Source organism: Macadamia integrifolia, unplaced genomic scaffold (assembly GCF_013358625.1).
Source record: "Macadamia integrifolia cultivar HAES 741 unplaced genomic scaffold, SCU_Mint_v3 scaffold2327, whole genome shotgun sequence".
In the NCBI taxonomy this organism is placed as follows: Eukaryota; Viridiplantae; Streptophyta; class Magnoliopsida; order Proteales; family Proteaceae; genus Macadamia; species Macadamia integrifolia.
The window spans coordinates 56,366-127,721 of NW_024868639.1; the positions used below are offsets into that span (position 1 = coordinate 56,366).

Here is a 71,356-nt window from a genome sequence, read left to right on the forward strand (position 1 = left end):
TTACTAAGCCTTTCTTGTCTGTTCAAAAACCAATGATAATAATGTTTATTTTGAGTTTCACCCGTCTCACTTTCTTGTCAAAGACCAGGTTTCCAAAGTAATTCTTCTATCCGGACAGAGTAATGGCAGGCTATATACTATGTCTTCCTCCTCTCCTTCCTTTCTTGGAGTTTGTGTTGTTGAACGCACTTCCATCAATGGTTGGCATCACTGCCTCGATCACCCTCGTGAGAATCTTTTACATTTTATGTTACGTATCAATAATATGCCGTGTCAATCCACATGATTACAGTCCGTTTGTCCAGCTTGTCAGTTAGGGAAGGCTAATCGTTGATCTTTAAAAGAAATACATAGTTGTAGTTTATATCTTCTTGATCTTATTCATAGTGATGTATGGGGATCATCTAATACCGTATCTGTCAATGGTTTTCATTACTTTGTAATTTTTGTTGATGACAATACGAATTTTATTTGGTTCTTCCCTATTGCGCAAAAATCAGATGTTTTTCAAACATTTCTTTGGTTTCAGGCCTTAGTTGAATGACAATTTTCACAAAAAATTAAAACCGTGCAAACTGATTGGGGTGGTGAGTATCGCTCTCTCCCCTCATTTTTTACCCCTCTTGGCATCTCCCATCGTATTTCTTGTCCCCACACCCATGAACAACAAGGATTTGTGGAATGTATATTCTCCATTAAGAGCATTGCAATATGAGGAAATACTAAGTCTGACAAGAGGAGACAAATGCTCAAGATATTTCAGATGGAAATGATTCAGCTATTTATAGATTGAAGGAGAATTGTGGAACCCTCCAAGACTATTCCCTCTTCCTCTAATTGGAGATTGAGAAATGGGACCCACCCAAAGGGCAAATCTATCTTTTGAGAGAGAGAGAGAGAGAGAGAGAGAGAGGCAATGTTTCTTCCAAGCTCCAACAATGGAGGAAGGGTTGCGAAGAAGTGAGAAGCAACTTAATCTTTGCTTGGGCTAGTGTTTTAATAATTTTGGTTAGCTTCCTAGAAATGTTTTGTTTTGTTTTGTTTTTTGTTTTTTGTTTTTTATTTTTTTGTTTTTGTTTTTGTTTTTTTGTTTTTTTTGTTTTTGCTTTTGCTTAAGATCAACGAAGAATATATTAAGAAAAAAATAGAAAAAATACAAAGGAGCCCAATTGGACAAGACAAAACCAACTTATATCCCAACTCCACCTTCGGCGTTGCATCAACAGAGTGGGGAACAAGACAACTAGAAAAAGAAAAGTAAAACTTCAAAAGAAAAGCACACCAATTCACGAGAGCAGGAATCTTGGCTTTTCCACACTCTATATCATTAATTGAGAATCTTGGGGCAGCAGAGCATTCTGCAGAAGTTCTAGTAGCAGCAGCATGTTTTGCAAGGCCATCAGCAACTGTATTGACTTCACAGAAATAGTGACTCATACTCCATTGAATGCTATTCAGGAAATCTAAATAGAAAGACCACAATTGCCTATGATTCCATGGAATAGTACCTTTCAAAATGCACCACACCACAGCCAACGAATCGCTTTCAACTTCAATCCAATTCAAATTCGTATCCTTGGCAATAGGAATTGCTTCAAAGAAGGCAGAATTGCTTAAAGAAGGGAGCAAATTCTGCATCAAAGTTAGAAGATATACCAACAAATGAGGCAAAGCATCTCAATATAACGCCTCCATGGTTTCTAATGACTCCCCCAGATCCTGCATAACCCAGGTTGCCTAAAGAACACCCATCTATGTTGATTTTTAGACACTCCTCTTGCGGACGAGCCCAATACAACTATTGGATCCTCTTCGGTATGGGATTCGCTTTAACAAGACAAAGAGAGGATGCTAGCAGCAGCTCCTTCCTATTCTTGACTAGAATTGGAGAAATAGAAGAGAACCCCTGCAAGTCAGAAAATATAGCTATTGTCACTAAGCCAAGGGGTCTACCACTAGAGTCATACCTCCTATGGTTCCTTTCCAGCCAAATCTGATGGAGACTAAATAGAAGAGATGTTGACCAGATTTGCTTCAAGGGGGAAGAGGAACTTCTTTTCCACCAAGAGTAAAGTTCTTGGATGGAAGGGAAGCTCATCCAATTCGACTCAAAAACTCAAAGGAGTTCCAACCAGACTATAGAAGAGAATCGACAAGCCAAAACATATAATCCAAAGATTCTGATTCCTCATGGCAGAGCGAGCACCTAGAGGCAATTGAAACCGAACAAGCCATTACCTTATAATCAGTAGAAATCCTTCCATGCACCACTCGCCAACCAAAAAAAGAGGCCTAATGGGAGATACCCTTAGCCCACATTGTATTATGCCAAGGAATACACCCAAATCTCAACCGAATTCCCTCCTATGCAGAGGAAACCGAGAATTTCCAGATTGTGTGAGAAACCAAATTCTTCTATTTGGTTGAGGAATAGAAGGGATGGGAAACTTACGAATTTCTAAATAAATCTCTTGCCAGGTTGGAGAATAAACCTGAGGCAAATCCCATTACCCATCGTCAAAGAAATCAGCCACTTTAGCTTCCAGGGGTTGAGGCTGGTCATGACCAATCCATAATTGTTTTCTCAAAAAACCACCGATCTAACCAGGAGGAGATCTCAGAGCCAAAACCCTACAATCCATCTTTCGTACAATTCAACAAAACCCAATCTTCCTAATCCCAGGTAAGATGGAAGAGCAAACATTAGATTTTCTCAGAGACCTTGTCGAGGAAAGAAATATACCTCTTAAGAAAGAAGCCGTCATCGACTTATCATTCTTGATATACCAGACTAGTTTTGTTAGCATTGCCATAGTGGCATCTTTTAACCTGCGAATGCCTAAAGCCACCCTTAGCTTTAGGTTTGCAAACTTCCATCCACTTCACGATAATTTGGGTATGACGGCCTCGCCCCTTCATGGCTGAGCAAAGGCCACACTGTCTTTCAAAATTCTTTTTTACCTCAAAAAAATTTTGGGCCTGGACTTTCATCAGTTGCTTATGTGGACCATTCTTCAAAATTTAACAATCAGATTTACCACATAATTCTCCACGTGGCACAATTAAATGGGTACATAAATATATCATGGAATTCAGTGGTGTACTCATTCCTCTTTTTTTCTACATGGGCCTAGCCCTTGTGTTGGTTTTGGACTTGGACAGATTCTCTGCGCTGATCTTCAACTCCATCTCTCTCTCTCTCTCTCTAGAAATTTTCCTTCTTGCGTAAAAGTTCGGCCCTTGAAACGCGGTTTATGGAGCCCGGGCTCTCTGTTACAGTCACAATTATCTGAGCGCCTATCAAGTAAGGCGCAATCTCTTTTTGTGGTTCCGAGATAGAATATAGTCTATGAGTTTAGAATTACTTGAAGAAAACTGTGTTTCTTGTACGTATTGTTATGAGTCCTTTCCTCCTTAAAACTGAATCAATCAAGCAGTTAGAGACGGGTTTCAATTAGTTTTTGTTATTCTCCTTTTTTGCCTTGACTTTTGCTCGTAAAGATTTTCAGGGTTTCTACTGATTCTATTCGTTGGTAGATTGGTTTGTTATTGACCTAAGATCGGTTTTTTATAATGTGGGTTTTCAGAGTTTGGAACATATATGGCAGAAATTTCATGGATTTCCTTTACTTTCCTTATATTTAATAAAGTTTGAATTGTTTTCTCAGGCTTTTGGGGACTGGGTTTGGATTTGTCTATGTTTCTATTTTCGTCTCGTTTGTGTAGTTGGTTTGGTCTTTTTGGTTCATGTTGAAGTTTCAATGATCGTTTAGGGGTAGAAATTGTATTTATATTTGAGTTTTAGTTATAATAATGACTTGGGTTGGTTTTCATGGTCTTGTAGATGGGTTAATAAAATGGGTTTTGAGATTTGTTTGAGGTTTTCTATGTGGTTATCAAAAGTAATTGAAGCACTTTTCTATGAACAATGTAGTGTAATAGGTTTAGATCAACTCTCAGCCTGAGTAATGTAAGATTGGAAGAGTTTCTTTGAAATTATTACAGGTTTCTTAGTGGAAATTTAGTTAGTTATAATTCTCAGATGGCATGAGGACTGCTTCATTTAATTGACTATCTTGTTGCTTGCAGCAACGCTGTAGAATTCCAGCTATCAACCATAACAGTGCAACCTTCATATAAGCACATAATGTCAGTCTTCAACTATAATATTATGGGCTACCCTTTTCAATCATTCAAACAAGTTATATATATATGACCTATCCACACCATTTTATTTTACTGTCATCAAGCACTCAGTATCTTCCCTTCCCGGATAGAGTGCTCTCCCATTCTTGGGACTGAAATCATTCCACATGTCATAATACCAATGACTTGCTGGTAACCAATAAACTTCTCCAAACCCTATACCTGAAAATTAAATGTTGACTTCTATCTCAACTTCGATATATGACATTCCTAAGGCCTATGACAGAACATTCTTTTCAACATCATTAAGGGAAATGAGTTCTCTGATAGTTTGATTAACTGGCTTTTCTCTCATCTTTTAATGCATATCAACCTCACCTATCCTTTTCTATCTTCACTGTAGCACCAAAACGGATTTCCTAACATATCCAAAATGCAGAAAAAGGATTCACATGACCTACTGTCTAATGGCCTAAACTTTCTAGAGAATCATATTTTGGTGTCATATCTCATGCACTCTTTTTTTTTTTACCTTGCAATCATCTAGAAGTTTGGACCTATAAAGATGCTGTCTGAGAGTTCAGAATTGCCTTAGATCAAGAGGTGAGCAGACTGTAAATATGGAATGATTTGCAGTTGGTATGTTGTCTTCATATATGCTAACAAAATTCCTAGGTCTCAGTGATAGAGATGTTCTTGGGCCCTCTTGATGCTACACAAGCATCAAGGTATCAATGTGAGTAGGAAGCTTGTTTCGTCAGGAAAATTAGTGTAATGTCCAAGTTTTGGGTTATAGTGAAAAAGAGAGGGAAGACCTAGGAGCTTTAGTCATCCTATTGAGAAGCATTTTCAGAGTAATTCTGGTGATGGTAAAGTGGGAGGTAATGATATTTTGTGTTACTCTACAGCCTTTACTAGGTAATCCTCTTAGTTCTCAACAAATATCTGCCATAAAACAAAAACTACTTTTATATCCTTTTTGGCCTTTACCCAAATCCTAATCCAGCAAATAATAATGAAAGTAGGCACAGACATAGCAAGGGATTTTAGAATCCTATCTTTCAGTCATGACTGCTAGTACAACTGTGCTGATCAGTTGTAAATTCTGTGTTCTTTCTTCTCCCTTCATGTTCTTGTAAATTCAATTTAAAATTTAAAATTTATTATCTGTTTTTTATGTTAACATTGTGTCCAATCATCTAGGTGTAACAAGAAGTTTGTGGAGACATACCAAGATAGCCTCCAAGTGAAGATTTTCCAATAATTAGGTGTCATATTTGGTTTGCTAACTTATTCCTAAAATCATGTCAGCCCCGAATGATGATAATGCATCTGCTCATTCTCAGGTAACTTTTCCATTTACGCTCAGGATCATCATGTAATTCTATATTTTTGCCTCTTTTCTTTTAATGATTTTTTGGGATGAAACTTCCCAAGTTTAGCTTGGTTAGGCATGCAGCTTTGTTGGCCCATAGAAATTCAAGGTTACATTTGAACTTTATCAAGTCCTGTATCCATTCATAATTCAATAAATGCCCAAAGCCAAAGGTGCATCCCTGGTTTTGGATTTGCTGGATTCTTAAATCAGGCAAGAGGGTAGGGAAGAAGATTTGCGGCCTGGTCCCAAAATTTCTAAATTGATTTTTTTTCCCTTGTTCATGCATTGATATTCATCCTTCTCCCCTGATTTTGTTGGGGTTTTTCTTGCAGTTGTCATCTCATTTTTTCACGGGCCTTCTAGACTCAATAATTGTTGATGTTGCATCCGAGTGCCACAGGATAGCTAGGTTGGGTCTTGATCGTAATTTGGAAGAAGAAGAAGAAGAGTTGAGGCTGTCAACACAAGCTCGAGTGATGGTAGCTGATCCTAGTAATAGTGGTGAAGCAAACAGCAAGTATGTTGTTGACATATTTGGCCAAACTCATCCTGCTATTGCCAATGAAATATTTGAGTGCATGAATTGTGGCCGGGCAATCATGGCTGGAAGGTTTGCTCCTCATTTGGAGAAGTGCATGGGCAAGGTGGTTTTTCTTGAGCCTCGTATTTCTAATCCATTTCATTCTTAAAATTAAGCTTAGTAAGTTATAATGTACCATTCAGTAATAGGTTGCCTTAATCAGTCTTCTAGATTTGGGGCCTATTGATGAATAGATCTTCTTTTCTAGGACTTCTCTGATGGTTTAATGAAATGTCCATTCAGCAAATGGCTGAGGTTGGCCCTTTGTCTTTAGTTTTTCTTGAGTGTGGTGGCTGTCCCCTCACCCCTATTTTTCTGTCTCCCGCTCTTTTGTAGTCCTGGTTGGTGTGGTATTCTGCCTGAGTTTTTGCGATTGATATATAAAGTTGCTTTTCTCGTTGGGCTGACCGTGAAAGAAAAGAAAGCAGATGGCTGGGATCAGTAACTGCTCTGATCTTATTCTAAGGTGGAGACCAATGGGGTGTTCCAGATAATCTCCACAAACATACTACGTGAAAACAGGATGATAGTTGAGTCTTTTCCCAGCATTGTATTGCATATTCTCATAAGAATGAAAAATCTGGTATGTATACTGCGCATGTGTGTGCAGTACATGACTCACTTGATCCTTTTCCTACAGCCATTGATTTCTCATCCGTATTTTTCTTATGTGTGATATGGAGATGAATACACCATAGTTGTCAAGGCGTCGCTAGGTGTCACCAAGGCACTGCCCAGGCATCCAGGCTCTTTTTTGGTCCAAGGCGACAGCATGCCTTGTTGACATTTTATGAGTTTACATTGATTTATGTGTTTTATTTTTTGATGAATTTGCTAATATTATAACCTATGCTTCATTTATTATATTTGGTTTTCTCATATTGGGTCATTACTAGCATATTATATTTGCATTGGTATGGTTTCTACCTTGCGTTTCGCACACCCAGGCACATGGGGAAGTGGAGACGGGCTGTTAAAAGATGCCCCTGCCCCTGCCCCTGCCCCTGCCTCCATTTCCCCATGTGTCTGGTTGTGGGGAACGCAAGCGGGTAGCGTTCTCTTTCCCTTATATAAAATTTCATTGCTATATTAGTCATATATTGCACAATCTCCTAGGCGCTCGCCTTGTCGATGCCTAGGCGGGTGCCTTGTCGCCTAGGCATACCTCCAATGCCTTGGGTCACCTAGTCATCTTAATAACTATGGAATGCACCATACAAATAATTTTTTTTGGAGCTATGTTTCATTTTTGGTTGTTTCCTGAGGACAATTTGTTTTCTTATGTGTCAAAATTTTGTGTTTCAGGGTCGGAAGGCTCGGCTCAAGGCAACAAGAAGTAGCACAGCTGCACAGAACCGGTACTCACGCAGCAGCCCAGCTTCAGCATACTCTCCCTACTCCAATTCCCATACCGTAAACCGGGTTGTAAATGGAACACATGTTGTTACAGGTGAGGACCATGCGGAGAGCACTTTTGAAGAGACTTGAAGTTCCTAGAAACAGTGGTCTTTTGAACATCAATAGTGAGTGAGCCTCCTAAGTACATGCCATGTTGGTTTGGGGTTTTTGATTGTATTGTGTTTGCAAATGGGAAAATATAAACTTCATGTCTTTGCCTTTGGGACTTGCTTTGGCAGCATGGCCTCTTCTTGCTCAACATGGCCTGTGAATGATCAGAGAGTAAGTTAATTAAAGTCTTCTTTATTTGTTTAGTAGCATGGCCTCATTTTTGTCAAGCTTGACCTTTAGAATTTTACAAATGAACAGTGCCAATCAGGGGAGTACCTAAAACTGAGTTAACATAGCTTTATGTTTTTCTATTTGTAAAATGTCTGGTATGTGTTGGTCATGATCAACATAGCTTGGCATGGTTGTGCTTATAACCAAGCCCTTGATGAGTTTGAAGCTGTTGCTGTTTCGTTCTGGGATGGACCTAAAGTTTTGGCATGCTCAGTTGGGTTAGGCAAAAGTTTCAAAAGCGTCTAGGCTACCAGAGAGCTGCTGTATGAACTAATTGCTGTAGAAAGAATCTCTTGCTTGTGTGCTCAAGAAAACATTCAGTCTCAAGGCACCAAAATTTGTGTGTTTGACATGCATGGTAGATAGTAACAATTGATTTAGGCATGCAGTTTTTTTTTCGAACCATAAAAGTTCATGATGATCCTTACAAAAATGAAATAGAAGGTCATGATAAACTGGTTCTGTCCAATCATTTTTTGTTTGGGGGGGGGGCACGTGGGGAGAGAATCTGCGGTGGTGTTGGATTGAGGTATTCATTCAACTCCACTCCTGTGAACTAGAACTTGAAACAATTTGTGAAGATATTGGGCATAATTCACAACCAATTCAACTATGTCATGATCATGATTTCAACTCCAAACAGGGTACTAAGGTAGAGCACAAATGGGTAGTTTTTGTTGTTTTAAAAAATGTATTACACAATTTACAAAGTAGAGATAGAGTAAGAGGATCAGAGAGGAGACCAGATACAATAAGAAAAGGGGGGGGGGGGGGATTGGTATACAATACCAAAATGTACTCGTAGTAAAACTCAAACCATATGTTAAAATGCAAAGCCCTGGTGAGGCAGGAGGTCAAACCATTTCTGATCTGACTTGAGATCCTGCAGACCATTCCTTATAATAGTTCAAGTAATAGGAAGCAGACAGGGGATCGGCCTCCGTCAATGTCGATCCAGAATCTCCTCGAAATCTGCCAGGATCCTACAAGTTGGGTTCGGGAAGAAGCAAAGATTTCTTAAAATCTATGATTTTTTGGAGTTTCTTATTCAATAAATTTAGGGTTATTGCATGAATTACTGACTTCACTGGTTAAAGTAGTGGCTAGCAGTACACAGTGTAGGATCCTGAGCTGCTTAAAAGCATAATAGACTGTCATCAGCCAAGACTTCTGGGACATTTAGATTGATCATGCATGAATTACAGAGTTTAACTGATTAAATGTTGAGTCTGTCACCAGATTGAAACCAGTCTGTGAATTCCTCCCTAACAGAACACGGGGACTACAGACCAAAACGAAAACGAACAAACAGGTGTAGAAGGAACAACTGAAAGATTACACCACAAAATTACAGCAGAAACCAGTTATTCTCTAATCCTATTTTACAGATTCAAAACCGGATGCTAGTTAATTATGCCACCTAGGTCCTTGCAGATTTCCCTTCACAACTTATGAAAACAGGGCAGATCTCTTGAAGAGTAACAGAGTTATCTTGCAACAGTCAAATGAAGACATGGACCATTCTCATGAGCAGCGATGGTGATAGACTCATCCCACAAAATTTGTCGGTAAGTCAGAACCTACCACTGAGCCATAAACAGCAGAGTTGCCCATAAAAGAACATTTTCAGGGCATAGAAATTTCACCAAGGGTTGAAATGTCCAAGAGCTAACTTCAATTCTTTACACCAATACAGACCCTAAATGACCCAAACAAGTTAGAGAGTCATGAGAGCCTCCTCTGTAGTAGCATCACCATCTACACCATCAATTTTCTTGTAAATGAAAAACTTGGCCACAAGAACATAGGCACAAGACCAGAGTGTGCTCAATCCAGCTAGAACCCAGTAATAGTAGTCAAGGTGTGCTCTGTTAAGATTGTTCCCCAACCAAGACTCTCCATATCTTGAGCTGATTGACTGTATAATGGAGATAACAAAACTGCTCAGTAGACTTCCAACTCCTATGATGCTAAGCCAAGCTGCAGCCCCCAGGCTGCGCAATGTATCTGGCATTTGATCGTAAAAGAGTTCTTGCAATCCGACGATTGCAAAGACATCAGCAAGTCCCCAGATCATGTACTGTGGAAGTAACCACCAGATGCTCATTGGTACAGTTAACTTAGGTAGATCAAGCAGGCCATGCTCTCTAGCTATTCTAATCCTTCTAGCCTCTACTAAAGCTGCTATCACCATTCCAATTATCGAAAGGAACATCCCGATTCCAATCCTTTGAAGCATTGTTACTCCAGATGGTAACCCAGTGAGCTTTCTTGCGACCGGAACAAGAATTCTGTCATATATCGGTAGGAAAAACATTATCACGAGTCCCGTAGACAATTGAAGGGATGCAGGAGGTACATGGAAGTTCGATCCGATTTTCCTGTTCATTGTGCTACCTTGCTTGGTAAAGAAAGTTGCAACTTGAGCAAACAGCACGGCGTACATCAAGCAACTGAACCAAATAGGGATTAAACGGATAAGAAGCTTTACTTCTTCAACTTGAGTTACTGAGCAAAGTCTCCAAGTGTTTTTGCACCCACTCAACCGATCAGTATTGTCGACAATCGCTGCCTTGTCCAAAAACCTGTTGTTGCAGAATTTAAAGAACCACAGTTAGCAAATTCAGGATGGAAAAATTTCAGAGCATGGTATGTTTTTCAATATAATTAAAAGATTTAGAATATGTGTAGGATGTATATCTATGGAAAATACATGTTTTAGGAGTATTCTATGTGATTTAAGTAAAGAATACAAGTGTTCTTGTCAATCAAAAGAGAAGGAAAGAAAAACAGAAACAGAGTATACTCTGTTGTAAGTGATAAACTAAGGTGTTTGCAATCTCTTTTCTCTTTTCAATCACAGCTATTCCTTAATCTTTAGTTCCTTACCTGAACTGATTAGTAGGAGCAAGGTTGCGGCTGATGCCCTGAACCTCCATGGCCTCACCATAACCACACTCCATGACAGGCAAGTTCCGCTTATGAACCGCCGCGACAAACACCTGTGCCACTTGAGTCAAGGGACTTCCACTGGGAACCTGTCGTCTATACAGTTTCTGTCCTAATAAGAACACTACAAGAGCCATCCCCATAGCACCCGCTGAAACTGCGAACCCAACTGCCCATCCCACATTGTCTTGGAGATAAATCACCACCAGGGTTGCTGCAAATGCACCAATGCATATCCCAAAATACCACCAATTGAAGAAGGAGCTCTTGGCTTTCTGTTCTTCTGGATTGTCCTCATCAAATTGATCTGCTCCAAATGCTTGCACGCATGGCTTGTGGCCACCTTCCGCAATTGCTACAATGTAAAGAGATAAGAAGAAGATTTGACGCCGGAATCTTGCCGGAATTATTGACACTGAAAGAGCTAACAAGACTAGTCCCTAACAAAAAAAAAAAAAAAGTTCGATGATCAATNGCCATGCTCTCTAGCTATTCTAATCCTTCTAGCCTCTACTAAAGCTGCTATCACCATTCCAATTATCGAAAGGAACATCCCGATTCCAATCCTTTGAAGCATTGTTACTCCAGATGGTAACCCAGTGAGCTTTCTTGCGACCGGAACAAGAATTCTGTCATATATCGGTAGGAAAAACATTATCACGAGTCCCGTAGACAATTGAAGGGATGCAGGAGGTACATGGAAGTTCGATCCGATTTTCCTGTTCATTGTGCTACCTTGCTTGGTAAAGAAAGTTGCAACTTGAGCAAACAGCACGGCGTACATCAAGCAACTGAACCAAATAGGGATTAAACGGATAAGAAGCTTTACTTCTTCAACTTGAGTTACTGAGCAAAGTCTCCAAGTGTTTTTGCACCCACTCAACCGATCAGTATTGTCGACAATCGCTGCCTTGTCCAAAAACCTGTTGTTGCAGAATTTAAAGAACCACAGTTAGCAAATTCAGGATGGAAAAATTTCAGAGCATGGTATGTTTTTCAATATAATTAAAAGATTTAGAATATGTGTAGGATGTATATCTATGGAAAATACATGTTTTAGGAGTATTCTATGTGATTTAAGTAAAGAATACAAGTGTTCTTGTCAATCAAAAGAGAAGGAAAGAAAAACAGAAACAGAGTATACTCTGTTGTAAGTGATAAACTAAGGTGTTTGCAATCTCTTTTCTCTTTTCAATCACAGCTATTCCTTAATCTTTAGTTCCTTACCTGAACTGATTAGTAGGAGCAAGGTTGCGGCTGATGCCCTGAACCTCCATGGCCTCACCATAACCACACTCCATGACAGGCAAGTTCCGCTTATGAACCGCCGCGACAAACACCTGTGCCACTTGAGTCAAGGGACTTCCACTGGGAACCTGTCGTCTATACAGTTTCTGTCCTAATAAGAACACTACAAGAGCCATCCCCATAGCACCCGCTGAAACTGCGAACCCAACTGCCCATCCCACATTGTCTTGGAGATAAATCACCACCAGGGTTGCTGCAAATGCACCAATGCATATCCCAAAATACCACCAATTGAAGAAGGAGCTCTTGGCTTTCTGTTCTTCTGGATTGTCCTCATCAAATTGATCTGCTCCAAATGCTTGCACGCATGGCTTGTGGCCACCTTCCGCAATTGCTACAATGTAAAGAGATAAGAAGAAGATTTGACGCCGGAATCTTGCCGGAATTATTGACACTGAAAGAGCTAACAAGACAAAAAAAAAAAAAAAAAAGTTCGATGATCAATGTATAGTAAGATTATGCTAGTGTACCATATGCCTATGGTTAAATGGGATTTGAATATAGAAATAAAATGGGTATGATTTGTGAGGTAGGGTAAGAAAGAATCTGCACGCTACACAGGAGAGAGTGGTAGTGTGGGACTTTGTGAGAAGGGTTAAAAAAAAAAAATCTGTACATGCTATGCAACCTCTCAAAGTACACCCATAGACACACTTTCTTTCCATATTAAATGCCCCTTGTTGGACGATTCATCACCCACAACGCCTATTGGTGGGAAATTGCAGCAGCGTCGGGGGAATTTCTCCGGTAATTGTTATTAGAGCTTATCATCTTGTCTTGGGTTTGAGCCATGAAAGTGCTCTATATCTATTGATATAGTGGGAGCCTCAGAACTATAAAAGCAGGACCTAAATCTTCTCTAGCGCATCGGACAGTTGGCAGCATCAGGCATGCATCTTAGCTATCGGATTCGCACCGAAGAGGATGGTTCCATAAAAGCATGGTGGAATTAAGGATGTGAATTTGTAACCAAAACCGTTTATCGAAATCGAACCAATCCGTTTACATTGAAACCGTAAAACCGTTTAGTAAATGGTGCGGTTATGGTTTCAAGTTTCAAGCCGATTAGCTAAATGGGTTGGGTTGGTTTTAACCGCGGAACCCGTTGGTTTCAAATCGAATTGAAACCGTTTAAAACCGATTAAACTGATCCGATTAATCTGTATAGCAATTAACAATTAAATTAAGTGTCCATCCTACTTTGGTATGATTTATTGCAATTTAGTTCAAGTTTAGGCTTTAGATCATGAACTTGTAATCCATTTATGTTACTATGTTATTATGTTATCATAGATGGGGTGTTTTGGCTGAACCACCTGTCATTTTAATATTTTATATTGTAGAAGGCTAGATTTGGATGTTGTATGATATTAGTTCTAAATGTTTGAAAATGGCTATGCAAAGAAATAGCATTAGATTATCAAATTAAGACATACTATCGTTAATATAGAATTTCTTATTTGTGGTTGCCAATTATTTTTTGATAATCTTATGATCTTCAGTCTAGAGATGATTGCAAGTTATAACAAACCGATTATGAACCGTTTTACAAACCGTATAGAATAAACCGAAACCGTTTAAAACCTTGAAACCGACACCGTTTAGAAACCGTGGAAACCAAAACCGTTTACTAAACGGTCACGGTTTCAGAAAGTGGAACCGTTTAGTAAATGGGGCGGTTATGGTTTTAGTCAAATAAATGTGAACCGAACCAATTTGCACCGTTTAAACTGAAACCGAACCGATTAACAACCTTAGGTGGAATGTTAGGATCTCAAATTAGTTAGGATTTTCCTGATTAATATAGGAACAACTTTGGTAGCTAGGATCTCATTGTTGGTTGGTGTGGACCACTGTTAGTTAAAACGCGTTTGCGTTTTTTTGCCGTTTAAAATGCGTTTTCCCGTATGCTATTATACAATATGGAAAAAATGAAAACGACAAAAGAATCCGTTTTAAACGCGTTTTAAACGGCTATTTTAAACGTGTATCCGTTTTTTAAGGGTAAAATAGGAATTTTATTAAAAATATTAATTTAAAAAAAAAAAAAAAAAAAAAAAAAAAAACTATTAGTAAAAGTGAAGAGTGAAGACAATATGGTACTTGGTTTTTGGTTTTTAACTTCCATACCATCTATAGGAAAAAAATCTCATCTTCTTATAGCTCATTGAGTCTCATCTTCTTATAGCTCATTGAGTAAGGAGAAGCTAAAGCTAGCAACATTTCATTTTCTTGTAGCCCATTGGGCTATTTTATCTTGGGACTCCCAGAGCTTTTGGAACATTAGATGCATGCATACAGGTAATAATCTCTCAAATTGTATGAGTATATTACCGTTTTTTTGGTTTTGTTTTTTTGAAAACTACACGTTTAATACTTGTACCATTCGTTTTCGTTCGTTTTCCGTTCCCTGTTTTTTTTGACCTTTTTTTTTACCGTACCGTTCATCATTTTTATCTGTTTAAAACCCGCATCGTACGTTTCTATTTTTTTGCCGTTTTCGTTTTAACTAACAGTGGTGTGGACTAGAGCCAGTGTACTATTCCAAGTTTGTACTATTTCCTTCCATCAAACGGTTGTAAATTGTGTTGTAGAGTGAATAAAGGGTAGGTGTTATCGAGTTAATAAGCTTCTCAACCAAAGGGGGCTGCTGAATAGTTTCCATTTCTTAAGTTGACTGTCGCAAACCATATCTCTGGTGAATTTAAATTTTATTATTATTTTTTTTAATGGCAAACTGTTTTCCAAGTGAAATTTTATATTTTTACTGGTTGGAAAATCATCAAATGATTGTCTTGTAAGATGTAAAGTATAATTGAAAAGATTGAGTTTTCCCAAGGCCAAGGTGAAAGGGAATCCATTCACCGAGTAGGCATTAGATGCTTGTGGGGGTACCAGAGGAGTATTTTGGGAGGAATTTAAAATCTTATTGGAGTTTGTGAGCCCTAGGATGGAGTGATGAACTTCAGTGCACGGTGTAAAGTAAAATTGCTCCCTAATTGAACCTTGTATAATTAAAGTATTTGCTAGAGCTTTAAAAGGCAATTTCAAATGAAGTGGAAGTTTTTCTCATTTGGAAAATCATACACCCAATGTATGTAGAAAATCTTTTAAAAATCATGAAAATCAATGGATCCCGCAATAAAAGTTGGATGCCTATGTGCCTTACCTGGTTGCAGTCGCTAGACACAGGAAGTGGTAAAAAGACCACCATATTCCCTGGTTGGATGCTTATGCACCTCCCTTAGTTGTTCCTTGTGTTGGCGTAGTGGCCACATGACTAAGTAGTGATCCAAATCCATTAATTAATTGTACATGGAAGATTGGCCTGTGGTTTTGTTCATTTTATTTTGGGAAAAGGTACTCCGACCCCAAGGCGTACACCGCATCTCTTCACATAGATTATTATATTATTTTTATTTTAAAAAATGAGAAATAACAATCAAATAATCAATGTGAGAGTGTGGGGTACGCCTGTTTGTTGAGCAAACTCTCTCCCTATTATTTTTTTTGGGCTGTGATCCCTACTTGGTCATTTAATCATTGCACCAGGGCGTGATCAACCAAGAGGTAGAGTGGTATTTTCACCATTTTAGTGTATGGACACCTCACCGGGTAGCAATCTTTTTCCTAATTTATTTTAAATTTCTATTAAAAGAAAAAAGAAAGACTCTTAGACTATTTCTCAAAACAGTAAAACCACCTTAAGATAAATCACAGAAGAGACGAGTATGGTGTTGAAACGACCGAAGTAGGAATCCGCCATGAAAGCTCCAACTAAAGGAAGGAGAGCAGAAATACCAAACCAGATGTTCACGTTCTTGGCCGCTGTTGCAGTTGGCTCTTTCAGGACATTAGTTAGGTAGGTGATGAGGTTCCCTGACATACCATAATAAGCAAACCTCTCTGCAACTTCAACCCCTGTAGCAAGAACAACATATTAGATCATAAAAAATAATAAAAAAAAGACGTATCCAGAGCACGAGACTCCATTACTTCGCAGAGAAACTGTTTTTCAATTCAAACCCGCGATCACTAGGTCACAACACAAGATTTACGAGTTAAGGTTGAAGAAAGAGACTTACAGATGATGAAGAAGGCTGATTTCCATCCCCCCTTTGAGGGTTTTCTTTGCTGTTGCTTAGAGATCTCTACTTCCATTGATCTTTCTTTGATGTTCAAAGGTTGAAGAATGGAGGCTTAGGAGAGGTTTATGTAGCCAGCTTATGAGTTATAATTAGAAAGATATTCCAACATTTTTTTCACCTATTCAGGTTTTGTAAAAAAGGAAGGAATCTGTAAAATTGTGAACGGATCAGGTTATGTTCTTGTACATCCTTAGTCTATGGATTTAAAATCTACTAAATGAAGAGAGAGAAAATTGATTCTAAATCCAAAATTTATCTTTAGGATTTCTAGATAAATGAGGGAGTAATAAATGCAGTGCACGAGCTAGGCGCCTTGTGGGTATATTTATAAGAGCCTTGACAACATCTGGAGGGTCTCTTTGTAAAGGTGATTTTACAAGTGGAATTGCAGATGGGACTGTTGAAGCTCATATTGACTTATCACCTTTAAAGACGCTAGCCTGTTGCAACAAACAGAACGTACTTATGTCCTGAGATAACCAATTCGGTTAAGCGAAGTAAAGTTCAATATTGAATCCGGTCAGAAAAGATTCTGGTATGTTCGCACACCCATCAATATGATCAGCTGATCGTAGCATAAGGAAAGATTTTTGTGCCAACAAAAGATATATACAAGAGGATCTTTTCTAGTCTGATGAAGACTTATATTGTAAGACCTTAGCTTATTTGATATTAAGTACCCAATTCACCCTCTCTAGGGTTGCCACGATCCTACAAGTAATTAATGTGAGAACTTTCTCTCGTGTCTTTCCTTTCGAATTTTATCTATAAAAGGGAAAGAAAGGGGTGGGTTAGTACACACAAACCTTTTTCCAACGAGCTTTCTTCTTGTAGTTCCCTAAGTGAGTAGAGGATAGCAAAGGGCAATAGAAAAATTGTTGATTTCTCTCGTGTTCCTTGTTCTGGGTTTGTTGTGGCAACTCTCTCTCTCTCTCTCTCTCTCTCAAGAGAAGAAGGGAAAATATTGTGATTTCTTCATGTGTTTGTCATGTTTGATACTGAGGTGAGATTATAGTATATTCTTGTGTATCCACACATACACACACACACACATATATATATATATATATATATTTAAAGATACTAGTTGCTCTGTTATTCAAAAGAGATTTTTCTCTTGTTTATAACCCATCTAACACTATAGAGAATTGTATTTTCATTATTGATTACAGTGGATATTTTTCTGAGTTAGAGGTTCATGGTTTTTTCCTTTCACTTTCAATTTATAAGCGTTTTCTATGTTTAAAATTAATGTCTTCTTTTGTGGTTGATTTTTTTGATTTCATTGCAACATTAGTCTTGCGCATACTTTGTTTTTATATCTTTCAATTAATTTTCAGACAAGCGTAAAAGGGTTTAGGAACGAAGGAGGGAAGAACTATAAGTGTAGTTGCATAATAGGAGTACAAGCTTGGATAAGTGTTAAGTTGGATCTATGCCACAACAGAGAATTTTTATGTATAGAACAAAGAATGAGGCAAGTAAGCTATTTATAGTCATAAAGGCACAACGTCGTAGGATTGGCAACATAGGTGGAGGGGAAGTTTTTAGATCTCCTCCTAAAATGGAGGCACCTATGTCTTTCCTTATCATGCGAACTTTCTAGAAAACGGATCAGCTACTCATACGATCACCTGATCATACAAATCAGCATCCAACACCTGTCCTTTTTGTTTTCAAATATACCCCTTTTTATCTTTGTTATGGCAAAAAATGAGATATGTGTTGGATGCTGACTCGTATGACCAAGTGATCATACTACTAGCGGATCCTATCTCAACTTTCTATCATGTCTCTCTAATTTTATTTATTTATTTATTTTTATAAAAAGGAAGAGAGATGTCATTGGTTAGCACACACAAACCTCTTTTCTTCTCTCTTGTTGCCCACACGTTTTTTTTTTTTTCATAAGTGAGTGGAGAGAAGAAAAGAAGATGCTATCCCTTATTGTTCTTTATATTGAATTCATCATAATGGCATATTCTAAAGATTATTATTATTATTATTATTATTATTATTATTATTATTATTATTATTATTTTAATGTAGATCTAAAACAAGATTTGAAGAAAATTTCAAATTGTAAATGGATTTTTTTTTCCAAAAAAATAAAAATAAAATGGAGTTCTTTTTTTCCCAAAAACATAAAAATAAAATAGAGTTTTCTTTTCCCCAAAACATAAAAATAAAATGGAGTTATTCTTAAGCAAGGGTTGATGCCTTGATGCAATCTAAGACTAGATAGATTGTAGGGTTGCACAAATCACTTCCCTTACTATATTTGCATGTGCTTTGACAACATTTAGGCTTCATTCTTCTTACTTATGTGTCATGCTTGAGCTCAGTGTAACTTTATTAAGTATGACATTAAAACAAAGAAAACAGTTAAAAGAATATAAAAATTTCAGTTATTTGGGTTACCTGAGCCCCATAATTGAATTAGGCTCACAAATCTGATACATTACTCGTCCCTGCTCAGGATTTGAAAACATGTATCGGTGATGAAATTGGGTATAAAAAGCCCTAGAATTGATATATTTGAGAAATATTCTAACATTTTTGATGATTTTATCCAAAAATCCCGCACCAACTAGACAAAAATTGGGATCTCCAATCTGAATGGAGCTGTTATTGATCCAATTTGCTGGACCTGCATCCATTTAATATTTCAAGGAGAGTTGGATAGATTTTAAGGAGAGTTGAATTCATGACCATTTCATCATGAGATTGAAACTTTTTCGGTGTTGTCAAAGAAAAATATAAATTATGGCAAAATGGTCATGGTACGTGCAGAAAAATAGGAATGCGGAATGTTCGGAGCTCGGTGAATATTCACATAAGTGATATGATAGACACGTGTTAAATATGTTAATCCTGCTAGCAGAGTTGTAAACAATTACAACTTTGTTTAATATTATTAATATTTAAATAAATAAATAATAAAAATCCCAATACAAGCCGACTCCTCTTTTCATTTCGCTTAGAAATCTCGATCCTCTCTTTCTCTTTCTCCTTGCATCTTCTTCAAGGTTGTTCCTTATTTCTTCTTCCTTTTTCACCGCTCTCCAGTCTAATTGAAGTTTTGTTTACCAATTTCAGTGAAGATTTGCATCCATGGTAAATTCTCATAGGTTAATAATATCTACCCAATAAGTAATAATAAAATCCTAGATATTCAACAGCTTTGTTTACTTTATAAATTCAAATTTGTCTTTTGCCATACATGCAAACTTTACTGTCCAAATCCCTTCCCTGATGATTAATATGTAAACATGGTATTTGGATATGTATAGCCAAGTCTCTTATATACTCAGTGCCTGAAAATAGTTATATTGATTTTTTTCTTATCTCATCCTATTTTGAGAGAGAGAGAGAGATGATGTTGATGGCGGCTGTAGAAAGAAGGAACAACGTTGAAGAAAAGCAAAGAGAGAGAGAGAGAGAGAGAGAGAGAGAGAGAGAATTGAGATTTTCCAACAAAATCGAAGGAGGAGTCCGCTTATATTGGATTTTTATTTTTTATTTATTTATTTATATAAAAAAATATTAGACAAGTTAAGTAACCGCATCCGTCATCTCCCCACCCTAAAAACTAGGAATCAGTTACAATATAAAAAACTAATAGATGATTTAGATTAATCTAAACTTAAATAGACGGTTAATATTAAAAAAAAGTGAAAATAAGATTGCAATACGTACATCCTGCTACCACTCGCCCATAAATTATTTTCAATAATAATGAGTGCAACGCAGAAAGTTGTCGATGAGGTATGCTCTATTTTTTTTTTTAATATATTTTTTAGTGCTCCATATTATGTTCTTCAACATGTGATAATTGGGTTTGGGAGCGGTTTTGGGTGGGTGAGTAGCAACTAACTAGATCTATCATGGGATAACTCATGACTGAAATTTTTAAAATAATTAGATTTGAGATCCATTTCTCATATTTTTACACTACAATCCGATTGGAGTCAACCATGAAAAAAATAAAAAAAATAAAAAATCCAGGAGAGTGCATGAGCATGATGGCCTGCAATTAAATGGAAAAACCGTAACTCAATCCTAAATCCTCAAAACTCAACCCAAGTTCAATCTAATCTTGTCAAGCTCATGCCTAGACCCAAACCCTATGTTATCCTAATTGATTCTGATTGGAATGAGTTAGTCATAATTGACCTTGATTTTTGACAGAGTGGAGCTAATTAAACCTAATGTTACCTATTTTTCCATAGTCATCTTGACCGAAATTCAACAAGAGGATTGAATTCACACCCTTGCCTAGACTCCTAACATAGAAGCGGTTAAGACACTAACTATCATACTTTCCTCCTAACAATAATTATAAGAATCATAGAACTAAACGACTTTAGTGGGGTTTGTAAGGGGCACCACCGATGAGATATTCGACATTAAAGATTTGGACAATTTTCCATTAAAGGTGATTCAATGGTTTGATTACAACAATTATGCATATTAGCTTATGAATTGTCCTATGCTAATCAACAGTTACAATGGAAGGGGTCATATATTCTATAAATGACTATATTTAATTCTGATGTCTTAAGTTGTTTTCATTTCTAAAATATTAGATTTTTACCTAGAGTATTTTCATTTTTTAAATTGAAAAAAAATACAAAATTCTTAATTCTCTAAGACGTCTAGGTGATATAAAATTTTCGATAGCAAAGAATTCATAATAATTTTCAGCTCATCCCCAAATGTTTTCCTGACCATCAAAAAAATGATTTGCGTATTTTCTAATAATTAAACAATCTAAATGATCTTATGACTCATCATTTCCATATACAAATATCTCTCTAAATCAGATTATGGCTGATTCCAACCAATCTGAAATGGAATCAAATTCCAAATCAATTGCATCCGAGTTAGTTCCTTATTCCTTTTTCCTAAACTTGCTACCTTAAATGACGTAGTGCTAATGTGAGAGAGAGAGAGAGAGAGATGTTCGGATCCTCTCCAATGACTGGAATGCCAAGTGAGAAATCCAAAAATTAGGGTGCACGCTCGTGTTGGAATGCATGTTCGGATATTCCTAGCCATCAAAGGCCTCACCAGGCAAGCTACTAGTTGGCGAAGATCTGAATTCAAGAACGAGAGGAGGAACCTGGATCCTCTCCAATGCCCTAGTGATACCAACATACATCAAATGGCAAGCACTGATAGGACCTGGGCACACACCCCTGACCTTCGGATGCGCACTAGACGCATTGACGCACATCTGGTTACGGGAGAAGGGGTGAGGGGAGACTCTCTGGTGAAATGTATAGTTTTGTTAGGTGAGATTTGACTATGCAATACACAAGATAACATATATACTTGGTCCATAATTTAGACCCTATCAACCAATCATATACGACATCTAGTATCTAAGTGGGAAAAATGACAATTTTGTTGTAAGTGGATTCCAATCCAACGTTCCAAAATAATACCCCACATGAGGCTAATCTCCATTTAATCTCCCTAACAATGTAAGACCCCTAGAGAGAGAGAGAGAGAATCAGAGATCCATTTTGCATCAGTGCATTACTTTACTGCAATACCCTCTGAAACTATGAATTTGAAGCTAATCTTAACTGCAACAATTCTTGCAGTCCTCTCCATTTTCGTCACACAAAACCCTACTCTGTTTTTTCTTCCACCATCAATTCCTGGATCGCATGACCAGCTTCAAGCTGCAGAGGTAATCCCAGTAGTTGGAGCTGTTGGACCAGAAAGTCTCGCATTCGATCCCAACGGCGATGGCCCTTACACCGGGGTTGCCGATGGTCGAATCCTCAAATGGCAAGGACAAGCCCAAGGCTGGACTGAGTTTGCTGTTACCTCTCCACAAAGGTACCCATCTGATCTTCCTCTGTTTCTCTGATTTTTTATACATTAGATTCTAATAACTGAAATCGCTGAATTGAAAATCTCAAAAGGAAGGATTGTGAGCGCCCTTTTGCACCGGAGATGGAGCATGTTTGTGGGAGGCCATTAGGATTGAAATTTCATCCAAAGACGGGAGATCTGTACATTGCTGATGCTTATTTTGGGCTTCATGTGGTAAACCCAGATGGAGGTTCAGCTACCCAATTGATAACCGAAGCTGAAGGTGAGCCCTTTCGATTCACCAACGATATGGACATCCATGAAGAAGAAAATGCGATCTATTTCACTGATACAAGTACAGTCTTTCAGAGAAGGTAGCTTTCACTTTTCAGTATCACAAACATTGAAACACTTGACCTATATTTCAGTTTGTCATTTTAACAAACGCCTCTTGTGCATTCCAGGCAGTTCATGGTAGCTGTTTTAAGCATCGACAAGACGGGGAGATTGATGAAATACGACATCTCTAACAAAGAAGTGACGGTGTTGCTGAGAGGGCTTGCTTTTGCCAATGGTGTGGCACTGAGCAAAGATCGCTCCTTTGTGCTTGTAGCTGAAACAACCACTTGCAGGGTCATCAGGTATTGGCTTCAAGGTCCTAAAGCAGGAAGTCATGACGTCTTCGCCGAGCTTCCTGGGTTTCCTGATAATGTTCGAAGGAATTCGAAAGGGGAATTCTGGGTTGCTTTACATGCGAAGAAGGGAATTTTAACGCATTTGATTCTGTCAAACAGTTTCATTGGGAAGACATTGTTGAAGCTTCCCTTAAGTTTTAAGAACTTGCATTCGATGTTTGTTGGGTTTAAGGTTCATGCAACTGCTGTGAAGCTGAATGAAGAGGGACAAGTTGTTGAGGTGTTAGAAGATTGTGAAGGAAGGACTTTGAAATTTATTAGTGAGGTTGAGGAGAAGGATGGAGATTTGTGGATTGGGTCTGTGTTGATGCCCTTCATGGCCAGGTATAAGCAATACTAGAACCTCCAGAATTTTGATGTCATTAATTGCCTATGTAGCAGCATGTGTGTAATGAATAGAATGGTAACGAATTGTAAAAACTAAGATGTTTATTAGGTAATCCCATCTAGCTGATTACTCTTCATAATATCTCTCTTGTAGTGATGGCCTCTGTGTTTCTTTGGCTCTTTTTTTAAGCCAGAACTGTTGGTGCAGCTATTTTATCAAACACTTGGTGTGCATTCTCGATTCTCCTTTAATTGGAATACAGAAGGAAAAGGAGCTATAATCTTTGATTCCCCCTTGGAATAGAGAAGAGGAGCAATTTGATCATCAAATTTACTGGACTCCACATTTCCTTAAACATCTGCTATTCTCTCCGGAATCTGGATCAGTTTCCACTTTCCCCCGCCAAGCCTTTAGCTACCCTTGACCAAATGATCTTCGTCATTGGAATCCCATAGTCCCTGGGGAAGATACTGGAATGAAAGAGGACTATTTAAGAGGTAGCATCATTAGAATATGAAAATCAAAGGCTAAAGATAACTAAAAAGTGATATTTGCTTGGACTTGGATCCTCTGTGGCGCAATAGGGTGTCTGGTATGCATCCAATGCTCAGAAACGTCTTGGATTACGTGTGATTGCCTTGGGCTTCGTGCCTAACCATTTATGGTTGTTGGATGCGTGCCAAGTGTTTTGCTACGCCACAGAAGAATTCAATCATATTTTCTTACCTTTTTAACCTACATAATTCTTTTTCGGGCAAGGGTACCTTGCCAAGCTAGCGTTCCCAGGCCTAAACATAGCTGAGCTGAAAATAAATACCTAGTTGCCCCAGTTAGGACGGGGGCAATTGGGTCTTTTCAAAATCAGCCGAATCAGAGTCTATCTATTCTGATATGAGCTTTGAATTCATAGCCTTATTCTTTCTTTCTTTCTTTCTTTCTTCGTTTATACATCCTTCCACTATTGTTCTCTTCTTTCTTCCCTGTGCTTTGATCCTAGAAGGTTTATACATTTTTATTCTCTTAACTAAATGATAAATAAGAGTTTCTTCATGTACACCAACATAGCCTTGTCCCAACTAAATGGGGTTGGCTACCTGGATCTTTACTCTCCAATCAATTATATTTGAAGTCATATGTGGTAGAAGGCTTAGGCTAGGCTATGCATATCTTTCATCACCACCTCCCATAGGGTTAGTTTAGGCTAGTCCCTAGCTCTTTTAGATCTTTTAATATGAATCAAATCACTCATTTGAACCGGAGCATCCAAAGGCTTCTGTTGAACATAGCCACGCCGCCTCAAATGAATTTCTAATAGATTATCATGAATCAGAGCTACTCCCAACTCAACTCTAATGTGGCCATTCCTTTGTCCTTCCTAGTTTGTCACACATCCATCTCAATATTCTCATCTCCCCTCTACATTTTATTCTCTACATGCTCTTCTTACTTGCCCTATATTTTGCCCCATACATCAAAGTTTTTAGTATGACTGCCTATAAAATCTCCTTTAAGCTTTAAAGGGATACATTGATTACAAAACACTTCGGACGCACCTCTTTATTTCAACCAACCTATTTGAATTTTCTGAGAAACATCATCCTCTATATCACATTCTTTATTTATCATTGAGCTCAGAAACCTAAAATAATCACTTTGTGGAATCTCTCTCTCATCAATATTCACAACCTCATAACTGTCTATGTGTAACTAAATTTTCACAACATATATTCTATTTTAGTTCTACACATATTACAACCTTTTGATTCCAAGGTTAATAACCATAGCTCCAACTTACCATTACTTTTGTCTCATTTACCAATACAATATCATCAAGGAAAAGCATACACCATGGAACCTCATCTTGGGTGTCTCTGGTTAAATCGTCCATGATGAGCATAACCAAATAAGAGCTTAAGGTTGATCCTTGATGGAACCTAATTATAATTGGATATGCACCACTTTGACTCTCCACCATTCTTATGCCAATCACCACAACTTCATACGTATCTTTAACTATGTCCATATATATTTACTTCTTCTCTTCTCAAGAATATGCCATATTAGATCTCTGGGGACTCTTTTGTAGGCTTTTTCTAGGTTAATAAATACCATATGGCGATCCTTCTCTCCCTCTCTACATCTTTCCATGAGCCTCCTAAATAAATCGGTTCCATCATATATTTACCTAGCATACAACCAAATTGGTTTATTCCTCTATAGTTACTTTGAATATTATATTTATTTTTATAAATAGGAACTACAATGCTTCTTCTCCATTCATATAGTTTTTTCCTTGTACTCATAATCTTCTTGAACATCTCGGTTAGCCAAGATAGACCCCAAAATCTTAAGCGCTTCCACACATTAAGAGACCACATTTGGGCCCGGTGCTTTGCATACTTACATCTTTCTTAAAGCTTCTTTTACTTCGGACTCCTTAATTTACAAATATATTTACGACATGTGGTGTCTAGATGAGTAGTGTAGTCTTCTGGGGTATTCGAAATGATTTTATTGAATAGCTTGTAAAAATAATATTTCATCTGTCCTTAATGTTCTCATCCCTTATTAGAACTCCACCATCTTCACTTTTAAGATCGATATCTCTACTCTTACCTTTTCTCATTCTAGCTATCTTATAGATAGCTTTTTCTCCTTCCTTTGTGTTCCAAATTGACACAAGAAGATTCATATTGCCGGTGCTTCCCCTACATCATATTATCTCCATTTTTGGAAAATTTATCCATTTTTTGATCTTCTATATCCTTAGTCCTTCACTATGTCTTAAAAATATCTTTCTTAGTCTTAATGGTTGCTCAAACCTTGGCATCCCACCGCTAAGTTTCCCTAGGTGCATGTCATTTTTCTTTTGATTCCCCTAAGATGTCTTTAGAAATCTTTTACATACACATTGACATCTCGTTCCACATTGCATTGGTTCCTCCCTCAAAGTCCCAATTTTCTTGTTTGACTAGTTTATCATCAGTAAATGAATTCAATGAGTCTCCTTTTAGGTGCCACCATTTTATCTTAGGAATTTACCAAAATTTTTTTTTTTTTTAAGGGAAAATAGGTTTCCTTATCTTCTTATGTTTAGCATAGTGAGACACATGTCCATGATCACCAATCTATGTTGAGTGGTAAGGCTTTCTCCAAGTGTAATCTTACAGTGTTTACAAAACAATATATCGGACCTTCTAATTAGAAAAAAAAATTAAAATATATATATATATATATCTATTTGGTTGATATTCTACACACTTTTGTAGGTGACAAACTGCTCTCTCTCTTGAGAATTTGTTCACAATGGATAGATCATAAGCCACAAAAAAATATCAATTGAGATCCCCTCCTCATTCATCTCTCTAAAACCATAACCTCTATGTGCGCATTCATAGCCTCTACGTTCTCTCCCCACATGTTCATTCAGATCACTCCTTTAATCACCTTTTTTCTTGAATAAATTCTCGCATGAATTCGTCTATATGTTCCCAAAATTGTAATTGACTACCTTCATCCAATCTTACTTGGGGTCCGTAAGCGCTAATTATATTGACAACTTCTTCCTCTAAAACAAGCTTGATGGATATAATTCTATCTCCCGATCTGATAACGTCCACTACATCATTCTTTAGATCGATCCTTATCGACTACTATGCCCACTCTATTTCTATTACTTTCATCTCTCTTACCAAATTTAAAGTCGTCGAACTCAAGTTTTATACCTTTTCATGTAGTCCATTGAATATAAGAAATTTTGGACCTTCTCCTCATAGCATCTATCAACTCTTGACTCTTAGCTGTTATGGTCCCAATGTTCCAAGATACTAATCTAATCCCATACTTTTGGACTAGCTTTATCTACTCACACTTATCCACGGTACGATAACGCTTGTCTACTTGACATCGCATTGGAGCATCAATGCGATGTGTCGCATATAGGGGAACCAATGCCAAAGGTCAATAGGACATAAAGCTTAATTAGTAAAGATACATTCAAATATAAGATCCATGCAAAAGGTGATTGAATAAATAAATAATGGGCAAGAGAACACTACCTTGGTGTAGATGTACACCAACACCCTGGCCATGGAAGGGTACGTCTTTAGCATGAGGGCAGCATAGTCTTTCTGGACTGTTGTGTCTGTCTATCTGAGCGTAGACACGCAATCGGACATTGTTCTTCCTTCCAAAAAAAAAACACTAGTTTATGATTGTTGATACGAAGAAAAAATTCCTCCTGTTCAGATCAGGAGCTTAATTATTCAAAGACTATTTCCATTAATTCTGTTCATTTTTCCCAAGAGCCAAAGGAGCAGTGGGATCACGAAAGGTAGACCTTCTGATTTTTCTGTGACTTTTGCCACTTTTCTAGGTCTGGTGGATAAAATCCATGGATATAGAGAGAGAGTACAAAACCCTAGGCTATCAACAAAATCCATAGAAGGCATACCATGCATGAACAAAAGAGAACGTACTAAAGAGGACTAATAAGAAAGAGATACAAAACATTAATAGTTTTATGCAAAAATATAACCTACGATTGCATGGAGATAATAGAAAACATACATGAATTATCAATATATGAGAACGACGGTTAGATTTTACAAAATGGGTCTGTGCAACCATAAGCTAGAGAGGTAGAACATGTCCATATACTTAATTTTGTCCCTTGGCAATGATAATGAATGCCAGGTGCAGGCGAGACTTGTATGCTTTCTCTCAAGAAGGATTCAATTTTCAGAAAAACCTAGTAGTCCCCAACCTGACCTGATGTGGAATGATTCATGGAGTTTGGTTTAGCACAAGGAAAATTGGGGATTGAAAATCGAGTATTAGCCAATGATGTGGAAGCGGCACAAGAAGTAGTGCCAATCCCCCTTGCCAAAATAGGGGAAAATTGCTCGTTTCACATTTTCCGTAAACTTTTAAGCCAAGAATGAGATCGATCCACATGTTATTAGATATTTTTGCGGTAAAAATTGACCGGATGATATTCCTTGCAAGACTTAGTACTCCACGCTAGACCTGCACAAAAGAGCCAACAAAGGAGAGCCAGGCTGACCCGACGGGGAACCCTCCAATGCCTAAGTTAGATTTCTTCGGCCAACAGTTACTCAAGAGAGTTTATTATGAAATGATCTATCCCCTTTTTTGGGGCCTTACCTTGATATTTATAGGCAATGAATGAAGATAGACGGTTGAGAAGAGTCCTGTTTTGGCAAGTAGTTCACTATTATTAGGATAACTCTTGGAAGAGTCCCATTAGGTAACTGTTACCTTATTTGTCAAGATATCTCCTAGTGATAAGATTTGCTGAGCTAGCGATAAGATCTACTAAGCTGACAATGAGTGATCCTCGAGATTTTTCCATAATCACCGGGATGGACTAGACTCCTTAGGGAAGCAATCCAAGGGGTCGGCTCAGCCAAGGATGAGCCAAGGTGTTGGCTCGGCCAAGGGATGACCCGAGGGAGTGGCATTTTTACCCTCATCATTAGCCCCCCACTCCTTCAGGCTAAGGTCCATAGGTCGACTTGTAGGAGTTTAGTAAGCAAGGATTATGTGCTCAAATTAGGTTATGGATCTTCAGTTTGGTGAAGACATCTTTGTTTACTTTTGATTTTGTTACACTTCGAAGTTGGGCTTTTGAGTGCCGACCACCAAAGACCCATTGGCTCAGTCTTTCATACCATCTAATGAAAGGTCTTTGGTGCCGAACTGAGGTTTGATATTGCCGCTTTAGAATGTAACATCTTTGTTCGAGCTGAGGCTCAGTTTTGAGGTGTTGAGTTGAGGCTCGAGCTTGTGTGCCTTAGTGCTTCAAGTCTTGAGTTGCCGATGTGGGGCTTGGGCTTGTGTGCCTTAGTGCATAAGGTCTTGAGGTGCCGAGCTGGGGCTCGGGCTTGTGTGCCTTAATGCTTAAGGGCTTGAGGTGCCAAGCCGAGGCTTGAACTTGCATGCCTTAGTGCCTAAGTGCTTAAGTTATCGACCCGGGGCTCGGGCTTACGTGCCTTAATATGTAAGGTTTTGAGGGGTCAAGCCTGGGTTGGGGATTGCATGCCTTAAGGGCTTGAGATGCCAAGCCGGAGCTTAGGCTTGTATGCCTTAGTACATAAGAGTTTGAGGTACTGAGTCGGGGCTCAGACTTACGTGCCTTAACGCCTAAGGGCTTGAGGTGCCGAGCCAAAGTTTGGACTTGCATGCCTTAATGCATAAGGGCTTGTGGTGCCGAGCCGGAGCTTGGGCTTTCATGCCTTAATGCGTAAGGGCTTGAGGTGAGCTGAGACTTCGACTTTCCTCGTGGATGAAATATTCTTTTACTAACCAGTTGGAGTCGGCTTTTCTTTCCTCACGAATGAGGTCTTCTTTTGCTGACCATCGGGATCGGCTCATCCTTTCATTGTGGATGAGATATTCTTTTACCGACTAGTTTGGGTCTACCTTTCTTCTTCGGTGGAATGATTATCCCATTTTGGACCGTGATTCTCACCTTTTCCCATTCATTCTGCTCGGCTTGGTCTCATTGTTACGGATGGGGTGATCATCATGCCGACAACCTTGTTCAGATGTTCAGGAATAGGCCATAGTTGATTCTTCGACTATCGTCACGGCTAATTCCATGGCTTATTCATCCTCGCTCCATGAGATATTGGTGTTGTAGCTTGCTAATGTCGTTCCCACAGACGACGCCAATCTGTTACTGTAAAAATTAACTGGTGATCTTCCTTGCAACACTTTGTACTCCACGCTAGACCTGCACAGAAGAGCCAACAAAGGAGAGCTGGGCTGACCCGACGGGAGACTTACTCAAGAGTTTATAATAAAATGATCCATCCCTTTTTTTTGGGGCTTACCTTGATATTTATAGCAGTGAATGAAGAGAGGCGGTTGAGAAGAGTCCTATTTTGGCAAGTAGTTCACTCTTGTTAGGATAACTCTTGGAAGAGTCCCATTAGGTTTCCTTATTTGTTAGGATATCTCCTAGCGATAAGATTTACTGAGTTGGCGATAAGATTTGCTGAGCTGGTAATAAGTAATCCTTGGGATTTTCCCATATTCACTGGGATCATACCAGACTCCTTAGGGAGGTGATCCGAGGGGTCGGCTTGGCCAAGGATGAGCTAAGGGGTCAGCTCGGCCAAGGATGAGCTAAGGGGTCGGCTCGGCCAAGGATGAGCCAAGGGGTTGGCTTGGCCAAGGATGACCCAAGGGGTTGGGTTCCCAGGGATGACTTGGATGGTCAGCTCGGCCAAGGATGACCCAAGGAGTCGGCTCTACCAAGGATAACCCAAGGGGTCAGGTTCTCAGGGATGACCTGGATGATCGACTCAGCCAAGGGATAACCCGTGGGAGTGGCATTTTGACCCTCATTAGATATTAACCGAAAATATTTTTTGTCGATATATGACACACAAAAATCGGACACTCAGATGAGCTGCAACATCCTTGTAAATCAGATTTATGTTAAAATTAGGGTTTTCTAGCCAAATCAGGGCTTTTCTAGTTGACATAACTTAGTGGAGCCACCTAGGGTTAGGAGACTTTGCTTTAATTAGGCTACTCAACCGCCTAAACTTAACTGATCCACCACGATTTAGGGGGATTTATTTTTGCCCTAATTTTTTATCCCAAGACTACCCCTGGCCCTTAGAAACCTATAAATAAGCCCAAATTCCTTCATAATTTCATATCCAGAATCTAGTTTAGATTCAAAATCCTCCCAATTCTAGAGGAGCTCTGACAAATTTCTAAACCCTTGCTTATGAAACCTCGAAGCTAGTACTAGTCCCAGAATTCGGCCAAAATCCAATCTTTTGAAGAAAAACAAAAAAATTCAAACAATTTAGATAGTCACAAAAAAAGTCACATTCTGATAACAAACATGAATTACACAAGGTTAGAAGCCAAGAAGTAAAATTCGATTGCATTGTCTTACATGTCATTGGCAAGGCCATCCTATCTAGAGAATGGAAAAAACCATAAAAACCCCTAGTACAATGCTGATAGGTAGCAAATGACATTTACTTTTATAATTGCTAAGCAAATGACATTTGTTTTGTTATTGATTAGGAAATGACATTTAATTTTCGTCCCAACTTTCCATAGTGGCTCTTGAAGTTTCTAACTGATAAGATAATGGATTTGGTCCAGACAGTCTCTAGTCTTCCTTTCCATCTCCAATTTTGGATCTAGCATTGGGTGATTGACCATATTTAGTTAATCCAGATCATGCTCTATTGTATCTATGTGGCATAAAGTGGGTGAACCATTTTGAAAGTCTAGACATGTGAATGAGTTCTTCCTATATATATATAAATCCACCATTAATTTTATAACTATTAAGAATAGGGATGCTAATGGATAGTAAAAATCCAAATTCAATTATTCACATTCGTATCCATTTAAGGGTATCAGTATCCGATCAAAAGATATACAAATCCGAATTCTAATAATCCGGAAAATAATTATCCAATTGGAATAGGTTTCCTACCAATAATAAAAAATGAAGTAGTTAATGATTTTGAGGTCCTTGAAGATTCAATAGGTTCAAAAGAATGAGGAAAAGAGCTATGACAATTAAGAGGCATGGATTGAGGGTGAATTGTATCCACTAGGAGGAGAAAGGGCTAGGTTACACAAGCCAGGGATGTAAAGGGATAGTCGAAAATCCGAATTCGATTCACATCATAGCTCACCTAAATCTGTTGTATTAGGGGCTTCTCCACACTCTATTGCTATGTTGTTGCTCTTGGTTTTTGTTGTAAAGTGCTGCTCAAGCTGAGCTAATTAACTACAAGTCCGAATAAACTGGGACACCCAGACCTTTCTTTTGCAAAAGCAAAACTTGTGTTTCTATACGACTTACAATTCCTACCAATATTAGCACTAAGCAGCCATATCCAATCTATCTGTATCCAGTCGAGGAATGTCCGGATTCGATCACATCCAATCCTTTTACATCTCTAATTAACAAGATTCCTAGCTTAAAAATCAATTTGATGGATATTTTTTTTTTTTTTTTTGGTAAGTACAAAAAGGGTGCTCTATGGTAGTGATCATTGCCCCAAGCCGAAGCCCACATATGCATGGCAAGCGATAGTGGATCTGTCAATTAAAATACACAACCAGCCAACTCAAGCGATGATGGGGAGGGCTTCCTTCCACTAGTCTACCAAGGAAAATCACACCATGGGATCAACCCTTATTAATTTGATTTAACTTATATTTTGAATATTCCAATCCAAGGATTTGTCAAATTACAGGTATTACTGTGTCCGTGTGTGCGTGTGGGACTTGGATCCTTTGTGGCGCAATAGGGCACCTAGCGTGCATCCAATGCCCAGAAACGGCTTGGACGATGTGCCACCACCTTAAGCTCTATGCGTGAGCATTTCTGGCCATTGGATGCGCGCCAGACGCAACGGAGGGTGGTCGTAGATCACAAACAGTGCAAACAGGAGTGGTCGTAGATCAGTAGCTCTCGTGTGAGTCGCTAAAGCTAAAAAAACTACATGGGTGATTAGAGACCAGCTCAACCGCAAGGTGGCCTACGATCAGGCTGATTGTAAATCCTTCTTGCGCCAAAGAGGAATTCAGTCCGTGTGTGTCTATGCTGTTTGTTTCTTTTCTTATTTATAAACTGTAATTAATTTTTTTCTTTTGTAATGAAAACAGATTGGAAACAACTCAACTGAATTCAAAACTCAGCATTTAACTCTTAAATCCTTATGTACCTTCCATATATTTCTTGTGTCGTCTTAAATCTCACTACCTTCCATACAAGTATCGAATTCTAATTATAAGTTAGGTCTTAGAACTCTCCAATTCTCAAATCTGGCTATACACTCTACATAATCATGGTTGCTAATTATTTTAGTTCTTGTTCAACCATTCCTGCTCTAGTCATCATCGTCTTCTTCTCTATTTACCTTTCCACCTTTTCCCTAGTTGAAGCTGGTGATAATGGTGGTGGGTTCAGTGTCGATATTATCCACCGGGATTCGATTCTCTCTCCCTCTTACGACCCATCGGTGACTCATTTCGAGCGTCTGCAGAATGCGTTCCATCGATCAGTGTCCCGTGTCAACAATTTCATGCTGTCCTTAGTCTCACCATCTCAAGTTTCAACTCTGATTCTCCCAGCTAATGATGGTTCATATCTCATGGAAATATCATTTGGTACTCCACCAGTGAAGAACCTTGCAATTGTTGATACAGGTAGTGATCTTATATGGATACAATGCAAGCATTGCCAAAACTGTTACAAACAAAAAGCTCCTCTATTTGATCCTACCAAATCATCAACCTATCAAGATCTATCATGCAATTCAAAACAATGTAATCTGATAGGTGAAGGATGTTCACCTAAAAGTAATTCTTGTAATTACACTTATGGTTATGTAGACAAATCATTCACTAATGGTATTCTTGCTACTGAGACATTCACATTGGGTTCCACTAGTGGCAGATCAGTCCCCTTGCCAGAGAAAATCTTTGGTTGTGGACACAACAACCATGTCACCTTCAGTGAGGAAGAATCTGGTCTAGTTGGCCTAGGAGGGGGTCCTCTATCACTGATTTCGCAACTGAAATCATCTATTGGTGGAAAGTTCTCCTACTGCTTGGTCCCTTTAGGAAAGGGAAATGTCACAAGCACATTGAATTTTGGTAGTCAAGCTGCTGTTTCTGGTGATGATGTGGTCTCGACTCCCTTGGTTTCAATGGATTTGGCTACTTTTTACTATGTGACCCTTAAAGGAATTAGTATAGGAAACAAGAGATTGGCATACAAGAATTTATTGAAGCCTAATGCTTCTGATGAGGGAAACATCATCCTTGATTCAGGTACAACATTCACATTTCTCCAATCTGATTTCTACTATAATCTCGAATCGGAAGTGAAGAAATCGATTGATGGTGAAAGTGTTTCGGACCCTTCAAGGACATATAGATTATGCTACAAAGCTGATACTAATGTCAATGTTTCAATGACTGCCCATTTTTCTGGTGCTGATGTGAAGTTGAAAGAGCTGAATACTTTTGTTAGGATATCTGAAGAACTTGTATGCTTTGCTTTTATCCCTTTACCTTTAGGTTATCCGAGTGTCTTTGGGAGCATAGCTCAAATGGATTTCTTGGTTGGTTATGATCTTGAAGAAAGTAAGGTCTACTTCAAGCCAGTTGATTGCTCCATGCATTAGCTTCGGGTATTGAAAATATCATAGATATGTGTCTGTAGAACTCTATGTTTATGATGATGTCATTGTCATTATATTTTGCTTTTGCAATTTTTTTTTTTTGGCCATAAGTCAGTCGAAGAATATTAAGCACAAATAAAATAGGATGTACAGGATTTACATCCAGGCATTCCAAGATGGATGGAGAAAATCGAAAAGCTATATGAAGAGGCATATGTTAAAGACCTTAATTAAGGCTCCACCTTAGATATGGCCATTAGAAGAGGAGGTAAGGGATCTCACGATTCATTTAAACAGTGGTCTTCAGCATTGTCATTAGCAGTACCCTTTAAAAATTAATAAACAAAGCACCACGGACAATATGACTCAAGTCCATCAATCAAACCTATAGCGAGGTCTGTCCAAACTATCCCAACAACGTTGTTATATACAAATTCTGGATAAGAAGTCCAATAAGTGGAACATTGTGTTGTAGCACAATTCTTTGCAATCGAATCCGCTGACATTGCTTTCTCTGCAACAGTGGTAAACACACCAAACAATAGTGCTAAGGATAGATCGTTATTTCATTGAATTGTTTAGTGTTTTCTTTTCTTGATTATTATTATTAGGTTTTTTGGTTTTCTCCATTATTGTTTGGTTTTATTCTTTTGAACTATTGAGACTAGCTTTGCTCTCCCAAAGGATCATAGTCTGTGCAAAATTAGACAAAGATCAGTGGCTGTTTTATCTTGGAAGTAAAACGCATGAATCCTCAATTGTACTAATGTAGGGGTGTTTCAAACCTTAAGGAGAGTATGTATTTCTGATACGACTCGACTTGTTTGGTTCATTGGGTTCAACAATCGGTGCCGATCTTCTTCAACAGTTCATCATGCAACCAAGGATGCATCTCAACAATATCAGTCTTGTGATTCTCAAAATCGGGTACCTCTTATTTCTAGCAGCAGGGTTTGGAGATTGACGAGACTGTTTCTTCTACCTTGCAATATAATTTCACTTGTATGTCGTCATAGATATTCAAAATGGCAATACCCACCCCGTTGACTAGACTAATGTAGAAAAAATTACTTGAAGGGGAAGAGGAATTTAATGGTGACACTAACAACAAAGAATGTCCATTTTGTATTGAAACAAGATACATCCAATTTCCCTAGCCAAATGCCTCAAGAGAAGAAAAGGGATACGAGAAATTCCATTAGAAAGATCCTCTAGCCAAGATATAAACTATTATCTCTTTGGATAAGTCCATGCAAAATACTTTGAAGATGAGCCCACTACAAGAGACATGATGAAGAAAACTAAAATAGAAGTAAGTGAGTAAACTAATAAGCTTGCGAAACATTAACTGTCTCTTTATATCACCTGCATGTCCAAAGGGACTACAGTCTAGAAACTATCTTGAAAATTACTAATTTATTCTAATACAATCCGATCCATTGGCATACTCAAAGATGACCAATATAAGATTGCTACCATTCTTGAATCTCTCCCTGATTTTTTCATATAATGCAACATAGGAAGCATAAGCTTTGAGAAATTTCTTCTTTACTTTTCCCCTAGTTAATGGAAATATTGGAAGCTTAACTGTTTTTCCCATAAGGTTTCAATTAATCAATCAATTATGCAATAGAGGGGCAATGGTCTAGCCTTCAGTGATTCTTGTTTGCTACGAAGTGGAAAATAATCCACTGACAGACCCGCTCAAGTGGATGATGAGATAGGGGAATCTTTCGCCTCTAGTGCAAAAACTAAAACCGCTAGGAAAAGAGATCCTTATCAAATATGTCAGCCAACTAGTACAAGGCGGGGATGAACTGGACTGAGAGCTCATGGTTGACAAACTTGTTGCGAACAAAGTGGAAATAAATTTCCATATGCTTTGTACGGGCATAGAAAATAAGGTTGGCAAAGAGATAGGTAGCACCAATATTGTCGCAACATAGAATGGGAGGAGTAATGACTGGTATGCTAAGCTCTTGGAAGAGCGAATGGAGCCATGTGAGTTTGACAGTAGCATCAGTGAGTGCCTAATACTTGGAGTTCGTAGAGGAGCTAGTGACATGTCCATCGCTTACGAGATGACCAGGAGACGAGGTTTAGTACCTAAGAAAATTTGGTACTCATTGGTGGACTTATGATCAATAGCATCAGTGAGTTCCTAATACTCGGAGTTCATAGAGAAGCGGGTGACATGTCCATTGTTTATGAGATGACCAAGAGATGAGGTTTAGTACCCAAGAAAATTATGAACTCATCGGTAGACTTATGATCAGTAGAGTCACCTGCCCAGTCAACATCAGAGGAAGTTTAGAGCTGTAGAGTAGAACCATGATCAAAGAGAAAACCATGGGTATGACCTATGAGTATGCTTAAGATACTGAAGAATGCACTTAACCAATGCCCAATGGTCCTCAGTGGGTGCATGAATGAATTGACAAGCACAATTTACCGCAAAAGCAAAATCAGGCCTAGTGAGTGTGATGTACTAGAGAGGATTGAAGATGGAGTGATAGTGGGGGGCATTAGAGAGAAGCACACCCTCTGAAGTAGAAGGCTTGGACGTGGTGGCATTGAGTGTGTGAGCAGGTTTACAGTCCATCTCCACCATCCCTATTCTATCTAAAAGATCCATAATGTACCACTATTGGGACAGAAGAAAGCCCTTGGGATGTGACACCACCACCATGCCCACTGTTGTTGCCAAAAATCTGTATGAGGCTAAGCGTCGATTCTGCACAAGCACAGAAGGCAGAGGCCCAGAGGTGTCTCCGGGATTAGTTCTCCGACGCCCAAGTTAGAGACCAGTAGAACAATTTTTTTTTTGTTAGAGTAATGGTGTATGTGCCAACTTACCTCTTCTCTCCTTTTGGGTTCCCTCTTATAGGGTTTAGGGTCTAGGGTTTAGGGAGTCCCCCTCAGATACTCCTTCCCCCTTCCCGAGTCTTACTCGGATACCTCCTATTCCCCTCGTGGGGAATATTCCCTATCTGGGTATCTTCTCCTCACGTGGTCTGAAACCTTGCGGCCTCTATCGGTTGGGCAGTACGTGTTCTTACCTTGGATGCCACATGCTCTTGCCATACTAGGTGGCCAATTCGGTCATATCAGTAGCCCCCTTAGAATAACTACTTTCTCTTTTGTGTATCCCTTCGACCTTCGGTTTCATCCTTCGTCTTGAAACCAAGACCTTCGGTCAGGTCTGCTCGGCCTTGGCCTGAGCTCCCAACTGGGGATTTGAGCTTCGGTCAGCTCTGCTCTGCCTTGACCTGAGCCCCAACCGAGGTTTTGACCTTCCGTTAGGACTGCTCGGCCTTAGCCTAAGCCCCAAGCAAGGTTTTGACCTTTGGTCAAGTCTGCTCAGCCTTGGCCTGAGCCCCAACCAAGGTTTTGACTTTCGATCAGATCTGCTCAGCCTTAGACTGACCCCCCAATCGAGATTTTAACCTTCGGTTAGGTCTGCTCGGCATTGGCCTGAGCCCCCAACCGAGATTTTGACCTTCAATTAGGTTTACTTGGCCTTGGCCTGAGCCCCCAATCGAGGTTTTGACCTTTGGTCAGGTCTGCTCAGCTATGGCCTGAGCCCCCAACTGAAGTCTTGACCTTCGATTAAGACTGCTCGGCCTTGGCCTGAGCCCCTAACCAAGGTTTTGACCTTCGGTTAGGTCTGAGCTGCCAACTGAGGTTTTGACCTTCGATCAGGTCTACTTGGCCTTGGCCTGAGCTCCCAACTGAGGTTTCGACCTCGATCAGGTCTGCTCAGCCTTGGCCTGAGCCTCCAACCAAGGTTTCAAACTTTGGTCAGGTTTGCTCAGCCTTAGCCTGAGCCCCCAACCAAGATTGAGTCTGAGGTGTTGTACTTCGCTCGTGTGCTTTGCTCAAGTGTACTTCAAGAATCTCGCATAGATGACGTGTACTGCATTTAATGAGGCTGGGGAGTCGCATCGACACACTTTTTCCTACAAATAGTGTCAGTTTCTCTCATTTTGTCACCTTTTACTCATTTTTATGACCCTTCGTCCTTCATTCTTAACTATCCTCTAATCCTTGGTTTGGCCAGAGTCATTGAGAAGTAAGTTATATTTAGCTCTTTAGGTAGTAGCTCCTCGTCCTCCAAGGGTGCCTTTTTTAGGCGTCAGAGCCCCGATTAGGTCTGAAGGATGTCCTCGGATTGTCCTCCACATCCACTTCTTCAGATGCTTCCTCATCCTTTACCGTCAGTGACATGAGTGGTAGAGGCATTATGGAGGGGCTTCTTGACTCTAGGGCCCAGGAAAATTAATCGCTCGAGGTCGAGGCTAGGAATATAGTGCCAACTATGACTGAAGAAGAGCTAGTGGAGCTTCGTGCTTCATGCAGTATCTCGGACGAGTTCATCCTTCAGATACTGAGGCCCAAAGATAGAGAAAGCTACTGAAACCCTAAGGAGCTTTGCTTCTATCGGGATGCCTTCAAGGACTGGCTTCAGCTCCCTCTTCACCCCTTCTTTAGCCAAGTGTTTTGGCACTATGGCATCTGCCCAGTCCAGCTGACCCCAAACGAATGACGGAAAGTCCTCAGTTTCATTGTCTTCTTCTCTCGGATGGGGAGACCCCTCTCCTTTCCTCTCTTCCTCAACTGTATGTCCCTTGGTTCTAGCAAGAGGGACTCGGGCTGGTACTATTTCTACCCTAGAAAAGACCTCTGGTTTCTGAACCGATACCCGACATCGATATATGGTTGGAAGTTGAAGTACTTTTTTGTGAGGGTGTCTGAGGGGTTCCCCTTCGGTAATACTTAGGACATCCCAGATTTGAAGGACGTGAACTCTGCATCTACCCTCTTTAGGACAGATGTAGAGTCACTATCGATGGCTAAGGATAAGACACTCCGTCGGCTTGCCAAGTCCTGTAGCCTCCAGTCAGATGCCTTTCTATTTCTGTTTGGGCTTAGCCCGGGTGAGTCCTAGCTCTGCCAAACTGTTTTTGCTTCGGATTTTACTTTCTCATGCTGATCTTGACCATCCTTGTTGTAGTGCAACTTTTGAGAGCAGAAGCCAGGGCGGCTGCAGCCTAGAGATAGGCCCAGCTGAAGGAAGCCAGGGCCTAAGATGCCCAGCAGAGGCAGCAGAGGAAAGGCAAGAGAAGGGGGGCTTCAACTTCTGATGCCCTCCTGAAGAAGAAACCCAGAGCCAAAGACCCCACCTCCAAGGCTGTCCAGGCGTTAGAGGCCCCTAGCTCTGGCACATCCCCTCCCCGGGCCTTCTCCCCTAGTGCCGACTTCTGAAGCCCGAGGGCTAGGCATTCGAGAGCTAAAGTCAGATTCGTCCCTCAGTGGTCCATCAAGGAGGGTGAGACACTATCCATCGGACGAGTTGCCCGAGAGCTCGTGCAGAAGGGGAGCCTCCCAGGAGATGCGGCCGAGACCCAACGCCAGGGGACCAAGGCTATGGTCACCAGCACTTGAGTGTTCATGGCAGCGGTAATCTTCAGCATTCGGCCTTGAATTTGCTATTCTCATTGTAAAAATTTTTTCCTCATTGTTAATTTCTTTCAGGCTCAGAACCAAGTGGCCCATTTGACCATCCAAACTGAGGCCCTGGCCAGGGACCTCAAGGTGTCCGAGCACAAGAAGTCAGCCCTCAACAAGGAGCGTACTATCCTCCTTGAGAAAGTGGAGCATTTGGAGGCCGATCCTTCTCCACACCCAGCAGGAGTGCGAATGAAAGCTTAAGGAGCTGGAGGCACAGATGGCTGCAAGACTGAAGGAAGCTGAAGCCTGAGCTGTCGAGGGCTATAAGTCTTTTGATGACTTTTGGCAGGTGGTTAAGCGTGCCATCACCCTCGGGTTTATCATGGGTGCTACCGATGTTCGAGACTGGGTCCTCAAACATCACCTCGAGGTATCCTTCTAGGGGAGTGGCCTCATCTTTGAGGAGGACGCCGAAGCAGCTCCAGCCGCCACCGAGGTCGCAGACGACGAAGACAGTGGCAGTGATGGAGAGGGGGTCTAGCTATCTCATGAGGTTCCTCCGACTCCTGGGCGAGGAGACTTCGATAGATACGCGGCCGACCCTACTGGGGACGAGACCACCCCCCAAGCAGACGCTCCATGAGGATCTTTTCTTCTCTTTTTTACTTTGGCCTCAAGGCATCTTTGTAACTTCAGGCTTTGGGCTTTTTTAATTTTGGCCTTCGGGCTTTTTTTTTTTTTTGTAACTTTGGCCCTCGGGCCTCTTGAATGAATAAAATACCCTCTTTCTTCCTTTAGATTTCCTTGTACTCTCTCTTTTTTTTTTTTTTTTACAATCTCGATAATTAATTTCGAGCCCGAACGGCTGTCACAGGTCTTTAGCCCACAAGTAAGGGTATGAAGGCTGAAGCTCTTGTGCAAGTGACTAAGTGGTAGCCAACCTTCACTACAAGGATCGGTCCTGGTGAGTTGTTGGCCCGATGGTGGGAGCAATAAAGGCCGAAGCTCCCACACATCCCTTAAGAGGTGTTTTTCTTCAGCCCCATCCACAGGTGTTTTCCTTATGACCAGAGGATGAAGGGGACCCTACCCGAGCCCCCGATCGAGGGTGTTGCTTCGATCGGGTCTGCTTGGCCTTGCCCAAGCTCCCAACCAGGGGGTATTCCTTTGATTCCTTTGGTCAGGTCTGCTTGGCCTTGGCCTGAGCAAACCAATCGATGAATGTACGTTTCATAACCATTATCTAGAAACAATTGCCGTAAACTAGCTTATATATTCTGTTATGAAAAATCCTTCGAAAAGTATGATTTGGAGGACTCAATGACTCCAAATTGAAAGTGCTTAAGAATAAAAAAATAACCAAGTAAGACGTGTACACTACTACTACTAGGCATGTTATAGCTACTGGCAAAATTTTCTCAAGTTCTTCGAGTTCTATGATCAGGGACCCTGTCTCCCCCCGTAGACTTCTGGTGGTAGGACCCAAGTCGTATTACCCTAGTGACTCTATAAGGTCCTTCCCAATTTAGAGCCAACTTCCCTTGATGCTTTGGGTCTGATATCTCCGCCCTTCTGAGGACGAGGTTTCCTATTCTGAACTCATTTTTTTGGACTTTAGAGTTGTAATGCCTCGCAATCTTTTGCTAGTAGGCGGCGATCCTTACTTGAGAGGCATCTCAAACTTCATTCAAGAGGTCTAAATTAGGCCGAAGCCCTTTATCGTTTTCTTCTTCATTGTAGTACTAAAACCGATGGGTCATGGCTCCTACCTCCACTAGGAGCATAGCTTTGGTGCCATAAGTTAAAATGAAAGGTGTTTCACCGGTGGCAGACCTTTCAGTTGTGCGGTAAGCCCAAAGGATGCTGTGTAGATCTTCTGCTCATAATCCGTTGGCCTCGTCCAACCTCTTCTTTATTCCTTGAAGCAGGGTACGATTGGTTACCTCTGTCAACCCGTTGGTCGATGGGTAATCAACAAATGTTTTCTTGTGGTCGATGCCAAGGGCTTCACAAAATGATTCAAAAGTTAGATTAGCGAACTGAGTGCCATTGTCGGTAACCACCACCCGGGGGATCCCAAATCGATAGACCACCACCCTCTCGAAGAAGTTCCTTATATTCCTTTTAGATATCGTAGCTAGTGCTTCAGCTTTTGCCCACTTCGTGAAGTGGTCTACCGCCACCACAACAAACTTTCTTTGTCTCATGGCTAGGGGAACGGGCCCAGGATTTCCATTCCCCACGTGGCAAATATTATCGGGCTTGACAGGGAGGAAAGCTCCGTAGCATACCGGCGAGGGACGGGGACGAACATCTGACACTTAACGCACTTCTTGACGAACTCTTCCGCATCCTTCCTCATGGTCGGCCAAAATAGACCCTGCCTCAGCACTTTGTGGGCCAAGGCCCGGGCTCCCAGATGTTGGCCACATATCCCTTCGTGTACTTCTTGGAGTGTATATTCGGCGTCGACAAGGTTTAAGCATTTGAGGTAGGTGTGGTGAACCCTATCTTGTACAATGTCTCATCCTTCAACAGGTAGTATGCTGACCACATTCGTACCTTCCTTACCTCGTTCCTATCTTTGGGGAGTACTCCTTCGTTCAAGTACCTGATTATGGCATCCATCCAGCGGGGCCGTTGTTGCCAACAGGTAACACCTCTTGGGGTCTTTCGGTGCTTAGTTGGGGTAACACTTCAAAATATACCGATTGTCCAAGGTTCGTGAAGTCAGAGGTGGCCAGCTGTGACAGTGCGTCTGGGTTGGCATTCTCCGCCCGCGACACCTGCCTTATATCGAATTCCTTGAAGGCTATTACTTTCTCTCGCACCATCTTCAAGTACTCAGCCATCCTCTGTTCCTTGGCTTTATAGTCTCCATTCATCTGTCGCACCACGAGCTATGAGTCACTTTGCAACACTAACTCCTGTACCATCAAAGCTCGTGCTAGATTAATTCTAGCTATTAGTGCTTCGTACTCAGCTTCATTGTTGGAGGCATCGAAATCGAACTGTAGGGCATACTCAATTTTGAATCCTTCGAGGCTGACAAGTATGATCCCTATGCCGCTTCCCACGCTGTTGGATGCACCATCTACATACAATGTCCAAGTCCTTTCTGCCCGGGCCTTGATAAACTCTTGGGGTTCATCTGGGAGTGTTGTCTCGGCTATGAAGTCTGCTAGGGCCTGTGCTTTTATCATGGTTCTTAGTTTGTACTAGATGTCGAATTCTCCCAAATCTATGGCCCAGTTTACTAGGCGGCCTGACATATCCAGCTTCTGTATTATCTTCTTCAAGGGTTGGTCTGTGAGCACGCACACCGTGTGTGATTGAAAATAGGGCCTTAGCTTTCTTAGAGCTATTACCAGGGCGTATGCCACTTTCTCCATCTTCTTGTATCTTGTCTCAGCATCCAAAAGGGTTTGGCTAACGTAATATATTGGCATCTGTTGTCTTCCTTCTTCCTTTATCAATACTGCGCTTACCACCACTGGCGATACAGCTAGGTATAACTGTAAGGTATCCCCAGTGTTTGGCTTCATCAGTAGCGGGGGCGTCGCCAAGTAATCCTTCAGCTGTTCAAAGGACTTCTTGCATTCCTCCATCCATTTAAACTTTTTGGATCCCTTTAAGGCTTTGAAGAAAGGAAGGCACTTGTCAGCTGACCGAGACATGAAGTGTCCTAGGGTGGTGACTCTGCCTGTCAGCTCCTGGACTTGCTTCACATTCTGTGGCTACCTCATATCTCGAATGGCCTGTATTTTCATTGAGTTGGTTTCAATCCCCCTCTCTGAAACGATGAAGCCGAGGAACTTTTCCGATGCTACTCTGAATGCACACTTCGTCGGGTTCAGCTTCATGCCGTATTCCCTCAGTACTTAGAATGCCTTCTCTAAGTCTCGAATGTGGTGTTCCTCCTTCAGGCTATTCACAAGCATGTCATCCACGTACACCTCCATGGTCTTGCCGATCATTTCCTTGAAAATTTTGTTTACCAACCTTTGGTAAGTGGCCCCTGTATTTTTCAGCCTAAAGGGTATTACATCATAGCAGTATAGCCCCCCTTGATTACGAAGGATGTCTTCGGAACGTCGGCCTCACACATCTTCATTTGATTATACCCCGAGTATGCATCCATAAAGCTCAGCACCTCATGTCCTGAAGTGGCATCGATGAGAACGTCTATCTTCGGTAGGGGTAGCTGTCCTTTGGGCAAGCCTTGTTTAAATCCGTGAAGTCGATATAGATCCTCCACTTTCCATTTGCCTCCAGGACCACAACCACGTAGGATATCCATTTGGGGTATTGAATTTCGCAGATGAACTTGGCCTTTAGCAACTTCTCTATCTCCTCATCTATCTTCTGCTGCCTCTCGGGGGTGAAGGTCCTCTTCTTCTGCTATATCGACTTCTTGGTCGGGTCGACACTCAGACAATGCTCCATTACCTCTCGGGCTATTCCTGGCATGTTCGAGGCTAACCAAGTGAAGACATCAGAGTTGTCTCAGAGGAACAAGACGAGCTTTTCTCGTTGTTGTCTTGGCATTGAGGCCCTAACTTGGAACTGTCGAGTATTATCCTCTTCTTTGACGTCAACTTCTATCGGGAGCATTTTGCCTGTCTTTTCTTTTCCCCATAAGGTGGTGGCGTAGCACTTTCGTGATGCTCCTGGTCACCTCGACACTTGTCGACTCCATTCTTGGTTGGAAACTTCATCTTGAGGTGCGGTGTGGAGACAACAGCCTTTAGGAGGTTTAAGCTGACCCTCCCCAGTATGGTGTTGTACGCCGAAGTGATGTCCACTACCAGGAAGTTGATCATGACTGCTACTTGGCGGTCTCTAGAGTTGGCCCTTATTGGCAGCTCAACCAACCCCTCTACTTTGATCGGGGCACCTGAGAACCCTTGCAACGGGTATTCGACCTTCTTTAACTTTTCTCTGTCCAAGCCCATCTTTTGGAATGCTTCTAAAAACAGGATATCAGCTGAGTTGTCGTTGTCCATCAAGATCTATTTTACTCTGCAATCGGCTAGGGTCATGGTGACTACTAGGGCGTCGTCATGTGGCGTCTACACCCCTTCCAGATCATCATTCAAAAAGGAGATAACCATCCCTACCTTTGCCTTCTTGTTTGACCATTCAACCACATGTGCGCTTCTCGCATAGGCCTTCGCCTTTCTAGCTGAGGTGGAACTTTCTCCGGCAACCAAGCCTCTACTGATAGTTGCTATAACCCTGGTGGGGCTTTTATAATCATCCTGGGGGCGATAGTCAGCCTCCCCGGGTGTCCGGTCCCTTTGTCGTTCCTGATTGCCTCTGCTGGCTGGCCCCCTTCTTTCACGATGGCTTCTATCGTCCCTTTGGCGGTTGTCCCTACGGTCATTGCCATCTTGGGCGTCTTCCTTCTCGTGATCTACAAATTGGCCCAAATATCCTCTTCAGATCATTTCTTTTATTTCCCCCTTCAGTTGTCAGCAATCTTCGGTGTCATGGTCGTGGTCTCTGTAGAAGTGGCAATATCTGTCTATGTTGTGCCACTCGGGATGCCGTCCCATTTTTCCCGACCACTTCATGGCTCTAGCATTCAGGGAGTCTTCTATCTACATCAGCACGTCCGTCCATCTCCGATTCAGGGGTGCATACCTTTCAAACTTTTTTAACGGACTGGATGCTTGATTGCATCCGAACTTTCATCTTTTGCCTTCGGAAGGCTTATCATCTCTTGAGGTCCTTTTCCTCCTCACCTTCCCCTTAGCTTCTTCATCAGCCTAGAGGGTTTCTTCCATCTGAATGTAATTATCGCACCAAGCCCTTAACTCTACTAGGTTTCGTAGTGTGTGCTTTGCCAAAGACCTTTTTAGTTCTTTATCTTTGATGCCTCTCAATAGGGTCGTGAACTCTTCTTTTGGGTCCAGAACTCTGATCGTGATCTTCTCATGCTGAAAGCGCTTCATATAACTTTGTAGCAACTCTCCCTTCTACTGTTTAACGGTAGTCAAGTTTAATGTAGTCTTCTGAAGGGGTTGGCTATTGGAGAATCCCTTCACGAAGAAGTAACTCAAATCACTGAAGCTGTGAATCAATTTCATTAGTAAGCGGTTGTACCACAGCCTTGCCGCTCCTCTAAACGTCAAAGGTAGGGCACGACACATGATGTTTTTTGAGACCCAGTGGAATTGCATCGCGACCTTGAATCCTTCAAGATGATCGATGGGGTCCCTTGACCCATCGTAGGTGTCATACTTAGGCAGACGAAACCAAACTGGGAGCGGTTCCCTCATGACCTCGTTAACTAGAGCCATATCATTAGTGAGGTCTGGCTCGCGAGTTCCTGTCTGGTTTTCTGCTACCTTTCGGATTTCATCCTTTAGGTCTTGAATCATCAACTTCAACCCTAGGTCTTCATGTCTCTGACCATCTTCTTAGTGCAGTTCTTCGTGTCTAGCTCCTGTGGTGCACCGCATCCTTTCTTTAGGTGCGAGGATTTCCCTTGTTGTTCAGTTTCGAGGATTCCGGTCGGATCTTATTGACCCTGAGCTACTCCGATTCTCGTCTAGAACTCCCTCTGGTTGGACATGGGAGCCTCGTGCTACTCCACTGGTCTTCTGAGAGAAGGCCTTGGAGACCTCCTTCATTATCTCGGCCATTCGGTCGTACTTCTCCTGAAGGGCGTCGAACTACTCCTTAGTCATATATTCTTGCACCCTAGGAGGGGGTGGGGGATTGCTCTCTATGGGCACCAAATATCCAACCGAGCATTGGTCCCTCACGGCACCTTCCCTGTTGTTGTTTCCTAGTTCCTCGTCGATGTCCGCTGAGGGGGGGGAGAGGTTCTGAAGGCTCTCCCTCGTCATATTCATGCTCGGCACTGCTCTTGTTTTCTTACGATTATAAGTTTCCCAACCATTACTCTGTTGTTTCCACGGACGACACCAATCTGTTACTGTCGAAAATCTGTATGAGGCTGAGCGTCGATCCTGCACAAGCACAGAAGGCAGAGGCTCGGAGTGGAAGAGAAGTTTAATGGTGACTCCGACAACAAAGAGTGTCCACTTCATTTTGAAATAAGATACTCCAAATTTCCTTGGCCTAATACCTAAAAAGAGGAGACCAGAGGGATACGAGAATTCCATTAGAAAGAATCTGTAGGCAAGATATAAATTATTATCTCTTTAGATAAATCCATGCAAAATACTTTGAAGATGAGCCCCACTGCAATAGACATGATGAAGAAAATTAAGATAAAAGTTAAGATAATTTTTTTTTTTTTGGGTAAGAAGAGAGTAATATTGATATGCTTACGAATCATTACAAAGTCTCTTCATATCACTTAGATATCCAAAGGGACTACATTCTAGATCCTATCATGAAAATGACTAATTTATTCATAGAATGGAATCCATTGGCACACTCAAAGATGACCAATATAAAATTGATACCATTTTTAAATCTTTCTAAAGTTTATGATCAGTAAGTTAACATGAACAAGATCCCTACAACAAACCCTGAGTCGGCCAATATGCTATAAGGGATAGAGAAAACGTTAAGAATGCTAGGCCTTTTGCTATAGCAATTGATATCGTTCCTTCTATTAGAATAAACACCAAGAAAACAAATAAAAACGAATAGATTCAATAAGATGGCACAAAGCTTAACGAGGTTCACACACCAATGTGATGTGCTACATCCTCGGGCGAAAAAGAAGATGATTCACTATGTTGGAAAAAATTTTACAATAGAGATCTTTCAAAAACACTCACATTCCCCTAGAAACCCTAAGATGAAAAACCCTAAATCTCAAGTGCTTACTCAACAAAACATCATAACACATAAATACTCCTCCAAGTCGGTTCGATCGGTTGCCAATAAAATTTGTTAGAGTGGGTCAATCTTTGAAACGGATTAAGAATTTTAGATAAACATAATACCTTTTAGTTCCAAACGAAACGATAAGAACAAGAAGACGAGGGCTAAAAAGGGTAACAGCACTAGTAACAGTTCTGACAGGCTGCAAATAGAACATGACGGAAAAAAATGCCATTACTTCTTTAACTGACTAGAAAATGCCATTTACTTCTATAACTGACCAGCAAATGACATTTACTTTTGTAACCGATAAGTAGATAACTTTTATTTTCTATTTACTTTTGTAACTGACAAGTAAATGAAACTTATTTTTATTCCCAAGTTTCCATAGTAGTCACCTTAAGGTTTTTAACTGATAAGCAAATAGATTTGGCCTAGAGAGTCTCCAGTGCTCCTTCTCATCTCCAATTCTGACTCCAACACAGGGCGATTGACCATAGCTATCATGCCCTTTCTAATCAATGGTCACGTAACATATCCGTATGGCATAAAGTGGGTGGAGCATTTTGAGAGCCTAGTCATGTGAATAAGTTCCTCCACGGAAAATCACACCATGAGATTAACCCTTATTAATTTGCTATAACTTCAATTTTGAATATTTCAGTCCAAAATTTTCAAAGTACAAGTAATATTGACTCCCCATGCGTGTCTATGTTGTTGTTTCTTCGTTTATTAATTGTAATTACTTTTTAGGAAAAAGATGCCTGTCCTTCTAGTGCAAGTAACGCCTAGACTGAGAAGGCGCAAAAATCCCGTTGTGCCTTCCCCTGCTGTGCTGAAGATGCTTTCACGTGCCTACTTATTAACATTTTTTTTATTGAAAACAGATTGGAAACAACTCATCAAAATAGGGTAATGCATTTAACTCTTAAATGCTTCTGTACCTTCCATATATTTCTTGTATGGACTTCTAGTCTCTAATTTTAAGTATAGGTATCAGTACTCTCCAATTCTCAAATCTGTTCTACACTTCAGAATCATGGTTGCAAATTATTCTAGTTCTTGTTCACCCATAACTGCTCTAGTCATCATAGTCTTCTCTATTTACCTTTCCACCTTTTCCCTAGTTGAAGCTGGTGATAATGGTGGTGGGTTCAGTGTTGATATTATCCACCGGGATTCAATGCTCTCTCCATCTTACGACCCGTCGGTGACTCATTTCGAGCGTCAGCAGAATGCGTTCCGGCGATCATTGTCCCGTGTCAACAATTTCAAGCAGTCCTTAACCACTCCAAATCAAGTTTCGCCGCGGGTTATCCCTAATGGTGGATCATATCTCATGGAAATATCATTTGGTACTCCACCAATGAAGAACCTTGCAATTGTTGATACAGGTAGTGATCTTATATGGATACAATGCAAGCCTTGCCAAAACTGTTACAAGCAAAAAGCTCCTCTATTTGATCCTACCAAATCTTCAACCTATAGAGAAATATCATGTAAATCAAAACAATGTCAAGAGCTAGGAGACATGGCTAGAGGATGTTCACCTAAAAGGAATGCTTGTAAGTACTTGAGCCGTTATGGGGATGGATCATTCACTAATGGCCTTGTTGCTAATGAGACATTCACATTGGGTTCCACTAGTGGCAGATCAGTCCCCTTACCAAACAAAATGTTTGGTTGTGGACACAACAATGATGGCACCTTCGGTGAGAAAGAAAATGGTATAGTTGGCCTAGGAGAGAGTCATCTATCACTGATTTCGCAACTGAAATCTTCTATTGATGGCATGTTCTCCTATTGCTTGGTCCCTTTGGAAAAGGAAAATGTTACAAGCAAATTGTATTTTGGTAGTCAAGCTGTTGTTTCCGGTGATGATGTTGTTTCCACTCCGTTAGTGTCGAAAAATCCGGTAATTTTCTACTATGTGACCCTTGAAGGAATTAGTGTTGGAAACCAGAGATTGGAATTCAAGAAGTCATGGAAGGTTAATGCTGCTGATGAGGGAAATACTATCCTTGATTCAGGTTCAACACTCACATTTCTCCAATCTGAACTCTATGATAAGGTCGAATCGGAAGTGTCGAAATTGATTGGAGGTTATCCTGTTCCTGACCCTGAAGGGTCACTTAGTTTATGCTACAAAGCTGATACTGATGTCAATGTTCCAATCACTGTCCATTTTTCAGGTGCTGATTTGAAGTTGAAACAGATGAATACTTTTGTTAGGATATCTGAAGAACTCATATGCTTTGCCTTTGCACCTATAGATGGTCATCTGGCTGTCTTTGGGAACATAGCTCAAATGGATTTCTTGGTTGGCTATGATCTTCAAGAAAGGAAGGTCTACTTCAAGCCAGCTGATTGCTCTAAATATTAGTTTTTATGTGTTGAAAATAACATGATATGTGTCTTTAGAACACAATGTTTATAATAATGTTATTCTGATTAAAATCTGCTTTTTTTTTTTTCTCTGAAAAGATTATTTGTATTAAAAGAAGGATAAGAAAAAAGGAAAGAAGATGTACAAAGCTGGAATCCAAGAAAACTAGAAAAAAAAATAGAGTGAAGCAAAAAAATCCAGAATCATTCCCCACCTTTGGCATGCCATCAGTAGGGGAGGAGATCCACTACTTCACCACAGAAGAAAAACTATATGAATCATAATCTAGGCCTTCTTTCAGGATCCACCCTAAGTTTAGATTGAATCCAACTAGGGAGAGATGGAGAAGAGAAGGAAGTTCCAGATCTAGCAGCTTGCTTTGCTAGATAATCCGCAACTGGATTCGCTTCTCTGAAGCAACGAGACAACTCCCACTGAATGCCATCTAGCTAAAAAGGGATGTAAGAAACACCATTCTTGATCAACACACTACAGGATAGATCCTCTCCTTACCGCCATGACCACTGCCACCGAGGCCAATTCAATCCCTAGATGATGAATATGCAACCGATTTGCTGCCTTAAAACCTAGAACCAAACCTTGAAATTCTGCCTCATGATTCGTTTTAACACCAAGGGACTAGCAAAAAATGTAGGCAAACCTTGAATTAGAGTCTTGAAACACTCCACCAGCGCCTTTTCTTCCTGGATTTCCAAGAGAACACCCGTCAATGTTAAGTTTCATTCATGGAGAGGAAGTTGCACACCAATTTACCATGATAATTTTAGGAGCTCGAGGGGTACTATAGGCCAACACCCAAAGTCCTAGTTCAAGGTTGCGAGAGAAAGTTGCTAGCACTGCAGGTTGACAAAAGCTCTCTAATAGATGAGCATATTTATTGAAGAACCAAATTAGCCCTTAGCTTTGTTGCATCATGTCTCCTAAAATTCCTTGGCAACCATAGGAAGTAAGGAACTGAAGTGAAATCAGCCAACTAAACTCGATAGAGAGGAAAAATCTTTCCTTGCAATTTCCACCACATCATCAATTAACTAATCGAGCTTTGCTACACCCAAATGACTTTGAAGATAGAACAGAAAGCCGCCCAGACCCCCTTTGAATAGTTGTATTCCAGGAAAAAGTGTTGTAGAGATTCCATGGAATTATAATACAGTTCACATAGAGAGACTAAGCTGATACTTTTTGAATTGATCATGTCATCTATTGCGAGTGTACCACGAAGGAGTTTCCACCCAAATATAGACTGTCGCGGCCACAGATCTATCTTCCCCAACAAGGAGAACCATGGTACTTTAAGGCTCCTTTTTCTGAGCTCCTTCCAAGCTGATTTTATCGTGAAATTGCCCAGCAAGGCTGCACTCCAACATATTTTATCCACAAGCTGATAAGGAGGAATGTTTATTTTCTGCACGTTTTCAAAAAATTCTTTCAACATTTTTGAGTGAACTTGCAGAAGACACCAAGAGTTCCCCTAAATGAACTCCTTCACAAATCTATCTCTTGGGATTATGGAAGCATCCACGTCTACCAGTTCCTCAAGTGAGTAGTCCTCCAACCACCAATCTGATCAGAATCGAGTACGCTCCCCTTTACCTATAATCCAACTTTCTTTTGAGGCTATAAAGTCCCACATTCTTCTAATGCCTGGCCACACTGAAGAAGATTTGTATGATTTCTGAACTATGCAAGTTTTTGATAGAAATCTCACCCTAAAGAACCTCCTCATCACGAACTCTTCATGCTTGTCCTGCCAAGAAAGCTTACTCAGAAAAGCTCTATTGACATCCCTTACTCTTCTCAGACCCAAACCACACTCCACCTTGGGTTTACAAACATCTTCCCATTTGACCAAAATCTTCTTACAATAACCCACATCCCCAGTCCATATGAAATTACGTATCCATCTCTCCATGAGTTTCGCTATAGAGGAAGGCTACCAATAAATAGAAAAACTATACAACGGAATACTAGCAACAACATATCTCACGAAGTCTACCCCTCCATCTATGGACATAAGCTTTCCTTTCCACCCCACCAAATTACCTTTAATTTTATCCATGAAAGGAAGAGGTTCCTTCCTAACTCTTCCTTTAAAAATCTCAACTCCTAGTTATCGATGCCCAACTCTTGAGAGATACGCTCCTTTCGCACAGGAGAAATCCTTCCAAATTAAGAAAATCTTGCTTTTATCAAGATTTATTTGTTGACCAAAATATTCCTAGTACAACTGCCGGAAATCTTTCAATCTTCTCACCCATCAGAATGAACCATTCATAAAGATGAACACATCATCTGCAAAGAGGAGAAAACAAGGAACCTTCACACCCCCTAGGACCATTGAGAGCCTTAATATAACTAGCATCCACCAGCCTCTGTAATCCTCTGTAAGAACTTCCTCTGCCAAAATAAATAATAAGGGATAGAGGATGACCTTGCCTCAATCCTCTTTGGACACCAAAAAGACCCACAGGACCTTCATTTAATAAAATAGAGATTCTAGTGAAAATCAGACTGGTGAATCCGATTTATCCATTTATTTTCAAAATTTAATTTTCTCAAAGCTGCAAATATGAAATCCCATTATAGAGAATCATAAGCTATCAGAATATCCAACTTTAGGCCTATTCCACCCCCTCTTGAAGAAGAATGCATAAGATTGGCTAACTCCAAAGTCAAACTGGTATTTTCCGAGATCATCTTTCCTCGCTAGAGAGCGCCCTATTCCTCAGAAATCACCATTGGCATTAAAAGTCTCAGTCTTGATGCCATAACTTTAATGATAACTTTGCATAAGAAATTTTCCATGAAAATTTCACCTTTGGGATTAATAGTATAAAACCGCTAATTCACTCCATGAGGGAAGTACCCTAAAAGAAAAAAGGATCGTATCGCCTAGCAAAATTTCTTTCCACAACTTCCGGCACTTCCTAAGAAATGAACAATTATAATTGTTCGGTCCTAGAGAGCTGTCTGGATCCAAATTCCAAACCACACCTTTTATCTCCTCATTATTAGTTATTTCCTCAAGCCCACCATATCCTCTTCAAGTAAAATATGAGGAATGGATGAGCTGGTAAAGAAACAAATTTATGAAAATTCTCATAATACCCTATTATAAACACCCCAAGCTGGTCCTGTCCTGCAACCATCGACCCATCACCTTTTTTGAAAGACCAGATCAAGTTGTGCGCTATACACTTTTTGTAAATAGGTAAAAGAATTTTGAATTTCTATCACCTTCTTTTAACCACTTATTCCTTTTTTTTTCAGCCCATAGCTTTTCTTGATCACTTACTGCTTTAACAACCCTAGTCTTAGCATCCACATGACGAGCAAAAATGAAGTTGTTCATCCCTGTTAGCGCAATTTCAGTTAGAACAACTTTCAATTCTGATTTTTCCTCTTGTAAAACCACATTAAAATTGGTTTCACCCAACTTATAATGAGAGATTTAGGCACTTCAATTTCTTCTGATCCTGTAAATGGGATCACCCCTTACTTCCTGATCCCAAACTTGTGAAATCTGAAAGGAACATTACCTGGTTTTTGCACCGCCTTTGAGATCAGAAATATAGGAGCATGGTCAAACCCCATTCTCTGCTGAACACGCTGGGAATAATGTCCAAAGGAAGGGAGCCTCGCATCATTGTAAAAGACTTGCAGAACATCACTGCAAGATTCCCCATCTGTCTATTATTTGTCCACGTAAACTTGAGACCTACCACAGAACTTGTAACAGAGTACATGTATCCATCATTGCCCCAAACTCATTTTCATACCTCTCATTACATCTTTCAAGGCCTCTTTTCTCGTAAGAAGCCAGCACAACATTAAAGTCTCCCAAGACAGCCCACGGGTCAAATCCAGTAGGTTGCTTGTCAATTGCAACCACAACTGTCTGCGATCCACTTTAAAAAGACTAGTATGAATGGAAGATATTCACACCACCTTCCTACCTAGTTCGTAGAGATCAAAAGTTGCTGGTCCGAGATAGACAAAATACACGCCCTTGATAGAGAATCCTTCCATACAACCCACATATTTGATTTTCTATCTCTACGATCATTATAGAAAAAATCTGCAGTATAGCTAATTTTATTAAAAAATAAAGTGGGAAATTGAGATACCTCAACCATGGGTTCAGTAAGAATGATAACATCTGGAGAATATTCCTTAGCTATCAAATGAAAAGATTTATGTGAAAGTGCCTTCCTCACCCCTCTAATATTCTAGGAGAAGACCTTCCTTTTTTTTGGATGAAGAAAAATATATTAAAGGAGAGAAGACAGCCACAAGGCTGGATACAAGCCAAATTAGCGAGAAACTAAGGGCATTACACCATCCTTAGATGAGACAAGAAAAAGAAAATACAAGGACCAACAGGCCACACCTCAAAAAGTTTTCCATTCCTAGGTGCGAAGTAGTACGGGACAAATCTTATACGGTGGCTCCATCCAGTATAGACGACAGGGCCAATTAATTCTTCATCTTGCGCTTCCTCAATATCGTCAATATGATGTGTCACCTCATCAGAGACTTGACTGTCTTCCCAATGAAGCTCTTCCTTTTCTTGCTCTTCCTCTTCCTCTTGCTTATTCCAGTCCGAAATATGAAGGAAGGATTTTCCCTCATCAATTTCCAAACTGGATCCATAAGAAATGGGATTATTATCTGTAGACTCTAAAAGCTCCTCAAGAGAAGCGATAGATGAATTTTCAGCTTCGGGATCCAATGTACAATGGGGGGGGGGACCTAAAAGTAGAATTCATGTTGTTCTTCTTATTTTCCTTCTTCTTCCTCTTCTTGGATGTCTCCTTGGGAGAAGATCCCTCTTCAGCAACACTAAAACCCAACATCTTTCCTTCCATATCTAAGTTGAGATTTTCCTTCTGAAGTTCCCCTTCCTTAATAGTAGGAGAGGAAGTCAAAATTTCCTTAAGTGCCAATGTCTCCTCGAAGTCACAATTGTTGACATTAGAGATGTTATCATCATGGCCTTGAGTCTCCTTTTCTCTTCCCATCTCCACCTCACTTAAGATGATGGAAGGGATAGAGATTTCCACATTTAACGCCTCCCTATGAGCTGGATTGCTAATATCCTCATCAATTTGTAAACCAGCATCTAAATTTGACTTTTCAATCAACGCCAGCGAATCATTATTCAGCAAATCTTCATCCTCCAGGTTTTCAAACAATGAAAAGGAATTTATATTAGTACCCGAAGACCCACCTGCTTTATCTAATGTTTTGGATTTAAAATTTGAATTTTGAACTTTATTCATTGAATTTCCACCTTTATGGCAGTCACCGTTTGTCTCAACCCTCAACCTGAGCTAAACGCAACCAATGTTGTTTGTACTAGGGCCATCAACATGAGCAGATTTTCTCTTCCATTCCTTGTGGAGCTCCTTCGGCCTTGCTTCATTATTGCTGCAAAGATCAAAAGCATGTCGAAATGTCTTACCGTCAACACCAGAGTTATCAATTCGGCCGAATAATTCGCGAATTATTCGGCCGAACCGAATTTTTCTGAATTTTATCAAAAATTCGGACCGAATCCGAATTAAAAATAAAATTCTTTAAAATTCGTGACTTTTTCAAAACTGAATATAAATCACGAATAATTTGGACCGAATCCGAATTAAACCGAATTATTCGGTTTATTTAAACATTATTTAAAAAAAAAAACAAAAAAAAATAATTAAAAAAAAAAAAACCCCAATAAGCTTTTTTGACCGCTTTTTTGACCGAATCCTTCAATTAATCATCCGAATTATTCCGAATAATTCTCCGTCCGAATAATTCCCGAATCCGAATTTGTTAACTATGGTCAACACAGCGAGTCGTTTTTCAATCATAAATTATTTTTTGATAGAACACGATCCAGCATCACCATATATTGCTACTGGATTGGGGAGCTCTCTCTCTCTCTCTGTCTCTCTCTCTCTCCATGAACTTCAATACACATACGTGCACCTTGATTAGGAAACTAAAAATTAAGCAGAGACCTTGTCAGACCTCCTTGCCTGACCTTTTGACACCTACTTCTACTTTTGAGGTCTAGGAGCAAGAAGCTCCAACGCACCCTCTTTTTGTCTAACCACACTATCAATATAAACTATCTCCGAGTGAACAGAAACTTGAACTTCCTGAATTACGGTGACCAGGATTCTATCCACCATCAAATCCATCCCGCCCTTCATGAAACTGCTCCTTCCTTGGTCGAAGAGATATCGAACTAATTGCCCACCTCTTGCATGGGATTTACCTCCTCTCCCCAGAAGTGAGAGAGGAAACAAAACCCACTTCCATAGATGAAATCAACATATCAATACGTCCATACAATGTCCCTCCTTTGAGGTGATCATATACCCTAGCTCTACAATCATGGTTGTTGGCAATTTTTCCCTCTTCTTCTTCATCTACATGCTGATTGCATGAAGGATTACCATCCTCACGGTCATCACACTCCTCACTGCCACAAAACTCAAACCCTTGTGTCGACCCATCACCATTTGATCCTTGGTCTGACCCAGACACATAGTCCAACCCATTATTTGGATCTATTGACAACTCATGGTCCAATTGATTCTCAATCAAAAGAGAAGTATCGTACAATGAGGAACCATCCCATCCTCATTGTACCTGGTACCATTTGTTTTATTTGTATCTCCTCAATATGAGCAGCAATTTCTACCAACTCCACCTCAACCAAGACACGAGTGTAGTGTCCCAAAATCCTAATTTCATCTGCCCACAACCTTGGCTATCAACAACAGCACATTCTCATGTCAATGCTTTAACGGTAGATCCATGTTAGATCAAACACTAAGAAATACGAAAAATAAAGAGATAATAGATCCTCATAATACAGAGATTTAACGAGGTTCACACACTAGGGTGGTATGCTATGTCCTCGAGCGAAGAAAAAGATGTTTCACTATGCAGAAGAGAGATTACACCCAAGCAGCGGCGAGAAAACTCGCCCTGAAACCCCTAACTCGAAAAACCCCAAAATATAATGACTTTCTCAACAAGCAACAGTACATTATATATACTCTAAGTCATAGGTCGACCAGGTTGCGGTCGATCTAGTCGAACTCTGCATCCATCACAGATCTCAGAAAACTTCTCATTTGGGTCGCTATCAAAATATGTCAGAGCGGGTCAATCTTCAAAACATGTCAAGAATTCGAGACAAACTTAACATCTTGGCTTGAATTCTCCTCAAACAAATAAACAAATAGGTAAAATCTTCATCTTCTCCAATAGCCCTCCAAAGGGCTGAAATCAAACACGGAAAACACCATGTAAGTTCAAGCAATGCTTGAACTTATCAACACATAGAAGCTTAGTCAACATATCAGCTGGATTGTCCTTAGTACCAATCTTTAACACTTGAATATTACCTTAAGCAATTATTTTTTTATGAAATGATACCGAACATCAATGTACTTTGTTCTCTTATGATACATCGGATCTTTAATCAAGTGAGTAACACTTTGGCTATCATAATGGACAATAGTTACCCCATGATCCATGCTGAGTTCTCCCAACAAACCTCTAAGCCAAATAGCTTCTTTAATTGCCTCAGTCACTGCCATATACTCTGCTTCAGTAGTAGATAATGCAATTATAGCTTGTAAAGTAGCTTTCCAACTAACCGTACTTCCTTCAAGAGTAAATACATAGCCTGTGAGTGACATCTTCTTGTCAAGATCACCTGCATAATCTGAATCAATATAACCAGATAAACTATCACCATTCCTCTCAAACTCCAAAAAAACACCAGAGGTCCCTTTCAAGTACCTAAGTATCCACTTCACTGCTTCTCAATGAGTTTTACCTGGACATGTCAAATATCTGCTCACCACATTGACAGTTTGTGAAATGTCAGGATGAGTGCAAACCATAGCATACATAATTGAGACAACTGCACTAGAGTATGAAACACGTGACATGTACTCCACCTCTTCATCTGTCTTAGGTGATAGAACAACTGAAAGTCTAATATGAGATGCAAAAGAAGTAGTTACAAGTTTTGGCATCTTTCATGCCATGATCTCCATACTAAGAATCTTCCTTGCTGCCCCCAAATATTTCATCTCAAATTCAGAACTTATTATTCCATCAACCTGTTGACCTCATTCCTATTTTTTACTGCAATCAACATATCATCAACATAAAGTAACAAATATATGAATGATTAATCAGAGAGCTTTCTGAAATAAACACAATAGTCATATTGACACCTGGAGTATCCAAAACTAGCCATAACTGAATCAAACCTTTTATACCACTGTCTAGGAGACTGTTTCAAACCATATAGGGACTTCTTCAACACGCATATATGGTCCTCCTTACCTTCAATAACAAACCCTTCAAGTTGATGCATATAAATCTGTTCTTCTAGTTCATCATGCAAGAATGTTGTTTCACATTAAGTTGCTCAAACTCCAAATCATGCATAGCAACTAAAGCAAGTAGGATATGAATAGAACTATGCTTAATAATAGGTGGAAAAACATCATTAAAATCAATTCCTTGTACCTGACTGTAGCCCTTTGCAACCAAACATGCCTTGTACCTAGCATCTTTAATACCTGAGGCAGATTCCTTCTTCTTGAAGACCCATTTGCAACAAATAATTTTCTTCCCTGTTCTTGGCTTGATAAGCTCCCAAGTCTGATCTTTATGAAGAGATTCCATCTTCTTATTTATGGCAATCAACCATTTTATAGAATCAATTGAAGTAACAGCTTCAGAATATGTTGCGGGCTCACTATTTTCAATTGTATTTACAACAGACAATGCATAAGCAACAAATTCAGCATGCCCATACTTTTGTGGTTGTTTAATATTCCTCCTTGGTCTATCATTGGCAATGTTGTACCGCTCTTCTTCTTGATTTTCTTCAGCATCATCTCCTTCAGTAAAGTAGGCAGCTGAACTGAAGTAGATTGTGTTTTGTTTGAAGATGAACCAACAATTTCAAATTCAACCTTCTCTCTAGATTTTTCTTGACCTTCATCACAATGAATAGGAGCTTCTTTCATAGGATGCAATATAGCAGATTCATCAAAAGTAACATCTCTACTAATAAGAAATTTTGGAGACTTTGAATCAGGACACCACAACCTGTATACTTTCACTTCAGATCCATACCCAAGAAAAATGCATTTCTTAGCCCTAGGTTCCAACTTCCCTTCATTTACATATGCATAAGCAAGACATCCAAAAATTTACTCGATTTGAGTAGTCTGCAGGTTTACCTAACCAAACTTCTTCTAGAGTCTTGTACTCAATAGCTGTGCAAGGAGATTGATTCATTAACAAGGTTGTTGTGTTAACTGCTTCTGCCCGGAACTCCTTGCCCATTCCTAATTTTGATAATATATACCTCACCTTTTCTAACAAGGTTCTATTCATATGCTCTGCCACTCCATTCTACTAAGGTGTTTTAACAACTGTATGGTGTCTTGCAATACCTTCATTTTTTCAAAACTCATTAAAGTCACTTTCACAAAACTCTAGGCCATTATTGGTTCTCAACCTTTTAATTTGTTTCTCGGTCTGCTTTTCAAGCAAATTCTTCCATTATTTGAAAGTGACAAATACTTAATTTTTGTGCTTCAAGAAATAGACCCAAACCTTCATAGAGAAATCATCAATGAAAGTAAGCAAGTTCCTTGCACTAGCTCCCTTTGAAGCAAATCTGGAGAGCCCCCATAATTCTGAATGAATGTAGTCCAAAGTTCCCTTGGTGTTATGAATAGAAGTACTAAAACTGACTCTTTTCTGCTTCCCAAACACACAACGTTCATAGAACTCCATTGCTCCTGTACTCTAACCACACAACAAACCCCTTTTACTTAATGATGCCATCTCACTTTCACTCATATGGCCTAACCTCATGTGCCATAAATTTGTGACATCTGATTTGGATATAGATGATGAAGCTATTGCAATAGACCCAGTGACTGTAGTACCCTACAACACATACAAACTGCCAACCTTGATTCCCTTCATCAACAAGAGAACACCCTTGCTGATCTTTATGACTCCATCTTCAGTTGTATACTTGCACCTATTGGAATCAAGAGTGCCCAAACTAATGAGATTATTCTTCAAATCAAGGACATGATTGATATTAGGCAAGGTTCTGACAATGCCATCATACATCTTGATATTGATCGTTCCCATTCCAATAGTCTTACAAGAAACATTATTTCTCATCAACACAACTCCACCTCGAATTGATTCGTATGTGGAGAACTATTCACGAGTGGGACACATATGGTAGGAACAACCTGAGTCATGAATCTATTCATCTTGTGATCTAACTCTATCATCAGTCACCAAAAGCATATCAGACTCACTCTCATCTTCAGTAATACTAGCTTTTGTAGAATCATCTCTTTTCTGTTGATTTTGAACACCACCACCTGCTTTTTGCTTATTTAAAAGCTTATAGCATTTAGATTTAATATGCCCATTTTTCTTACAGTAATTACAAGTCAAATTCTTATGCTTAGATTTTGATCTAGTCTCCTTTTTTATCACCATCTGAACCCCTTTCATTAGTTCTCCCTCTAGCTACCAAACCAACACCATCAGATTTATTGGTAGATGTCAACTCATTATCAATCTTTTGCTTGCTTTACAGATTCATTTTGACATCATCAATAGAGATTATCTTTCTACCATAAATCATGGTATCTCTAAAATGCTTATAAAATGGAGGCAGAGAACATAACAATAATAGGGCCAAATCTTCATCGTCTATTTTAACATCTATTCTTTTCAAATCAGTAACAATAGAATTAAACTCAGATATGTGGGATTTAATAGAAATACCTTTACCCATATGAAGGATATACAGTTGTTGCTTCAATCTTAACCTATTGGTGAGGGATTTGGTTAGGTAGAGATTCTCTAACTTCACCTATAACTCTGTAGCCGTTTTCTCTGAGAGAACTTCTGGTAGAACATCATTCGAAAGACACAACTGAATAATTGAAAGGGCTTAATCATCCAAATCGTTCCAATCATCATCGAACATAGTTGTAGATTTCTTCAAATCCTACTGTGTGAGAACAATCATCATTCGAACCTGCCATAAACTAAAACTGATGTTGTTGTCGAACCTATCAATATCGTATTTTGTTGAAGTTATGAATCGAAATAATCCAAAGCTCTGATACCAGTTTGTTAGATCAAACACCAAAAAATAAGAAAAATAAAGAGACAATAGATCTGCATAGCACAAAGATTTAATGAGGTTCACACACCAGGGTCGTGTGCTACGTCCTTGGACGAAGAAGTAGATGTTTCACTATGCAAAAGAAAGATTACACCCAAGCAGTGACGAGAAAACTCGCCCTGAAACCCTAGCTCAAAAACCCCCAAAAGATAATGACTTTCTCAACAAGCAACAGTACATTATATATACTCCAAGTCGCGGGTCGACCCATCGGGTCGCAGTCTATCCAGTCAAACCATACCGCGGGGGCTACGCCCCCACACCTCCATACGATCTCAGAAAACTTTCCATATGCTTCCATCACTGATCTCAGAAAATTTTCCATTCGGGTCGCCATCAAAATATGTCGGAAAGAATCAATCTTCAAAACGGGTCAAGAATTCAAGACAAACTTAACAACCAAAAAGTGCACTTAAACCAACTTCGTCAACATAGGCTTATCATGGATGTTAAAATTCGGTTTCTACCTTTGCAATCAAATGAGTTGATCACTGAATTTCATAAGGTTGCATCTCCAAACCACCAGTTTTTTTTTGCTAATGACGGGTTATCTAGGTCTTTGGCCTGACTAGTCCTGTGGACCCATACTGACTCCACAATCACATGGACCAGATTCGAGATTGAATGAGAACAATTTAACTTTTACTGAAAGCAATGAAGAACACTAAACACCCCGTGTGAGTGGCCCAATGTGCGCCTAGAGGGAATCAAACTTAATAGGTTAGAGTTTACGGCTCGTACCAAATTCATTGCTCATCAATTGCCCTACCCACTTGGGTGTCTCCAAACCACCAACAAATCTCCTTCTGCAAGCATAAATTGAAAAATTACAAATCCTTTTCCCAATGGGTGCATAACCATCCTCTGCTTCAAGTTCCACTTCTCCCTTGCCTCATTTCTAAAATTGTCCAGACTCCAGATCATAGTCAAGCCTGAGGTTGACAAGAAAAAAGCTCTAAAGTTTCAAAGTCTCCATTCATGTCAATTCAACCTGTATTATAAATAGTTTAATTGGTATTTGCATGGTCGATTCCGAGTTGAGTTGGTCAACATTCGACTATTTTTTTTATCAAAATTCTAAAACCATGCTAGTCTCAGTTGGCTGGCCACCGTAGCGTAGTGTAATCTTGTCTTTTGGGTAAGACTTTACACCATACTACAAATAAATAAATAATACTTTTACTCCCCAAAATTATTAGGTATTTTATATTTTTTTTTGGTGGAACAAAATTATTAGGGATGGGTCTTATAGATTTAGTTATCCATATCGGTATTGATATCTATATTATTATTAAATATTGGGATAATACTGATCTGGATTGGATTGTAGCAATTGGTTAATTTTTTTATATTTTTCAAAAAAAAAAAATACAGTTTTTTATTATTTTATCCCCTTAAATTGATATTGAAAATTGATTCAGATTGATTGCGTTTTAGATTATATTGATAAGATACGAGCAAGACAGTCACTTCAATAGGATGCTCACTAAATAAGTCCAAAACAGAAGTGATGGTTATAAAAATGAGATTGGATCGCATTGTATCGTTTAATATTACCTGAATTGAATCCAATTCTTTTAGTTCCCCACGTGAAAAGGCCATTTAATAAAAAATTATAAGATAATATATAAATAATAAATAAAATAGAAAAAATTAAAACCTACTAAATCTAAAAGTAGCTTCGTCGTTGCTTCTGGAATTTGGACTTGTTTGGGCGGGAACGCCAGATCCTCTAGGACGTCGCACTTGCAGACTTTGCGCAGTACATGACAAAACCAAGTCAAATTCTATTGCCTTCTGATCTGATTCATTTCGTGTGATAAACGGAATGGTGTTCATTTGTGTAAAAAATAAATAAATAAACAAATAAAATAAAAAATCTCTTCAACATCAAGGATTCTTTAATGATTCTTCTAAGGATTCGGGAGAGTTTGAATATCCATCTTCAGGTGTTAGCAGATGTTAGGATCATGATTTTAAGTATTGATTTTATATTGGTATCAGTTGAGATCGTTCCTTGATTTCTTATTAATCTGGATTTGTATCATTTCAGAGGCAAAACAGTAAAAAAAAAATTAATACTTTTCAGAAAAAAGAGGGTTAAAATCGACCCATACCCATTGATCCATCCGATCTGATCCGGATCGATAGGTGGATACTGATACCAATACCTTTCCCTAAGTCCATGGTTAGGATACATGTTCTAACCGTTAGATGATGATTGAATGCCCAAGTCATTGGAGAGGAGTTGGATCCATCAATTTAAGAGTGAATTAAGAATCATCCTAGAAACATCTTATTAGAATTTGGTATTGGATTGTCCCCATAATAAATGGGATAGTACTGAAATCTGATTTTGGTACAGAGTAATGAATGGGGCATGATTCCCAACAATATCAGTACCGAATTACCGATTAAGTATTGGATGAAATCGAAATCGTCAGTACTGTTTCAAAGGATATATATATATATATATTTTTTTTTCATAGCTTTATGACTATAGTTTGATGTATTTAGTGGTATTTTCTCTTATGGGGGTTTCATTTTATAGACCTTTAGTGTAAACTTGTTTGTTGATAGCACTAAAACTACATTGGCACTTGTTTATTTGGTTATCATTAATTCTTGTTATTTTCTAGAAGCTTACATTTGATCTTAGATTGAAGAAGTAAAACCATGAAATTTATCATGGTTTTCGTATTTTAATTTGCTTTCTAAAGTAAGAAACACCTTAGATCTCATATTGATTAAAATTCCACCAAAGTTATAAGGAACCATCTCGTTAGGAACCATTGAAGTTCTTCTCCCTTTTCACAGTGTTTGGATCCACTTAAGAATTGACATTGTCTTGTCCCGTTCGTAAATGGGACTAGGATCTAGGTTGGATCTAGATCTTCTCCATAGATTGCATTGCCCATAGAGTGCCCATAGAGGCTTGGATGCACGACACGTGGATAATGTATTTTAGAGTTGATTGGCAACAGGAATAAAATTGCAGTTGCCTGAAATCAACGACTCTATATGATTTCTGGTTACGGTAGTGTTTAAACCGTCGTCAAATATAAATGATTGCATTTGAGCATAAGATATTAAGCGACTGTAAAAAATTTACTGTTTTATAAGATGTTATTTTACTACGGTATTAAAAAATTCCGTCTCTTTAAATAATTTTTTGTGTAAAGTTTAAATTTAACCCCGTCATTATAAAATAACGTTGCTACGGTATTTTTAATTTCGTCGCTGAATTTTTTTTTTCTTTTCAACAAGTATTATTTTACAGTCGTCATAAATGTATTAGGCAATGGTATTCATTTTACGATCGCTATATATTATATTTGGCTACAATAGTATTTTTTTACCGTCGCCATAAATGTGTTTTCTTATAGTATTGGTCTGCAAATATTACGAAGGAGGTGAATGGGGATTTATAGAAAGATATAATTGAAACCGAGTATGAAGTATCTAGATTTATTTTGGTGAAAGGTCCCTGGTTTTATTGATTAAAATAAAAAACGGTTGTTGGTTTGCATGGACTATGGAATTTACTTATGCGAACTAAGATGATGATGTGGCAATTATTATAGTCAGCTAATAGAAAATGATTAAGATTGACTATATGTCAAATTTGAGTTTCAAACTAAAAGTATAAGAAAAATATCCTCATGACATTAGTACAAAATCGAAAACTACACACTTTCACCAGGATTATTGTAGCACCCTCTTAAAAAGTGTACTTAATGACCACCTTATTTGACAAGTTTCTTATAATATTTCTTCTATCTCCCAAAATCACACCTAGGTGTCAAAAAAAATTTACTATATATCCCTCTAAATATCTACCCTCTCCTGTATCTCTATACACTTTTTTTTATTTTTTTTTATTTTACGATGAATTGTTTTACCACTTGATGAACTTCATCTCAGCTAAAATTTGATTTGTGGAAAAGAAATCCTTTAAATTTACTTATCTATTAAATAGAGTATCATCCACTCTATCATGTGATACATGTCCAAGTTTTCAAAAAAAAGAAAAAAAAGGTTATATGCGCATATCATGAAACCTCAACCTTTTTTTTTTTTTTTTTTTTTTTTTTTTTTTTGTTATTTAAAATTACTCTGCGATATGACCACTATAGCAAACGTGAGCTCCGCGGGAATTTTTTTGTTTGGAAAAGAATGGCATTGACCGTAAATTCTGAGAGAAAGTTGTCTTGTTTCATCTAAGATTTTTGCGCATCTAGATCTATTTGAGTGGACCAATTTTTGTGGGCCCCACAACGATCTATTCAAGTGAATCAATTTTTTGTGGGTCCTACAACTTTGGTTCCAATATGATCCTTCATAATTAGGAGAGCAGCTTTTACCAAAAAAAAAAAAATTAGGAGAGCAGGACAATTTCGTTATTTCGGTGAGTATATAGGGGGCTATCTGTCATTTCAACATTGGCTCTTTGAACTGGTCAATGCGTGGAATAGATTGAGCTGTAGAAAATTGAAATGGGAGCCTGTTGGGGTGCGTGGGATTATTTTGATTTGCTACTTTTCATGATTTTCCATTTCAAAATTCTTTCCTCAACAATCCTGGCAGTGCAATTTTAATCTGGCAAACTGTAGGTGATCTCTCTCTCTCTCTCTCTCTCTCTCTCTCTTAAGAAGGGATCCTTAGATTTCGTTGATATCACACAATAACAGTTTGGTCTATCTCTGTCTGCAACTCTGCTCAGAATATTTGATGATGGATATCAATTGGTGAAGATAAACAGAATGTTTTGAAATCCGATTAGGATAAGATTCAAATGGTAATAGAATTCAAATTGGGAAAGTGATTTTACACATATCCGGCAGATTTTTTTTTGGTTAGTTGACATTTGAGAGCCCAACACTTGTAGGACAGAAACAGTAGACTGTTATAGTGGAAGACTGTTCTTTGATGATTGATTCCAAAAAAGGTACTTGTGGGTGTATTTACATTTTATAAATTATAGTAAGGATACAATTTTCCTAAGAATCTCTCCACGACAGCTAAACCCTGACTGAATCAAAAGTGGCATTTGTGGGTGTAAAAGTTAGTGGTGATGCTCACATAGTCACAAATTACTACTTTATTCATAAAATAAACTCACCAAAACAAATTATGATAAAAATTATGCAATTTTTGTAGCAAACAATCGATTTTAGTTCATCCCCAATATATAAATAAATCAGTATTTTTGCCCCCAAATTTTTATAAGGAATTGTATTAAACACGTGCCGTACCGTGTCATTTTCATATGTATTTTTTTGCATTGGATTTTTTAAAAATATTAATTTTAGAAGATCCATTTGGTTGCCATATGTATCCATTCCAATATTATTATCATTCCCAAACTTACTAACTATGGGTTCATGAATAGAGAAAAAAATATTGAGAGCGGAATAATTTAATTTGAAAATTTTCAAATCTTGAGAATATAAAAATAAAAAAATCTAAAATATTTGAACTTTTGAAATTAAATAAAAAAAAGAATTGGACTAAATTTTTTGTTTTGTTTTTCAAACATAAAGTATTACTTCCCGAATTAATCCCATTCATACTTTATTTGACTAAATTTTGACTTCTTCAGAATTATTCAAGTATCTGGTCCTTTTATAAAGTTATTTTCGTTTGTGGATAAAAATAAAGAATAATTCAAGGAGAGAGAATATAATTTGGTTTGAAAATTTAAATATTTACAATGTCTATATAGAAATAGATAAAAAAAAAAAATCAAATCCTTTTAAGTTAAATAAAAAATCAATAATTCAATTGAATATATGGTTTCATAATTTTCAAAATAATTTATTAATTCCCGAATTAATCCCAGTCATATCTTTTCACAAGCCGCTTTTTTATTTGTTTAAATTTTGATTTCTTTTGATCCAAATTTATTAATTATATTTTATTAAAGTAAGTAGGTACTTGGTCTGCATACAAATACTACGAAGGGGGTGACTAGAGATACATAGAAGGATGTAATTGAAATTGAGTATGAAATTTGGCAAATCGCCAATCTAGATTTAAAATAATCCAACTCATACTTTATTTGACTAAATTTTGACTTCTTCTGAATTATTCATGTATCCGGTCTTTTAATAAAGTTATTTTTTGTTTGTGGATAAAAATAAAGAATAATTCAAGGAGAGAGGAATAACTTGGTTTGAAAATTTAAATCTTTACAATATCTATATTGAAATAGATAAAAAAAAAAATGAAACCTTTTAAGTTAAATAAAAAATTCAATAATTCGATGAAATATTTGGTTTCATATTTTTCAAAATAATTGATTAATTCCTGAATTAAACCTAGTCATATTTTTTCCCAAGTTGCTTTTTATTTGTTTAAATTTTGATTTTTTTTGAATTATTTTAAAACTGAATTTGTCAATTATTTTTTATTTAAGTAAGTAGGTACTTGGTCTGCATACAAATACTACCATGGGGGTGACTAGAGATACATAGAAGAATATAATGGAAATTGAGTATGAAGTTTGGCAAATTGCCAATCTAGATTTAAAATAATCCAACTCATACTTTATTTGACTAAATTGACTTCTTCTGAATTATTCATGTATCCTGTCCTTTAAATAAAGTTATTTTTCAATTCTGGATAAAAATAAAGAATAATTTAAGGAATGAGGAATAATTTGGTTTGAAAATTTAAATCTGTACAATATCTATATAGAAGTAGATAAAAAAAAATTAAATTCTTTTAAATTAAATAAAATATTCAATAATTCAATGGAATATTTGGCTTCATATTTTTCAAAATAATTTATTAATTCCCGAATTAAACCCAGTCATATTTTTTCCCAAGTCGCTTTTTTATTTGTTTAAATTTTGATTTCTGTTGAATTATTTTAAATCCGAGTTTGTTAATTATGTTTTATTTAAGTAAGTAAGTACTTGGTCTGCATACAAATGCTACCAAGGGGGTGACTGGAGATACATAGAAGGATATACTTGAAATTATGTGTGAATTTTGAAAAATCCCCAAATCTAGATTTATTTTTGTGAAAGGTTCCTGGTTTACTGATTAAAAAAGGTTTCTTAGTTTGCACAAAGCATCAAATTTACTTGCACGACTTGAGATGATGACTCTTTGTCAAATTTGAATTTCAAATTAAAATATTAGAAAAAGGTCCTCACGATGCTAGCACAAAAATGAAACTACACATCTTCACCTGGATTATTATAATACGCCTATGAGAAATGTCTTGAATTCTCACAACATGTTCTCCATAATACTTCGTCCAACACCTAAAACTGAATATAAGGCATCGGAAAAAACCTACTATCCCTCCAGATATTTAGCCTCTTTAGTAATTTTTGTACATCTCTTTAGATTTTACAATGTATTATTTTACTACTTAGATAAACTCCATCTCAACTAAAATTAGATGTGGAAAAAAATTTCTTTTTTAATTTACTTATCCATTAAATAGAGTCTCCTCCACTCCATCATGTGATATATATTAAAGTTTAAACTAGTTTAATGAGCAAACGTGATCTCCACGAAATTTTTTTATTTAAATTCTTAGAGAGAAAGTTATCTTATTTCATAGTTTTGGAACTTCTAGATCCATTTGAGTGGACCAAATTTTTGTGAGTCCCACAACTTTTGTTCCAATATAATGCTTAGGACAATTTCGTTATTTTTGTGAGTATATGGGGGGTAATCTGTCATTTCACTATTCACTTAATTTTGTTCTAGTCAAAGCGTGGAATTCCTAGGCTGTAGAAAATTGAAATGGTAGCCTAGTGGGGTTCACGAATGGAGAAGAAACCAAAGCTCTTCTCCCAATATATATATGTTTTAAATCACTCCCTTATCTAATACTAGTGTGCTTCTCTCTCAGTCTTCCATCTCTCTCTCTCTATCTCTCTTATTTGAGAAGCCATGAGAACCATCTTCCTCTTAGCTGCAACTATTCTTGCACTCCTCTCAACTTACCTATCAAGAAATCCAATCAGTTTATCACCACCTCCTCTTCCCGGAGCTCATGATAAGCTTAAGGATGCAGAAGTGATTTCACTTTCCGGCATCGGAGCTTTTGGGGCAGAGAGTATTGTCTTTGATCGTAATGGTGAGGGTCCTTACATCGGCGTCGCCGACGGCCGGATTCTTAAATGGCAAGGAGAAGATAAAGGATGGATGGAATTTGCAGTCACTTCCGCAAATAGGTAAACAGATTAACTTTCTTGTTTTTCATTTTATTTTCTAGAGAGAGAAATGATTTAGTTTGGACTTGGGGAAATATCTGTGGTTCTCAGGTTCTTTCTAAGAACCTAATTAGTTTTAAAATACTAGTATTAGTGAGATCTGGTTTAGAGTCACAGAAGGGATAAAATATAGAGAAGAGATTGGATACACCGCCAGTGTATCATAAGCTAGCACCTGCGGCCATGACCCTAGACCCATTCTCTCTCTTCTCTCCTCTTTGAAACGTAGAATTTGGATAAAGTTCACATGAATAATCTCATATATTCTTGATTATTAAATTTAAAATCAATGGACCAAAGGCGTATGAGATTGTTCTCGTACTTAATCCTATCACAACCTCCTATTGATCTGCTCACGGCAAAATGGGATGTGTGGTTTCAATTTATTATTTAAAAATAAAATATAAAATAGGGGAAAAGATTCCTATCTTGGAGCGTAGCTTATGTCAATGTCATTTTCTTCTAACGTGTCGCTCTCTATTATTTGAAATGATTCCTTTTTAAAAATAGTTATTGGGTGTTTTCTGTCGGCATAGTTTACACTCCAAAAATTGAAACACTTTTTCAATTAAAAAACATAAAAAAAGAGAGGTGTTGATTTCTCCATTTGTTTTCTTCTCCCATCTTGTTTGACTTGTTATTCCTTCCTCGGTGGCTTCCGATGTCTTCTTCATACTTTTCTGATTTTTGAAGGGAAAATAAAGCTCCCCTACATAAGGCGTGCGAAATTATCATATCACCTTTATAAGATACAAATTTTATTCATGTTGATCATTTTATACTCTTGTTGGCACTTGTCTTATTGCAGGTTCCACACAATCACAGAGTGATCTCTGAATTGAATTCGTCTATGGCCCAACAAGGCATCTAGCATGCATCTAATGGCAAAAAACGCTTAGGCACAGAGCCCAAGACACTTGCATGTAATCCAATGCATTTTTGAGTACTAAGATGCATGCCAGGTGTCTTGTTGTGCCACAGACGATCCAAATCCATGATTGCCTTATTATTAATTAAGGAGACTAATGTGCAACTTTCCACCAATAAGGAGGAGGAGTCAATATCGAATGGGGGGTTTTTAATGAGGAGAGAGAATGTGAGGCTCATAGATGTGATGTGAGAGGCAATGCACATCATTAATAATATTACTTTTATTTATCCTGATTTATTGTTAAATCAAATAGCTCATTCACAAATAACATAATTAGACAAGGATGAAAAGTGGCAAAAACAAGGGCAGCCTGTTCACTTGGTCCAATCCAGCCCAACCTCGAGCATTCTGGGCCTGGCCTAGGAGAAGTTGAACAAGGTAGGAAGCCCTGGGCTGAAATATTCCAGCCCAACTTCAGGCTGGGCTATAGAACCAAGGATCAAGCCTGGCCTTGTTGCTCACCTAGTAAAAGAAGTGTTTATGATTTCTTCTAACTATTCATGTATGTAAGATGTAGTTTTGATTTCCAATTACTGAAAGACACTATTTTTTGTTTTGGTGAAGAAATGAATGTGTTAAAGCATTTGCACCCAAGATGGAGCATGTATGTGGGAGGCCATTAGGATTACAATTTCACTATAAGACAGGAGATCTCTACATTGCTGATGCATACTTTGGGCTACTCAAAGTTGGACCAAATGGAGGTTTAGCCACTCCAGTGGTAACTGAAGCCGAAGGCAAACTCTTCAAATTCACCAACAATATTGACATAGACGAGGAGGAAGGTGTGGTCTATTTCACTCATTCAAGCACAAAATTCGACAGAAGGTATTACTCGCAATAAAAACACAACCGTAGCTTCATTTGTGGAGTCTACGTATTTTCCTCACATGGGATTCCACCGTCAGTCAGTGATGCATTAATTGTTCTGACTTGTGAACCAAATACTATTTAAA

At 39.0% G+C, this 71,356-nt stretch overlaps 6 protein-coding genes across 8 annotated transcripts in view; 5 read left to right on the forward strand and 1 right to left on the reverse strand.

Annotated features, from left to right (window-relative positions):
• The first annotated feature begins 3,107 nt into the window (after positions 1–3,107).
• On the forward strand, positions 3,108–7,816 carry LOC122066295 (SAGA-associated factor 11). Of its 3 annotated transcripts, none has more exons than XM_042630117.1 (4): positions 3,108–3,304; positions 5,350–5,492; positions 5,857–6,168; positions 7,410–7,816. In XM_042630117.1, exons 2-4 carry the CDS (start codon positions 5,451–5,453, stop codon positions 7,590–7,592), a joined length of 537 nt encoding a protein of 178 aa, XP_042486051.1. In that variant the 5' UTR covers positions 3,108–3,304; positions 5,350–5,450; the 3' UTR covers positions 7,593–7,816. The 3 variants fall into 3 exon arrangements, with proteins under 3 accessions (XP_042486051.1, XP_042486052.1, XP_042486053.1); XM_042630118.1 differs by lacking the exon at positions 3,108–3,304 and adding an exon at positions 3,363–3,386; XM_042630119.1 differs by lacking the exon at positions 3,108–3,304 and having other exon boundaries at positions 5,355–5,492; positions 5,925–6,168.
• A 1,016-nt stretch (positions 7,817–8,832) lies between these two features.
• Positions 8,833–16,557, reverse strand: LOC122066301 (protein NRT1/ PTR FAMILY 5.4-like). The gene is made up of 4 exons (XM_042630126.1): positions 16,187–16,557; positions 15,805–16,022; positions 10,734–11,233; positions 8,833–10,429 (listed from the first exon to the last, which is right to left on the reverse strand). The coding sequence occupies exons 1-4, from the start codon at positions 16,260–16,262 to the stop codon at positions 9,562–9,564; spliced, it is 1,662 nt and encodes a 553-aa protein (XP_042486060.1). The 5' UTR covers positions 16,263–16,557; the 3' UTR covers positions 8,833–9,561.
• A 5,180-nt stretch (positions 16,558–21,737) lies between these two features.
• LOC122066297 (protein STRICTOSIDINE SYNTHASE-LIKE 10-like) lies at positions 21,738–23,321 on the forward strand. The gene is made up of 3 exons (XM_042630121.1): positions 21,738–22,102; positions 22,189–22,452; positions 22,543–23,321. The coding sequence occupies exons 1-3, from the start codon at positions 21,822–21,824 to the stop codon at positions 23,111–23,113; spliced, it is 1,116 nt and encodes a 371-aa protein (XP_042486055.1). The 5' UTR covers positions 21,738–21,821; the 3' UTR covers positions 23,114–23,321.
• Positions 23,322–32,957: 9,636 nt separating this feature from the next.
• Positions 32,958–34,367, forward strand: LOC122066296 (aspartic proteinase CDR1-like). Its single transcript, XM_042630120.1, has one exon. It carries the CDS (start codon positions 32,962–32,964, stop codon positions 34,303–34,305), a length of 1,344 nt encoding a protein of 447 aa, XP_042486054.1. The 5' UTR covers positions 32,958–32,961; the 3' UTR covers positions 34,306–34,367.
• Positions 34,368–48,455: 14,088 nt separating this feature from the next.
• On the forward strand, positions 48,456–50,019 carry LOC122066300 (aspartic proteinase CDR1-like). Its single transcript, XM_042630125.1, has one exon. It carries the CDS (start codon positions 48,602–48,604, stop codon positions 49,943–49,945), a length of 1,344 nt encoding a protein of 447 aa, XP_042486059.1. The 5' UTR covers positions 48,456–48,601; the 3' UTR covers positions 49,946–50,019.
• Positions 50,020–69,065: 19,046 nt separating this feature from the next.
• LOC122066298 (protein STRICTOSIDINE SYNTHASE-LIKE 10-like) overlaps positions 69,066–71,356 on the forward strand; it is a 3,227-nt gene continuing 936 nt past the window's right edge. The window contains exons 1-2 of the mRNA XM_042630122.1: positions 69,066–69,430; positions 70,965–71,228. Coding sequence (XP_042486056.1) covers positions 69,147–69,430; positions 70,965–71,228 — 548 coding nt within the window. The 5' untranslated portion in view covers positions 69,066–69,146. The remainder of the gene's footprint in view (positions 69,431–70,964; positions 71,229–71,356) is intronic.

Coding starts and splice junctions, on each gene's coding strand:
- LOC122066295 (XM_042630117.1), top strand. CDS start 5,451: ATGTCAGCCCCGAATGATGATAATGCATCTGCTCATTCTCAG. Junction 5,493..5,856: donor ATGCATCTGCTCATTCTCAG/GTAACTTTTCCA, acceptor TTTTTCTTGCAG/TTGTCATCTCATTTTTTCAC. Junction 6,169..7,409: donor TGGAGAAGTGCATGGGCAAG/GTGGTTTTTCTT, acceptor TTTGTGTTTCAG/GGTCGGAAGGCTCGGCTCAA.
- LOC122066301 (XM_042630126.1), bottom strand. CDS start 16,262: ATGGAAGTAGAGATCTCTAAGCAACAGCAAAGAAAACCCTCAAAGGGG. Junction 16,023..16,186: donor ATCAGCCTTCTTCATCATCT/GTAAGTCTCTTT, acceptor TTCTTGCTACAG/GGGTTGAAGTTGCAGAGAGG. Junction 10,430..10,733: donor GCTCCTACTAATCAGTTCAG/GTAAGGAACTAA, acceptor CTGCAACAACAG/GTTTTTGGACAAGGCAGCGA.
- LOC122066297 (XM_042630121.1), top strand. CDS start 21,822: ATGAATTTGAAGCTAATCTTAACTGCAACAATTCTTGCAGTCCTCTCC. Junction 22,103..22,188: donor GCTGTTACCTCTCCACAAAG/GTACCCATCTGA, acceptor AAATCTCAAAAG/GAAGGATTGTGAGCGCCCTT. Junction 22,453..22,542: donor AGTACAGTCTTTCAGAGAAG/GTAGCTTTCACT, acceptor TGTGCATTCCAG/GCAGTTCATGGTAGCTGTTT.
- LOC122066296 (XM_042630120.1), top strand. CDS start 32,962: ATGGTTGCTAATTATTTTAGTTCTTGTTCAACCATTCCTGCTCTAGTC.
- LOC122066300 (XM_042630125.1), top strand. CDS start 48,602: ATGGTTGCAAATTATTCTAGTTCTTGTTCACCCATAACTGCTCTAGTC.